Source organism: Syngnathus typhle, linkage group LG5, assembly GCF_033458585.1.
Source record: "Syngnathus typhle isolate RoL2023-S1 ecotype Sweden linkage group LG5, RoL_Styp_1.0, whole genome shotgun sequence".
In the NCBI taxonomy this organism is placed as follows: Eukaryota; Metazoa; Chordata; class Actinopteri; order Syngnathiformes; family Syngnathidae; genus Syngnathus; species Syngnathus typhle.
Window position 1 is genome coordinate 4,933,300 of NC_083742.1, and position 72,089 is coordinate 5,005,388.

General features: G+C 41.7%; 2 protein-coding genes across 2 annotated transcripts in view; one reads left to right on the plus strand and one right to left on the minus strand.

The window, feature by feature from the left end:
• LOC133154183 (nuclear receptor subfamily 5 group A member 2-like) overlaps positions 1 to 1,074 on the plus strand; it is a 19,139-nt gene extending 18,065 nt beyond the window's left edge. The window contains exon 7 of the mRNA XM_061278682.1: positions 821 to 1,074. Coding sequence (XP_061134666.1) covers positions 821 to 1,074 — 254 coding nt within the window. The remainder of the gene's footprint in view (positions 1 to 820) is intronic.
• Positions 1,075 to 11,470: 10,396 nt separating this feature from the next.
• On the minus strand, positions 11,471 to 56,811 carry adgrd2 (adhesion G protein-coupled receptor D2). Its single transcript, XM_061278374.1, has 25 exons — positions 56,767 to 56,811; positions 56,553 to 56,610; positions 56,228 to 56,467; positions 55,522 to 56,145; positions 52,162 to 52,284; positions 51,113 to 51,207; positions 49,746 to 50,033; positions 44,737 to 44,848; positions 43,574 to 43,708; positions 43,122 to 43,230; positions 42,746 to 42,851; positions 42,611 to 42,666; positions 42,308 to 42,434; positions 42,072 to 42,175; positions 41,708 to 41,810; positions 39,800 to 39,953; positions 35,656 to 35,789; positions 34,700 to 34,815; positions 31,895 to 32,015; positions 16,834 to 16,875; positions 16,657 to 16,710; positions 15,832 to 15,973; positions 15,333 to 15,391; positions 15,196 to 15,226; positions 11,471 to 11,616 (listed from the first exon to the last, which is right to left on the minus strand). Exons 1-25 carry the CDS (start codon positions 56,809 to 56,811, stop codon positions 11,471 to 11,473), a joined length of 3,324 nt encoding a protein of 1,107 aa, XP_061134358.1.
• Positions 56,812 to 72,089: the final 15,278 nt, after the last annotated feature.

Consider the following 72,089-nt stretch of genomic DNA (forward strand, 5'->3'; position numbering starts at 1 on the left):
AAATCACATTCATCAGTTTCCCTTGCATGGTCTATTCGGAGGCTCTAATAAGAAGGGTCTGTTTGGAATCCAAATCTCAGAGAAGCCATTGCTCCTCTACATTGAAAGGAGCCAGATGAGATGAGGTGGCTCAGGCATCAGGTTCGGATGCTTCCTGGATACCTCCCTGGTGATGTGTTGCAGGCATGTCCCACTGTTAGGATCCCAAGGGGCTCACTCAGCACACACCAAAGAGACCTTCAGGCTAGCCTGAAAACATCTCTGGATTCACCCAGAAAAGATGGATGAACGAAAATCCGGCCAAGCTTGCTTACCCTGCTGCCCTGTGATGCAACCCAGATGAGGATGTATAGATTGGTACAGACTGGATATGTATAGCACACAGTGGAAAATCTGTGTCACAGCTGCTAAAACAGCATCAGTAATTCCCAAGATCATTTGTAAATTTTTCTATGATTGTTAATTTTCCCAAATGTAAAAGGTGTTTAAAGTTTTTAATGTAAAAAAAAAGCACACTTTATTGAGATGTCCCATTAACTAGTAAAATAATTTCCAGGAATCTCTAAAAAGAAAAACACGTTGTAGTTGGTCAACATTGTTTGATTAAGTTCTCTTTTCAGAGAAACCAGGTGAGTTGGCTATTCCAAAAGGTGAAAAGATAACTGAAACTGAAAATGTGTGATTCGAACCATGCCTATATAGCTTTTGGTGATGTTATTTAAACATGCTGGGCACTCACCATTTATGTCATGTCATAAGGCACCACACGTATGTCACACAATTATGTTCATTTAGACTTACCTTACGCTCCTGTGTGCAGATGTGAAGCTGTTGGAGAACCAGGCATTTGTGGAGGGTGTCCAGGAGCAGGTGAACGAAGCTCTGCTGGAGTACACCCTGACCACTTACCCTCAATTTCAGGAGAAGTTCGGCCAGCTGGTGGTGCGACTGCCAGAGCTACGCTCCCTCAGCACACAGGCTGAGGATTATTTGTGCTACATGCATCTGAGTGGCGAGGTGCCCTGCAACAACCTGCTGATTGAGATGCTCCATGCTAAGCGAGCATGTGTGTGAGGAATGCAGACGACTTGTTTTCACCGTGTTGTGTGTTTTGGTGAGACTATGTATGGGATCAACAAATCAGCAATGAAAGTGGACTTACATGCCAGCTTACCTTTGTGAGCATTTTTATAGCCAGAGAGATACTTGCAGGTTTCATAGAGCCCCATCTGCGTTCCAGATTGTTTTGAGCATTTAACATAAATATTTGTATCTTTATGTGACAATTTTCGAATGACATCAAATCTCGTGGAAATGAACATTATCCATTTCCCCAACTCCAATGAATGAAAGGTTATCAACAGAATGTACCCACCCGCTTACAACTAAGCACAGTCAATATTGTAATGACAATGTTCAAGTTGTCAGATGCTGAAAGCACTATTCTATTGGTTAACTTGTACTATGTGCTGACTGTCACATAGGATGGCACCATTAGCCTGGAACCATATTATGAATGATGGGCTGGTGATTAACTCTGCACTTTTTATGACAGATTTCATAACCTCTTTTTAAGAAATGGAATGTTGGCGTATCCTTTTTTTAAATAATCAAGAAAATAAATGAGGACAGTCTCCATAGAATGTGCAAATACATTTGGTCACACTGTGTAATTAATATAGTTTGATTCCACTCTATTTAGATATAGATATATAGTAATAAAATATTACTATATTTAGACCACAAGAAAGAGCTGTTCATCAACTGAAAGAAAAGTAGGATACAGCCAGTAAAAAAAATAAAAACTGGGCTTTTTTTCTTACATTCCTATTTGTCAATAAGACAACATTGCGAGAATATAAACAGGTTACAAAATGTCAATGTTTTATTTGGATTTTCAAATGAATTTTGCATACTGTTCTACAGTGTGCCAAAAGCAAAATAAACATTAAGACTCATGTGCCAATTAGTTCCTATGAAAAGTGAATTGTGATTCATTTAATGTACAGTGCCATGGGATTTTGGTTGTGCCCACACTTGATAGTGCAGTGACATGAAAACACTGCAAGTCAGCAATGTGACGTCACATAACTATATTTTTCTGTGTCTATCAGCATCAAGCTCGTTAACGGAAGAAATTTGGAAATTCCAGCATAAATGCAGCTGATGGGTATGCTTTAATCTTTCATTCAGAAAGGTTTTAATAGAATGTCTTCGTCTCTGTTATGTACTAGTGCCGGTATTTACACAGAACCAGACTATCATCGAAATTGAACATTTTCACCTTTATAAAATAATGTCAAACTGTAACTCACATTATTTGGTTGTTGGTTTTAGACACTGCCGACGTCCTGTTGCCTAAATATTTATTGTCTTATATATTTGTCTGCTGCAATATTTTCCAATGTAACAGCTTACATACTGAGCAGTTTAAAGTCACTCTAACGACAATTGGGATCGTAGTGAAAATCTGAGTAATGGGTCTAAGAGAACAGTGTCTGTTCTTGGTATAGATAGTCACCAGTGTGGTACCTGTGAAACCTACTGTGTTGAAAGGTAAGCTAGACTCATACGTAAAAAAACAAAGGTGACCTATGCTCTGGGCACACATAAGAGCACATTCAAAGACAACAATATCTGACTTTTTCAGTAATTGGGAAAAAGACAAAGATGAAAAAGTGTAATATCACGTTAAATGTAGACATTTGAAAAATCTCCTTGAACTAATAGAAGTCTGAAATACAGTATCATTATAGACAATCGTGAAGTCTGCCTTAATGTGAATGTCACCCACAGACACAAAAAGACAAACACAAAGCGCACCTTGATTTTATTGAGGCAGTTGATTGTTATCATGGTGTACATGGTGTATATTTATGTTGTGAAGTGACAAAATTACAATTCATTTAACTAAAGTTCTCAGCCTTTTTTCAGGGCTATTTGCTACTGATGTGAAAACAAATTCTCTTGATATTGCTTTTGTTTTTGTCCTTCAACTCTTGTTTTCCTGTGTAGGTTGACAGTCTGTTCTATGTTAGTGTTTTCCTTCCAAAAGAAACAATGACCAACCAAAGCATTTTGTTTTGTTTCAATTTTATTGTAATAGTATCACACCAATAAAAGTCAATGACATAAAGCTGCACTTGTGAGTTGGTCATTTTTGCCATTTTGAACAGTGTTCATACAACTATTAGAGCATGGCTGTTTTTAGCCTTGTCTGATGATTTACAATACACAACTGATAAAATCATCTAAAACTAATGATCAGCAAAATAGAAAAAAACAAAAGGGTTTGACCACATCTTTACAAAGTGAAATTAATTTGACTCCTCAAATGTCTCACAACAAACACATTATCTCAAAATCAAAAGTAGAATAATGATGGTGCCTGAAAATACAATCAATGAAAACAATTTGGGCTGTGTGTGGACTTAAGAACATATCAGCTAACACAAAGACACGACTATTATAAACATATTGTACATCAGTGATTAAGACACAATAGCTGTTATAGTTCAGACTAGACATCTTGTGTTTACACGAATGTATTGTGTAGAAAAGTATATTGTTGCAACCTTTTGACCTTATTACAAGATTGATAGGACAATGTCAGTGGGTGAATTAATTATACTACATAACTTTATAAAATAGCAATGTCTACTGTAAGTTTGAAGCCAACAGACACTTTTAAACATGAATAAAATAGAGAGCTTAGGAGATGTAGGATAAAGCATACAATTCAAGTTTAAAACTTCTGGGCAATACGTTTTTATTGTTGCGCTTGTAAGCTCTAAGGTTTTACACTCTCTCATGCAGTACTGTGCAAAAGTCTTGTTTCACCAATAGATTTGTTGTTTTAGCAATGCTAAACTAATAATAATGCTAAAATAATAATATATGTGACGAGAATGTCATTAAGTAAATCACAGCTTTTACTCGGGCAATACAAAAGAAAACAATTCACAGTATTTGGGATTTGTTTGTCCATTTTTTTTTCTCTGTTAGCAGGCTAATTGTGTTTCCGTGTTGATGGAAAATGAAAACAAGACAGGTGTTGCGAATATGAATTTGGAGGTTGAATCCTTTCAACTGTACCATTATTGACTCAAAAATACAAAAATAATCATTATCATTTTCTAGATCACCAAAATGGATTGAAATGTAATTGGTTGCTGAAATCTAACACACGAATGTAATCAAGACAAAGCTTGTAACACGACAAAAGACTCATAGTAAATCATGTTCATGAACATATTTAAAAAAAAAAAAAAAAAACGATAAATCCTAGCATATGGAACTTTGATACACAAGATAATCTGGTGCCAATTTTTTTCGGAATCAACAACACACCCTGTAAAATACTAGGTTTTAGTCACATAAAAATGAATAAATAACACTCATGTATCATGCTTACACACACGCATACACACACCTGTGTACACACACATACACACACACATACGCACACACACACACACACACACACACGCACACACACACACACATACACTACATACATATACACTTACACACACAAATGCACAGCCCCCCCACATATATATATATATATATATATATGTGTGTATATATATACGCATATACGTATGTAGTAAATATGTGTGTGTGTGTGTATATATATACGTATACTATATACATATACACACTACGTATGTGTGTGTTTGTGTGTTTTCCTGTGACTAACAGTCACTCTCGGACTTTTGTAGTGTCAAAAAGCTACAAAAAAGTGTTACGCACACTGCAAGGACATCTCTAATCCACAGTCCACTTAAGATCACCTCATGGATATCCAATTGTATTTAGGTCTGAGTTGTGACTAGACAATTCCAACCATTTCCTTTGTGAAGGCAAGTTGTCGTCCTAAAAGGTGAAATTATTTTTCGTCTTTTTGATAGATAGTTCTGAAGCTGTTCAATAGTTGGAACTGTGACCCTCTTCTCTCACATCACTCGTCGCCACGCTGCACTGCTTCACCAATATTATCAGAGTGATATGCTGTTGTGTTTTAAATCTTCGTTTAAACTGTATGTATATTGTATAGTGCAGTATGAAATTATAACTGATGTTCTTTCGAATCTTTTGTGATTTTGTCCTGGTTGCTCAAATGCCAACACTGCAGAAGGTTCCAAGCTGATAAAAATGCTTTGAAAGGCCTTGGCAGCTAAATATCATTTAGAAATAGGAAACACAACCCGTACGAATTAGGCAGCCTGCATGAATATCAATATTGAGAGCCTTTTCTGCCGCATGATTACAGCATGGTACAACCATATTATTAGCAGACAGTGGCAGTATTGATATTGAATTTTGCTTCTTTTATTTTATTTTGAAGGTAAGTCCAGGACACAGTTGAATATTTAATGCAGAAGAAATTATGTCTAATTTTCTCCAGACTGATATCTTTCAACATTTTGTTGCCTTTTATACATGTAAAATGTAGCTGAAAAAGTAACCATTACATTAGTAAAAACTTAATCAAAACGAATCTATGAGAAGTATGTTCTTATGTAACAGGAGTTTATTCATTATGAAAACTGCTCCTGTTAAAAGAGACCCGACAAAAGCTTTTGCTCTCTTCCCAAATGAATGTTGTACATATTTTCAAATTATGTTAAAGAATTCAGTAATTACTTGGGAAATGCAAGATGTCATTTTTTTACATCACAAAAACTTCAATTTTACAGGTGTGTTTCTCCCTTTGACACTTTCTGCTAAGATTTGATCAACGCATACAGTACGCAGCGTCCGCTTTTTTTTATATGACACTTGGAACTACAGTAGTTATTATGCGACAGATTCATTGAGTCTGAAAATAAAAGGTGGCAATTTTAGATGTCATTTTCATATGTTTCTGAGTGGATGTCTCAGTCTTCAAGTAAAGGAAGACTTTCTAATCAAATAAGATGTGCATGACAACACTGTTGATTCCTAATCATACTCGGAAAGTTTGAGTAAGTATGTAATTGGTATTAAAATGACGACCAGAGACTGCCCGATCACCAAAATCCTGTCCCTTTGGCCAATGATGAAAGCATGCAAATACACCATATTCTAAATCAAAAAGGAACATGCGTCGTTATTTATGCAATTTCAGTGCGAGGCTCTGTAAAGAACCAAACATCCGCATTGTAAAACATGGAGCACTTTATCCACTATTTTGAGTTTCATCTACATCACCAAGACTTGTGTATTCGTGTGTAGTAGCCATGCACTTAAATTGCGTGTCCAGTTCTACACTCTTTCAGTGTGATCCAAGGTTACGATGAATTGAGTATCAGGGTGGGAGTCCATTTTCCGTTCAACAACCTGTCGTGAAATACAGACAAGGGCATTAGATATGACTACATCAGAATATGATGTTTTGGTATTGCATGCAAGTGTGTTTGCGTACAAAAGATGAGATAAGATAAGAAGGGATGCCAATTGAAAAGTGGAGTGAGAGAGAGAGCAGGTGTTAGAGTGGTTAATGGCTAATGCTCTGAATAGCCAGACATGGCCATTGATGATTAGTGGAATGAACTTCTTCTTTGTCTCATTAGCCAACAATGAACACCCAGGAGCACTCCAGCATCCAGCAGGCGTTCTTCACAGACGCTAAAACATTTAATGATTCAATTTTAAACTTGGTTCTTGCCACTGATGGGCAAATTGGTGCTATTGAAAGTGACTTAACCCTCTGCACCATCTGTTCTCTGTGCCTTCTAATTCAGAACACAAAAAACAGTTTTCACACAGGCCTAATGATGTGTACCGCACAGATGAATGGAGATGCAAAACTACATTGGCCCTTCTTGGCCTTGCTGCCGGGCTTTATAATTGTCATTGGCAATTCTTTTTTAGATTTTGAATTAAAATGTTCTGTCTCATGCTCGACTATACATGCACAAAGTCACCAAGTGATTATTCTAACCCCATTCACATAGTAAATCAGTGCAGTCAAATTAATGAAACAAATGACAGATCACAATTTTTATTAACCAATGAAAAAATATTTATTTTCTTCCGCTTAGGTCGCAGGGTCAGTAGCTTTAACAGGGAAGCCTAGACTTCCCTGTCCCCAGCCACTTCATCCAGCTCTTTTGGGCGCATCCTGAGGCACTACCAGACCAGCTGAGAATCATAATACCTCAATGTGTCTTGAGTCGTCGTCTGGGCCTCCACCCAGTAACACATGGCCGTATCCCGTCTCCAAGGAGTTTAATTCTAATTAGATGCCCGAGCCATCTCATCTGGATCCGCCCAATGTGGAGGAGAAGCAGCAGCTCTACTCTGAGCCCCTTCTAGATGACCTAAAGTGACTGATAAATTGTCAGCTTTACTTTTCAGCTCAGTTCCTTAACCACAACGGACTGACATAATCAGCTTCAGTGCAGACTCTTCACCGATTCGCCTGTCAATCTCACATTTTATCCTTCTAATCCTTCCCAACCTTCTCTCCACCCAGTAACACGTGTCTGTAAGACATCTCCAAGGAGATGTCTAGGAGGCATTCTAATCAGATCCCCAAGCCACCTCAACACCTCAACTAACACAATCAGAGCTTCTACCTTAGTAGAAAGACACGATTTTCTATGCTATTGTCTTCAATTAACCTATGCTGGCCAATTTTGTGGAGTTTGTGCTCTCTCTGATGCCCCCCACCCCCGCCTGGCTTGGGGCCTAGATGGCACCCAAATTTAAAGTTGCTGTCTGGATTATACATCAACGAGTCATTACTGTGCAATAACAGCCTGCTCCAAACACCTTTTTTGAATTGTCTACACTGTTTATACTATGTGTCCTTTCTGCATCCATTCCAGCCTGGTCATCCTAGAAGAGGGACCCTCCCATCCGTGGTCTCTTCTCAAGGTTTTTCATTTTCCCTAGCTGGAGTTTCGAGTTTTTCCTTGCCCTCTTGGGAGTTTAAGATCAGGGAATGTTTGAGAATATTTGCCATTTTTCACATGTCCTGAGTGTTGTTAGTCACCTAAATGTTGAACAGAGGCTGTGATTTACCAAAGTCAAATTCCTTGTTTGGCACGCTCAAACATGGCGAATAAAATTTCTTGAATCTTGAACTACCCCTCCGTGAGTCGTCACCTTATCGTGGTGGAGGGGTTTGCGTGCCCCTATGATCCTAGAAGCCATGTTGTCTGGGGCTTCATGCCCCTGGTAGGGTCACCCATGGCAAACGGGTCCTAGGTGAGGGGCCAGACAAAGCACGGCTCACATTACCCCTTATGATGAAAACAATTATTGAATCACGTTTTCCCTCGCCCGGACGCGGGTCACCGAGGCCCCCCTCTGGAGTCAGGCCTGGAGGCGGGGCTCGGAGGCGAGCGCCTGGTGGCCGGGCTCAGCCCAAAAAGGAAACGTGGGTTCCCCTTCCCATGGGCTCACCACCTGTGGGAGGGGCCAAAGGGGTCGGGTGCATTGCAAGCTGGGCGGCGGCCAAAGGCAGCGACCTTGGCGGTCTGATCCCCGGCTGCAGAAGCTGGCTCTTGGGACATGGAATGTCACCTCTCTGGCTGGAAAGGAACCCGAGCTGGTGTGCGAGGCAGAAAAGTTTCGACTAGATATAGTCGGACTTGCCTCCACGCACAGTTTGGGTTCCGGTACAAGCCCTCTCGAGAGGGGCTGGACTCTCTTCCACTCTGGAGTTGCCCACGGTGAGAGGCATCGAGCAGGTGTGGGTATACTTATTGCCCCCCGGCTGGGCACATCCGGGTTCACCCCGGTGAACGAGAGGGTAGCCTCCCTTCGCCTTCGGGTGGGGGGACGGGTCCTGACTGTTGTTTGTGTCTATGCACCAAACGGCAGTTCAGAGTACCCACCCTTTTTGGAGTCCCTGGAGGAGGTGCTGGAGAGCGCTCCTTCTGGGGACTCCATCGTTCTACTGGGTGACTTCAATGCTCACGTGGGCAATGACAGTGAGACCTGGAAGGGCGTGATTGGGAGGAACGGCCCCCCCGATCTGAACCCGAGCGGTGTTCTATTATTGGACTTCTGTGCTCGACACGGATTTTCTATAATGAACACCATGTTCAAACATAAGGGTGTCCATGTGTGCACTTGGCACCAGGACACCCTAGGCCGCAGTTCGATGATCGACTTTGTAGTCGTGTCATCGGATTTGCGGCCGCATGTTTTGGACACTCGGGCGAAGAGAGGGGCGGAGCTGTCAACTGATCACCACCTGGTAGTGGGTTGGCTCCGATGGTGGGGGAAGATGCCGGTCCGACCTGGCAGACCCAAACGTTCTGTGAGGGTCTGCTGGGAACGTCTGGCGGAATCCCCTGTCAGGAAGAGCTTCAACTCCCACCTCCGGCAGAACCTTTCCCACGTCCCGGGGAAGGTGGGGGACATTGAGTCCGAATGGACCTTGTTACGCGCCTCCATTGTTGAGGCGGCCGACCGGAGCTGTGGCCATAAGGTCATTGGTGCCTGTCGTGGCTGCAATCCCCGAACCCGCTGGTGGACACCGGCGGTAAGGGATGCCGTCAAGCTGAAGAAGGAGTCCTATCGGGCCGTTTTGGCCTGCGGGACTCCCGAGGCAGCTGACAGGTACCGGATGGCCAAGCGGAACGCGGCTTCGGCGGCTGCTGAGGCAAAAACCCGGGCGTGGGAGGGGTTTGGCGAGGCCATGGAGAATGACTTCCGGACGGCTTCGAGGAAATTCTGGTCCACCATCCGGCGTCTCAGGAGGGGGAAGCAGTGCAACGTCAACACTGTTTACAGTGGAGATGGCGTGCTGCTGACCTCGACTCGGGACGTCGTGTGTCGGTGGGGAGAATACTTCGAAGACCTCCTCAATTCCACCGCCTTCCATTGTGGAGGCAGGGCCTGGGGACTCTGAGGCGGACTCTCCAATCTCTGGGGTTGAAGTCACTGAGGTAGTTAAAAAGCTCCTTGGTGGCAAGGCCCCGGGGGTGGATGAGATCCGCCCGGATTTCTTAGGGGCTCTGGATGTTGTGGGGCTGTCATGGCTGACACGTCTCTACAACGGGCATCGGGGACAGTGCCTCTGGATTGGCAGACTGGGGTGGTGGTTCCCCTCTTTAAGAAAGGGGACCGGAGGTTGTGTTCCAATTACAGGGGAATTACACTCCTCAGCCTCCCTGGTAAGGTCTATTCAGGGGTGCTGGAGAGGAGGGTCCGTCGGGAAGTCGAACCTCGGATTCAGGAGGAACAGTGTGGCTTTCGTCCTGGCCGTGGAACAGTGGACCAGCTCTTCACCCTCAGCAGGATCCTCGAGGGTGCATGGGAGTTCGCCCAACCAGTCCACATGTGTTTTGTGGACTTGGAGAAGGCGTTCGACCGTGTCCCTCGGGAGGTCCTGTGGGGGGTGCTTCGGGAGTACGGGGTACCGAGCCAACTGATAAGGGCGGTTCGGTCCCTGTATCACAGATGCCAGAGTTTGGTCGGCATTTCCGGCAGTAAGTCGGATTCGTTCCCAGTGAGGGTTGGACTCCGCCAAGGCTGCCCTTTGTCACCGATTCTGTTTATAATTTTTATGGACAGAATTTCTAGGCGTAGCCGAGGCGTTGAGGGTGTCCGGTTTGGGGACCTCAGCCGAGTGTGAAGCGGTTGGGATGAGGGTCAGCACCTCCAAATTCGAGTCCATGGTCCTCGATCAGGAAAGGGTGGAATGCCCTCTCCGGATCGGGGATGAGATCCTGCCCCAAGTGGAGGAGTTTAAGTATCTTGGGGTCTTGTTCACGAGTGAGGGGAGGATGGAGCGCAAGATCGACAGGTGGATCGGTGCAGCGTCGGCAGTAATGCGGACTCTGAACCGGTCCATCGTGGTAAAGAGAGAGCTGAGCCAAAAGGCAAAGCTCTCAATTTACCGGTCGATTTACGCTCCTACCCTCACCTATGGTCACGAGCTATGGGTCGTGACCGAAAGAACGAGATCCCGGATACAAGCGGCCGAAATGAGTTTTCTCAGCAGGATGTCCGGGCTCTCCCTTAGAGATAGGGTGAGAAGTTCGGTCATCCGGGAGAGACTCGGAGTAGAGTCGTTACTCCTCCACGTTGAGAGGAGCCAGATGAGGCGGCTCGGGCATCTCATCAGGATGCCTCCTGGACGCCTCCCTGGGGAGGTGTTCCGGGCATGTCCCACCGGTAGGAGACCCCGGGGACGACCCAGGACGTGCTGGAGAGACTATGTCTCTCAGTTGGCCTGGGAACGCCTTGGGATCTCCCGGGATGAGCTAGATGAAGTGGCTGGGGAGAGGGAAGTCTGGGAGTCCCTCCTGAAGCTGCTGCCCCCGCGACCCGACCCCGGATAAGCGGAAGAAGATGGATGGATGAATCTTGAACTAACCAGGACGAGACCTGAGGTGGACCACCTTCCCGCATATAAGGAGGTTTGGTAAACTGTACTACCGGAGCACCCTTCACAGAATTCCTTTCTTGCCAGAGAGGTGACGTTCCATGTTCTGAGAGCTAGCTTCTGTTGCTGTGGATCAGATCACCAAATTCTCCTCTGGCTGCTGCCCAGCTCACTGGACATCTGACCACAGACCACACCGGTGGTGAGCCCATGGGAAAGGGGACCCACATTGCCTTTTTGGGCTGTTCCCGGTATGGGTGCAGCCTCAGTCTGATGTACAAGCACTGGTAAGCGAGCGCATCATCATAAAGGGTCTTTGAGATGTGCTTCATTTGTTCCCTCACCTAGGACTTGTTTCCCTGGGTGATCCAGCCAAAATCACAAAGCCCCTGACAACTTACTAGCTCCTATACGATCATTGGGAAACACTTTACCATGGCACGCCCTCTACCATGATAAGCTGACGGCTCACAGAGGGGAACACGTTAAACAAAATAATTCATAACTAAATAAGTAAATAATTGAAAAAATAAGATACATACTACAAGCATTTGCACATTTCAATCTACTGCAATTTTCCGACTATAAGTCGTGGTTTTTTTTATAGGCATCATTAGCGGCTTTGTTTCTAAGTGACACGGAGGACGAAGAGTTTGAAGGATTTAAGGATTTGGAGTGACACAGAAGGTTTGAAAAACTATTATGGCTTTTACGCCTGCCCGGTCCTACTCTACGGAGCTCTCATTCACCTCCGTGGATTGAAGTCGGGGGCCGGCGCTCGGCCGGGTGGCTGTCCAGGGACGGTGGATGGGGCTCGGACATGGCTTTTACGCACGCCCGGTCCTACTCTACGAAGCTCTCTTTCACCTCCGTGGATTGAAGTCGGAGGCCGGCGCTCGGGCGGGTGGCTGTCCAGGGACGGTGGATGGGGCTCGGTCATGGCTTTTACGCACGCCCGGTCCTATTCTATGGATCTCTCTTCCACCTCCGTGGCTGGAAGTCCGCGTCGCCACACGCCTGGAAGTTTGTTTCGTTAAATAAAGAGCCGTTTACCAAACCCACATCTTTCCTTGTACTTTGTTAAAGCTACAATACAGTTATATACTAGATCTGTGGAATAATGACAAGGCTGACGTCAGGGCGCACGCGCGGCGTTGTTGACAAAGGACGAGGAATTTGATTGATGGATTTAATGATTTAGTGCACAGATGGTTTGATAATATTATTGCTTATATAATAGTTATTTGATATCTAATTTATATATTGTTACCGTTTTTTTCCATGTATAGTGCGCCCCCATGTATAGTACGCACCCCTAACAATGGCATGCTGATGCTGGAAAAAAGCTTGTACCCATGTATAATACGCACCCAATTTTTATGAATTTTTTTATTTTCTTTTTTTTTTAAGTCCCAAAGATCGTCACACACGCAGGGAGGCAATGGGTCCCATTTTTAAAGTCTTTGGTATGGTCTTAACTAGGCTGGATGTCATTTTTTTTGTTGGCGTTGATTTCTCCGACTGCCCCTAAACGCACCACCGCGCTCCGTGAGCACACGGCGGCTCTGTATGGGAGAGACGTTGAAGAGGAATAAAAACACCCTTGGAAACCAAAACTTGCCCCTCGTCGTGACTCGGAGCCGCAACAAATGTTTCGGATTTGTGTAGGGTACATTGTGACAGACGGCAAACTAGCAGGTGATCGAGCGAGCGTCTGATACAAGAGCATTGCGGTCGTATGGAGCGCGTTTGAAATGAACAGCAGAGACGAAAGGAACAAGGCAAAGTGTTGTGAAATAAAATATTACCTGTAATACGCATTTTGTTATTTGCTGATTGAAACTGCTAATTAAACTGTGAATTGAAACTAATAGGTGGAGAACTGAACTCTCGCTCTTTATATAGCTGACGTGTCTTGCGCAACCGTTCTGCGCATCTGTAATGGCGGCCTCCGTATGACGTCCAGTCCGCGATGGAGATTAAAAAACAAACAATATTTGACAATAACACACCATCGAGGATTGCACGCACCATCGCATCAAACGATGTGTCGTCAATTATGAATTTTACTAAGTGTGTTGGGCAGGATGGCTGAATGCGATGCGCGATTGACAACAAACAAGAAGAAAGGTGAGTTTTATTTCGGGGGAGATTTGTCCTGTCTCGTCCCCAGTTTTGCTATGTGTCTAGGTTGCCATAGTTTCTGTACGTGTCACCCCGCTCTTCCTGTGTCACCTCAATCGATGTAACGTGTTTTGTATTTAAGTCCTGTCTGCCCCTTGCTCACCGTTGGATCATTGCATGTGTTACTGTCATTGTGTTCCTGTCTTTGGTAATGTCACCCTGTCTTTTTGTTCCACGACTTTGTCGGTCAGTCCTGTTGTTGGTTTTGTTGTACCATGACTTTATTTAAAAAAAAAAAAAAAGAAAAATTAAAAAAAAAAAAATTAAAAATTTTTTTCTTTGTACCCATGTATAATACGCACCCCAGATTTTAGGACAATAAATTAGTAAAATATTGCGCACTATACACGGAAAAAAACGGTATATGGGCCTGTGGAATATTTTAAAGTCCAAGCGCCGTCAGCGGCGCGCACGCATTGTTGACAAAGGACGACCAATGGATTTAATTAACTAAATCGACACAGATGGTTTTATAAACGTTTTTTTTAATAACTCTTAATAATATTACGTCAGGCCCGTTCTCAGCTTTTTGTTTGTGTTTATGTAACGTTACCATACCTATCGTTTAGCCCAGTGGTCCCCAACCACCGGGCCGCGGACCGGTACCGGTCCGTTGGTCACTTGGTACCGGGCCGCCAAGCCGCACAGAAAAAAATAAAAAAAATATTGACGATCAATTAATTCAGGTCAAGACACTCGTCCCGGTCACGTGACATGTTTCCCCAGTCGAGCCCGCAAAGCTAATATGTGGCGACAGGCTAACTAACCAGGCAATGAAGCATTCAAAACTGCTTCAACACATGGAGACCAAGCATCCTGCAATAAAAGACAAACCTTAATCACTTCGGGTGTCATTGTCTCCGATTACGTCTAGATGGGACCGGCTCGTTTCTGAGAAACAAACTCAGTGCTCCCACTAATTCAACGTAATGGTGAGTTTTATTTTTGTCATTTGTACTTGTTTTTGTCAGTCGTATCATTTTATTTCATCGTATTTATATATTTATTATAAATGTATTATTTATTTATTTATTTATTTATATAAATGTATTATTTATTTATATAAATGCCGGTCCGCGAAAATATTTCTGACATGTAACCGGTCCGTGGCGCAAAAAAGGTTGGGGACCACTGGTTTAGCCTGTTGTTGCTCGTTGATTTCTGTTCTTGGTGTTGGATTTTGTCGACTAAATTGCCCCCCAAAATGCGACTTATACTCCGAAGCGACTCATATATGTTTTTCTTCACTTTTTTGGGAATTTTATGGCTCATGCGACTTGTACTCCGGAGCGACTTGTAGTCTGAAAATTACGGTAGACTTGTCCATTGTCATCATTTTAGATGGGGAGTGGCAGTGCACACCCATTTTATGACATGATGTTTTATTAGATTCAAATCTGGGCTGTTGCTGGACCACGCAAGGACATTCATAGTATTGTCCTGAAGAAACTTTCTTTTAATATCTTGACTGTGCGGTTAGGATTGTGCTGCAGCCCCGGGACTGTGTGCTTCAGCTTGTTCAATAATGAATCGACACCCCGCGTAAGATCGAGAATGAGTGCTTTGAAGCAGATTTCCATTTGTGAACTCAAAACAAATGATAGATTGTTTTTTTACACATCTACATTTGACAATGCTGAATACATTTTCTCTTCAATTATGGTGAAAAAACATTGTACCTGATGGTTTGAATGCTGTGAGTTGCACCACCTGATTCATAAGAACAGCAGCAAATAAGTATTTGGTCATATGAAAACAGCAATTACAGAATGAGTCTCAACTAAGTATACAATTAAAATGTAAACATGTTGCTTACTTGGTTTCCTGGTGCTGGTTTCAATGAGAAATTCACGAAACTTTCTTTTCTGAAACTCTCTGAAAGACAAAATCAATTTTTTTTCATAAACTCTATTTTTCTGCTAAAATTGATTTTATTAAGAGATTTAATTTGAATGCCCTATTTAACTTTGCTGAATAGAGTACGTATTTGTGTTGCACACCACACAGAGAAGCATTCCACACACATAGAGGCACGCAATGGCAGATATCAGGCAATGAGGTGGACTGAGTGCTGCGGCCCTGAGCTGAGACGGTAAGTGGGGAAATGATGCATTGCTCAAAGGACTACTACCATGGACATTAACAGGCGCCCCATTTCCAAAGCCCAGGTCGTTATGGATGAGCAAGTAAGATGTCGTAAACAGGTAAATCATCATTCAATATTCACGTGAATGGCAGTTTCTGTTAAAAATAGAACATGGATTCGTTTAATATTTGGCATCTGTCTCAACAGCATGTAGAACAGAAAAACCTACCGTTTTTTATAACTAGTGAAGTAGAACTAGAGGGTCCAGACGTCTCACTGGTTTCAGGACTGGAAGGGGTGGGTGGGCTCCGGTCCCAAGATCTTATGGGAGCTCTCTGAGAAGGTAGGAATGTGGTTGGCTGGGAGCAATTCTGCAAGAACACGTGAAACAAAAAACAGATAACTTCAACTTGACAAAAAAAATGTTTTTAATGCAATTACCAAACACCCCCTTTTCTCCTTTTTTTTACTAATAGCCCAATTTCACAGCCTTAACAATGTGGATATCAATGCTTGGTCTTATTGGATTTGTGAGAATTTACTGGTATCCTGTTTCCCATGTAACCATAGAAAATATACTCAAAACCTGGAATAATCTTTTTAGACACATCGCCTCAGCATTATTCTGAACAGTACTGTATGTTACCACAGTTACAAGACTCAGGTTTATAAAAAGGTAATGTTTACATGTTCAATGAATCAACCAATCAATCAGAAACGAAAACAATATGCTTATCCAATTATGAGAGAATCCACTGGTATCTTGTTTCCCATGTAACCATAAAAGATATACTCAAAACCTGCAATAATCTTTTTACTCACATAGCACTAGCATTATTCTGAACACTAATGTATGTGTAAGGTTGTCACAGTTACAAGACTGATTTACAAAAAGGCAACATTTACATGGTGAATGAATGAATGAATGAATGAATGAATGAATGAATCAATGAATCAATCAATCAATCAATCAATCAATCAATCAGAAATGTAAACAATATGCTTACGTAATTATGATGTCACCACTGCTACATTCTACATTTGAGGCACTTACTGTGAAAGATAGAGCTTTCCTCTTTTCCTTGATCCTCTTTATGGCATTCCTCACCTAAATGAGAAAACTGGTATTTCAATCAAAAGTTGGAAAGCCTTCAAAAGTCAAATGAATGCAATTTAATAATCTGGTATAGTAATTGACAATGACGGTAAAATAGATTGAATGTAAACATACCTCACTGTTGTAAACAGCATAAACTAAGAATATATACAGGCCCTGCGGAAGATCAAATACACAATTAAGGAAGCAACAGTATGGGAAAAAAACCTCACATATAGAATGCATCTTTTGCAGACTACTACAGAGCTCACATACTATGTCCAAACTGTGTGCATATGATGTCATAAGAATAATATAATTTGAGAAAGATACAGATCGTGACCAATACATAAATTGTTGGCGTAAAAGGGAAGATGCTATGTTGAATTACTTTATTTCTCTTAAAGAAATTCAGACTTTTTCCAAGTGGTTTGTCTTGTCAGCCTAGTATTATGGCAGCACTGTGGCTGCCGGATCACAGCAAGAAGCTTTTGGCTCAGGCAACACTGAGTGGGGTTTAGATTTTGTCGCTCGACTTTTTTGTTATTTTGATACTATTAAAGTTGACTAGTCTTATAGAAGTGCTAGTTTAATAAAAATATAATATCCCCATGGGATTAGTAATTGCACATTTTTGGTCATTTTTCATGTACAGTAAGTTTCATTTAAAAAACAAAGCGTATATTGAAAACGTCGTTACAATTGTAATATTGTCAATTTGTTATGTGTTCTGTATTGTTGTAGTGTTCAATAAAGCACCATGAAGTACCGGTCTAATAGAAGTATAATATCCCCATGGGATTAGTTATCCCCATGGGATTAGTTATTGTACATTTTTGGTTGTTTTTCATAGACAGTAAGTTTTTATTAAAAATCTTTATGTCTTCTATATTTTGCTATTTATTGTTCAATACAACACTTTATATGGTTATTGTGAAAGCACTATATAAATGTATTGTATTGTATTGTATTGTATTGTATTGTATTGTATTGTATTGTATTGTATTGTATTGTATTGTATTGTATTGTATTGTATTGTATATACAGTAACGTTATAATCCAGATACACAAAGAAGCATTTAATTTATGAGTAAATGTAGCTTATTCCACACACCATGCCAATGTTTAGTGCAAATCGGCAAAGGGATGAGCGTTTGCGGTCATTCTCATTTGATCTTGTTTCAAGGACTTTAATGTTCTCACAATTTGTATTGATAGGGCTGGGTTTGCCTCCAGGGACAAAGGAGAAAAAATCTTAGATTGGTATATGACTGATGCTGGACTGGGTGTACTTGAATATAAAGCTCGGCAGTGGAGAGCGGAACCACGCGGTGGGCAAGCTGAAAGGAAGGCACGTGTCAGTCAGTGGAGCGGTGCCTTGAATCAAAAGCAGTGTCAAGTTGCCCGTAGAGTTTTTAAAGGTGTCGAAGCACACCAGGAGCAGAGCTGCCACTTTCATGGATCAGTTCAGTGTTTCCCCACGGAGCATAACAGTATAGCATAACCTAGGGTGACCAGATTTGGGTTTCTGAAAAAGAGGACACATTTATTTGGAGGTGGGCGTGGTCATATGTAGGGGGCGGGGTCATTTGGGGTGGAGTTAAAGTTAAAGTCCCAATGATCGTCACACACACATTTGGGTGTGGTGAAATTTGTCCTCTGCATTTAACCCATCCCCGTGTGATTTTGATCCATCCCCTGGGAAAGAGGGGAGCAGTGAGCACCAGCGGTGCCACGCTCGAGAATCATTTGGTGATCTAACCCCCCAATTCCAACCCTTAATGCTGAGTGCCAAGCAGGGAGGCAATGGGGCCCATTTTTATAGTCCTTGGTATGACCTGGCCGGGGTTTGAACCCGCAAGCTTCCTATCTCACGGTGGACACTCTACCACTAGGCCACTGAGCTGGTTAAGGTGTGGAGTCATTTGTGCCATAACATGGTGTCTGTATCGCAAATGACTATTGGCCCGACTAACACAAAACAACATATATAATATAACAAAAACATATTTACATTAACACTAACTAGTCTTATGGTGCTAAACGAAGTTAAAAAAGACTAAAGAAAACAGATTGCTGTTAAGGTAAGATGTTTTAAGACAAATTTACACAAGACAAACATAGTTATTTGCCGGTTCATTGTCCTTGTACTGTGGTCATGTGTCTAAGCACTCCTCTCTCCCTGAACGCAACTCTTCATGATCTGGCTTACAGTATCGCTCAACTGACTGATTCAACAGCACGTTTGAAGAAACGTTCGAAGTTTCTGAACAGAACATTGTTTAAAAGTTGCAAACGGTGACATGCTGTGTTAGAACAGTGTGGATATGAATGGGTGTGTGAATGGATGAATGTGAGCCTTTATAAAAAGGCTTTGATTACCATGGTGTTGATAAGAGAACTATATAGTAAGTGCACTCCATTTGCATTTATCTTTTCTGTGCTGTAAAAGATATAAATGAATAAAGACATGATAGAGTGACACCCACCACTAAAATTCATTGGCCACAAAATATGAACCGCAATATAAGGAGGTAACACTGTATTAAACAGCTTGCGGCCCATGGGCCACCAGTTGCCCATCCTGCTCCTGGAAATCCATCCATCCGTCGATTTTCAACACTGCTTATCCTGTTCAGGGTTGAGAGAGGGTGCTGGAGCTTATCTCAGCTGATATCGGGCGAAAGGCAGACTACACCCTGAACTGGTCGCCAGCCAGTCGCAGGGCACATGCAACCAATCACACCCACACCGACATGAGCACAGAACGATCCCACGCTGCCCACACACAAGTCAGGCGAGTGTAGCTCTAGAAAATCACCGACTCCTCCTGGAAATCAGTTCCATAAACGTTTTAACATGATTGGTAAAATAGGGGCGGCTCGGTGGCACACTTGGGTAGCACGTCCGGCTCACAGTTAGGAGGGTGCGGGTTCGATTCCACCTCCGGCCCTCCCTGTATGGAGTTTGCATGTTCTCCCCGGGCCCGTGTGGGTTTACTCCGGGCGCTCCGGTTTCCTCCCACATCCCAAAAACATGCTTGGTAGGCCGATTGAACACTCCCAATTGTCCCTAGGTGTGAATGCGAGTGCAAATGGTTGTTTGTCTCTGTGTGCCCTGCGATTGGCTGGCAACCAGTTCAGGGTGTCCCCCGCCTACTGCCCGATGACGGCTGGCATAGGCTCCAGCACGCCCGTGACCCCAGTGGGGACTAAGCGGTACAGAAAATGGATGGTAAAATAGGGCAGCCTTGGTGAAGTGACATGCAAGGGGTGACACTGTGTGACTTGCCAGCAATGCAGGGCGAACTTTGAAACCTGTCGCACGGGGACTGATCATCGTATATGGAGGGATCATACAACCATGGCACCCGGCAAGGTCAAATGACTTCTCTAAATCCAAAAAGCACATCTAGACTGCTTGGGTGAACTCCCATCCAACCTCCACGACTCTGCTGAGGCTCTCAAACTGGTCATTTATTCAATACCCAGGATCATGCTGCCTTTCCTGAATCTGATAGTTGACTCCTTATGGACCCTCCTTTCCAGAACTGTAAATCGACCTTACCAGGGAGCGTGAGAAGTGACGTATGAACACACCCTGCAATCCCACCATCACTTTCTGTCAATCCAGAGTCACTGGCACTGACGTTCAATGTTGCAGAAGCTTGTCAACCAACACAGTTGCACAACATCATGAACCTTAAAATCTCTATCCCAAAGTTAATTGAGGAGCCAACATTTGTGACTGTTGGCAAAGGTGGCAAAATACTGGACTTACACGAGAAGTTTAAAATCAATTTCAAACAGTTCAAAATCCTGTTTGTACAGTTCAATATTTTCTTCAAAAAGTAGAGAAGTACAGCAGAATGGCGAATATTAGGCGACCTTAAACAAACACTGACGAGGACGCAACATTCTCTACATTCAAAAACACTCACTATGGTTTGCAGCTCAGTTGAATAGGGGCTTTAGGTACTCCAAATTATTCGCATTCACTCTATTGCCACTTAGGTGCTTTTTACCCACCTTTGTGACTCCAACGCAAAATAAGAGAGCCCGAATTAGACTCCAGACTCTGCTTCCTCACAAGGGAGGCATGCCACCGGAGTTAATGGTTAGATTATAAAATGGGGGAAGGGTCTACCATGTATGTATCAAGATGTGCATGTAGGTTTACTTCAATACAAAGTAGACCATGAGCACTTCATCTTTGCATCAATTGAACTAAGAGTGATTTTAAATGGTAATGACAGAAAAGTATTGCACGCCACAATGCATCCTGGGAATGGAAGAGTAGCTGAAAAGTACACAACACAATCAGAATAGTTGTCAATTGGTTTAAAGTGCACAAGAGGTAAAACATTTCCTCTCCTTGGTCTATATTACTACTCTTACTATTTCTTTAAACTGCATTCCGTACATCAGTTGACTCTTTTGAAAGCTATTCACATTGGCCTGGCACTTTTCAGTACCATTACATGCAAACAAAAAGGTACAGAAATGATCATTTTGCATGTTTGGACAAGCAATGCACGATATGAAAAATTTCAACCAATACAATACCGAATAGTTTGGTTGATACCGATTATGTTTTTTTTTTGTTTTTGTTATACTTTAAATAAATTTGTTGTTGCATCTTAAAACATTACAACATTTAAATCCCACTTCTTTAAGTAATGGCGTCAGAGGACAATATGCAATTTTTTGTCAGTGACAACGTGTAGACCAGGGGTCACCAACTCCGGTCCTCAAGGGCGCCAATAAAGCCTGTTTTAGGTGCAGCCCTACAACAACACACCTGATTCAAATAATCAGGATCGCTATCAGCCTTAATAGAGCTTGCTGATGAGCTGATCATTTGAATCAGGTGTGTTGTTGTAGGGATGCACCTAAAACAGGCTGGATTGGCGCCCTTGAGGACCGGAGTTGGTGACCGCTGGTAAAGACTATAGACGCGGGATTTTGTTTTGCTACTTTATGAACTCTTGTCCAAAGTTGATTAAACTAAAATGTTAAATCAAACAACCCATTTGTATTATTTCACTCCCTTACCCAAAAAGAATTGATAACAAAATTGATAGGCGATCGGATCATTAGCAGTATTGACATTAAAATAATGGCAATAAAATAATTACAAAATTAGTCACAATATAAGGTTTGGTGATAAGGTCAATTGCAGGGGCTTTTCTGTACTTAATCCGCACATAGACTGCACTGCGTTAGAACCATGACATTTGGTAAATGTCACGACTCGTCCCCGGTTGTTTTATTATATATAAGTTGTCATGGTTTCTGTCCGTCTGTGTACTCACCCCTCCCTTCCCGTGTCAACTCACAATCAATGTACTGATCACAGTCACCTGCCTCTTGTTACCTGTCTCGTATTTAAGTCTTGACTCCCCTGTCGGATCGTTGTTAATGTCATGATGTCTTTTGTCTCACGTCTCTGTTCAGTTTCTGTTGTTGGGGTAGTTAGCAAGTTACGTCAGTCTGCCGAGTCTGTAGTTTGTTTTCGCCAATAAACCCTGGTCCAAGCTGCACTTGGTCGCCCTGCTCCATTCCTTTTGTGACAGTAAATAAAAAATGAAACAGGAGCAATTCATTTAACCATATACTCTACTGTACTCACATTATTGTTAATCAATATTCAAATGTAAGTCATCACCTTCTGTATCCGAATTAAAGAGTTAGGCAAGTTCACCATTAAAAATGACAGCCTCCCTCTCACCAGTGTCTCATCGTTGTCATGTTGCTCTTCGGCAATGGCAATTGTGCCTCGTAAGCATGTCTCTTTGTCGATGCCAATTTAGAGGGCCCTAATAGTGTTTGCTTTGCACAAACCGATAGTATTTATTTATTTATCTATCAATCGCGGCGTATTATGTAGAGTTCTCTGATTGGTTTACCGCCCTGGTTTACATGTTTAATTTACAACGTAATGTCCTGTGATTGGTTCATTGGGACTTTCCGGACTCTGCCGTACATCTGGAGCGGCTAGCGTGCTATCGGGCGGACCGGGCCATTGTACAAGGGGGAAAATTTCGTGGAGGTGGAATATGCGTCTACATCCGTGACGAATGGTGCCGGGACTCTGTAGTGGTATGCAAGCACTGCTCGCCACTGGCAGAGTTTGTGATCATTAAATGCCGTCCTTTTTACCTGCCAAGGGAATTTACCGCGATTCTGCTGGTCGCGGTTTACATCCCGCCTTCCAACATCGAAGGCGACAGGATCGCGGCTCTTAGTGAACTGTACCAGGCTGTCAGTGAACAACAGACAGCGCACCCTGACGGTTCCACCATCTTCGCTGGCGATTTTAATCATGCTAATCTGAAGTCTGTTTTTCCGAGGCTTCACCAGCATGTTAATTTTCCTACGCGTGGCGACAGCTTCCTGGACCTGGTCTACTCTTCGCATAAAGGAGCTTTCAAAGCCGCTCCCCTCCCCCATCTTGGCCTTTCTGACCATATCACTGTTATGCTTTTGCCCGCATACAGACAAATGGTGAGAGCATCCAGGACGGTTCGAAAGCGGGTACGGGTGTGGCCTGAGGGTGCCTCTGATGCGCTTCGTGACTGCTTTGGCTCTACTGACTGGGACATGTTTAGGAGGGCTGCCACTTGCGACGATCGGACAGACATTGAGGACTATACTGACTCTGTTTCCTTCTACATCAGGAAGTGCATTAATGATGTGACTCACTCAAAATCCATCGTCACTCGGGCTAACCGGAAGCCATGGCTGACGGGGGCTGTCTTCAGGCTGCTGAGGGCCAGGGACAAAGCTTTTAGAGCGGGGGATGAGGCTGGCTTGAGGACTGCGAGGGCCGACCTGTCCTGGGGCATCAAAGAAGCAAAGAGGGCGTTCTCTTGCAAAATTACCGCCCACTTCAAGGACAGCAGGGACGCACGGAGCCTTTGGCAGGGCATTCAGATCATCACGGACTACAAGCCCGCACCACAGAACTGTGAAGGGGACGTCCGTCTGCTCAATGACCTTAACCGCTTCTTTGCTCGCTTCGACGCTCAGAACAGCACTTGCCCGCTGAAGGCCACTCCCCCTTCACACAAGCTGCCCCTGTGCCTCTTCGCCGACAGCGTGAGGAGGGCGCTTGCCGCTATCAACATCCGTAAGGCGGCGGACCCTGACAACATCCCGGGTCGTGCGCTGGAGGACTGCGCTGGTGAGCTGACGGATGTCTTCACGGACATCTTTAACACTTCCTTGGAGCAGGCCATCGTCCCGTCGTGTTTCAAAGCTGCCACCATCGTACTTGTGCCAAAGAAACCCGCTCCGTCCTGCTTCAATGACTACCGCCCAGTGGCACTTACGCCCATCATCATGAAGTGCTTTGAGCGGCTTGTCTTGGAGCACATCCGATCCGTTCTCCCCCCCACCATTGACCCCTTCCAGTTTGCATACCGAGCCAAACGGTCCTCTGAGGATGCCATCTGCTCTGCCCTCCACTCAGCCCTCACCCACCTGGAGAAAAGGGACTCGTATGTGAGATTGCTGTTTGTGGACTTCAGTTCTGCCTTCAACACCATTGTGCCACAACGCCTCATCTGCAAACTTGACACGCTGGGCCTCAGTACCTACCTCTGCAACTGGATACTGGACTTCCTCTGTCAGAGGCCACAGGCGGTACGTGTTGGCGACAAAGTCTCCGCCAGCATCACGCTGAGCACGGGGGCCCCCCAAGGCTGCGTGCTCAGTCCACTGCTCTTCACCCTCTTGACGCACAACTGCACTGCAACCTACAGCGACAACCGGATAGTGAAGTTTGCTGACGACACGACTCTGGTGGGTCTCATCACCAAGGGAGACGAGACTCGATACAGGCTGGAGGTTGACCTTCTGACCACGTGGTGCAGGGACAACAACCTCCTGCTGAACGTCGACAAGACCAAGGAGATTGTTGTGGACTTCCGGAAGGGTCACACCCAACACCTGCCGCTGACCATCAACGGTGCTGTGGTGGAGAGAGTGAGCAGCGGCAAGTTCCTGGGGGTGCACATCAGTGAGGATCTCTCCTGGTCCACCAACACCGCATCACTGGCAAAGAAAGCCCAGCGCCGCCTGCACTTCCTGCGGAAACTCAGGCGAGCGAGCGCTCCTCCGGCCGTCATGACTACATTTTACCGCGGCACCATTGAGAGCGTCCTCTCCAGCTGTATTGCTGTTTGGGGTGGCGGCTGCACTGACTACAACTTGAAGGCCCTGCAGCGCATAGCGAACATGGCTGGTAAGATTATTGGTGCTTCGCTCCCCTCCTTGAAGGACATTTACACCTCCCATCTCACCCGCAAGGCGACCACGATTGTGAGTGATGTGAGTCACCCCGCTCACTCTTTGTTTGAGCTTCTGCCCTCTGGGAAGAGGTACGGGAGCCTGCGCTCCCGCACCTCCAGACTCTCCAACAGCTTCATACTCCAGGCTGTTAGGATCCTGAAATCGCCCCCCCTTTCTGCGTAGCGTCTTGTACTTTACGCTATGCTTACTGTCTGCTGTACGCACACTGGCTCAGTTTTGCTCCTCTTATTTATTGGGTTATTTGTTTATTATCTATTCATCACTCATTTTATTTATTTATTATTTATTAGTTATTGTTTGTGCCTTCTCGTTTTTATTTTGTGTCGTCTACTTGTATGTTTATCGTGTACTGTGTCTCGTCACCGTGGGATGGAGGAAACGGAATTTCGGTTTCTTTGTGTGTCTGACATATGAAGGGATTGACAATAAAGCTGACTTTGAACTTTGAACTTTGATTGGGTCTACATATTACGTCTATATATTATGTCCCTGTGGCGGCAGCCAGACATTTACAGATTTTGGAATTTGGTCCACACAAAAGGTGTACCTTATTAAAAGCCGGACCTTTGATTTTTGAGAAAATTTGGAGATAAAAAGGCTTTTAAGTGTGCCCTATGGTGTGGAAAATATGATCATTCCAAGGATAGTTTTTGCCTGTATTTCATTTGAGGATGTAAGAATTGCTTCTCAGGGTTACTGTTTGGAGGTACAATATACTGCTCCCACTTCAGGAAAGTTTCCCAAAAGTGTTGAGGTCAAGAAATGAAGGTAATCGTGAATAATTTCTTAGACTCACAGTAGCCTAAGCTTCAATGGTATGTTTCATTGTGTGGGATGGAGCATTTGCATGATAATTATTTTACTGCGAATAACATCTTGTTACACAATGGCAGAAAATGATCAGTTAGAAATTTAAGATATTTTCTATGAGCAATTTTCACCCTTTGAAAGTTCCTTAGACTCCAAAGAACCAAACAGCTTTGAATGACTGCTTGCTGCTCCATCTGCAGCTTTTTAACCCAAAAATATTTTTGTTCTTTGAATCACACATTTTTTCACAGCCCAAATGAGGGCGAGATTAATTAAGAATTCACTGTGGCTGCTGATAGTGGCTTTACTATTTGTGCTTCATTTACTCTGGCAGTTTGCTCATTCTTAATGTCTTATCCACAGAAAAAATATTCTATTCACATATACTAGCACACAAAATTTGACAGCTGAGTGCCATTTGCGCCTGTTTACCCACCAAATGTACACATTTGTCGTGTACCAGATGTCTTTCACTCAATTCAAATCACAACTCAAAACACACTTGTCATTTTGATGTTCCACTTTATTTTCTTTTTATTTTGTTTATTTGCAGTCATTCCAATTCCTACTGTTCTTTTAATAAATGTATTGGAACATTGTACGGTTAACTGCCGTCTTTCGTTGTACGAAATTATCAGGTCGACAGAGGTCGGGATGGAATACTTTTATGCAAATAACCGGTTTGAATGTTAGATGAATGGATGGATGTCTTGTGTATGTTGGACTGAGAATTTTCCCCCACATTGCTCTGGTAACAGGTGAAGAGGCTAACTACTAACACCACTTTTACGCCAGCTTTTTCTGTATGTTATTGCGCACCCAAAACTGTGTGGCTATTAGCACTGGTGTTAGGATGGTGCTCATAGATAGTAGCTAATCCATCCTACACCTCGCCTATCCTTGGGTCGCAAGGAGTTAAAGGCTCTTTTTGTTTGAACTGTAATTTAAACCTCTTTATGGATGACGCATTGACAACAGTACATATTAATAGAGACATAATTTATTGTTTTCTTGGTGTATGACTGAAACTGTTTTGGTCCAAGGAAAATACAGACCGGTTTGGCATTCTCCTCCTACCGACATGAGGAAGAACTCCTACTGTCTTGTTACATGCCCTCAGCTGGACACAGGCCGTAAATCGAAATTAACAAGCAGCTCTCTGGGGGTCATGTAGGGGCTAGCTTTTGATTAATTAAAGATCAGAGGAGGTTGGACGGCTAGTTGAGGTAAGAAAAAAATGACCCAAGACAGAGGATACTGTGTAAAATAAAAGCAAAACAGGAGGACTGCAAAGACAGAGATACTGTGTAAAATCAAATCAAAGCAGGAGTACTAACCCCCCAAAAGAGTGAGATGAGAAAGGAAATGGTTTCTATGTAATCAGGGGAGGAGAGCTATAAAGGCAGATATGGCATGCGCTGACTTGAGTCTCCTACACACTCTCACACATAGTATGCATCATGCACATGAAGTACTTGCAGAGTGATATGCTTGAGCATCAGTGGATGTTCTTACAGTCAAATTTCAAAATCGCCTTACCTTTTTTTATACCCAAATATGAGAGACTTGGGAGTGTGCTTTCTTAATAGAATATAAAATATCTAAATAGGTTAATATTGCTTCTTTTGATAGAATATGAGCTATCCCAATAAGGATGTATGATGCGGGAGGGTCAAATAAAATTTGTCTGATGGGCCCATGCCTTGCACCAAATCCAAAAGTGTCAGGAGTGTCACCAAGGTATGTTAGACACAATGATAGTCGGTGCATGACTAATACTGTATACTGTATGCTCGTAATCAGAGCTGTTCTCACTGTTCAACAAAAACAACGTCCAAATCCACCACATTGATTCAATTTAAGTCAATTTATCCACTAATCCTCTTCAGGGGAAAGATAGACTAAACCATGAACTGGTCGCCAATCAGTAACAGACCACCATTTAGACTCACATCCACACCATCACTGAGAAGGAACTGAACCCACGCTGCCTCCACCAAAGTTGACTACACCATGAGTGGAAAAATACGAGTCAATATAAGTGAATATAATGGTTCAAATTAACACAATGCATTTTCTGAATGGTGTGCTCGCACATTCCAGAAACATGCATGGTAGCTTAATTGAGCAGTTTAAATTGTCGTTAGGTGCATCATGCACATAAAGTACTTGGAGTGATAAGCTTGAGCCTCAATTGTGTGGTTGTTTGTCTATATGTGCCCTATAATTGTCCGGCAACTAATTCAGGGTGCACCCTGCCTACTGTCCAAAGACCACTGGAATAATAAAGTGTAAACAATCGCGTTTCTCAAACGATCTCCTATAAAATGATCAGAACTGACTAAAGTTCGATCTAACGCATTGGTACTACTTACCTATGTTTCCCTTCCATATCGATCCGTAGATTTACTCGAAACATTAACGGAGCAGCCTATTTTGACATGTAATAGCCTCGCGGGTACAACAGCTATTCGATGACGCCCCCTGACTACAGTTACCGTAATGTTGGGAAGCGATGCCACCTTGTAATTTACTAGTCGTACTAAAACGTACTAAAACATTTTGGGAGAGCACTGTGTACAACCAGTATGGATCAACAAATTCCTCACTTGATCCATATATAAGGCGCACCGGACTATAAGGCGCACTGTCGACTTTTGATAAAAATTTTGGTTTTTAGGTGCGCCTTATAGGGCGGAAAATACGGTAATAACAATATATCGTGCTTTTCTGGACACTCAAAGACGCGTCACAGCGGATAAATTATTCTTGCGCTCACACATTGACACTCTTGTGGGGGTAAACATAAGGAGCCACAACTGCCGTGGGGCAGACTGACGGGCAGGCTCCAGTACACCCAGGACCCTTGCTAAGGTCAAAAGATGAACGAATCAACAATGTGGTTTGAAACTTCATTCACTTGACCTGCTTCATTACAAAAATAATGTGATTGATTGATTTTAGCCTTTCAGCCACAGACTATGTTGATGACGAGATATTCCTTTGAGTCAATCAATGTTTTATTTGTTTTTGCCATTATTCACATGTCCTGAATGTTGTTAGTCACCTAAATGTTGAACAGAGGGTGTGTTTCTACCCAAGTCAAATTCCTTGTTTGGCACGCTCAAACATGGCGAATAAAAAACTCTTGAATCTTGAATCTTGAATCTTGAATGTCATCATCCTGATGCTCTGACTACATTATCTTGTACATTTAGAGAAAGCTTTCAGCCAAAATAAGTCTGGGTGAGTAGACCACTGAGGATCAAACTGAAGGTGGTAGAGTTCGATATTTAGATAGACTGGTAAATGGTTGGCCTTTCACAGTCACACAAAACATAGTTTGAACCAAAAATCAATTCATCATTTGCTACAGATACTTAGGAAACTGTTTTTCTCTTGAAAGTTAGCAGTTTAGATCATACCTACTGAAATAAATCTCCTTTTGCTGACATGATTAGTTTTATAATGATCCCAATCTCAAATTTCTCCGCAAGCAAGACACCATCCACCAGGTGTGTTAGGCTCACTTTTGTCGCGGGCTTCATCGTAGTCACAGTTTCCTTCGGAGGGCCATTATGACTGCCAAATAAATGTATGAACGCCTTAAACTACAAAACAAACTGACAAATAGTTTATTTTCAAATTAGACTAGTGGAAACTTTGCAAATATTTTAAAAAGACGATTTTTTAAAGTGAAGACAATTTGCAATTTCAGTAATGAATTAGATCCACAATTTGTCTTCATGGGCCACAGAAAATAATGCGGTGGGCCGTATCTGGCCCCCGGGGCTTGAGTTTTCACTGGTGCTACCTTCAACATCACCCCTCCCCCTTCAATCCAATTTATCTGTTCTCTTACCCTGATTCGAGAAGCATGTTTTACACCCAGAACAGGTAGGGTGCCAATATAAACTTGTAAACTAACAACCTCGGTGTTTATCTATAAAATGAACATATGCAAGACCCCACCCTATCTTCGTTCTCTTCTCATCATACATACCACAACATATTGCATGCCACACAGCATCCTGGGAATGAAAGAGTTCCATTCAAGTAGTTTAATCAACATCTTTGTTCAAAAGTCCGCACTACCTCTGTTCGATCTTTTCAAGTTTCTGACCTAAACAACTGTAACATTTTGCAACAAATAACAAACTTCACCTCATTATTACAAATTAAAGATGGTGAAATATACCGCACGATTGCTGCGCTTCAAGTATTTATAGACAGCTATATTTAGGACATACAAATAAATGTACAAAGACGGTCATGAAACAATACACAGTGGGAGTGCTCAACAGTGCTGCAATACTAATAAGTAACTAAATTGTGCAAATGATGCAATCACAGAGCTACAGCAACAAATACCGTAATAAAGGCCCCATAGTGATGTGCAAAATAGCAAAGTGTCAATATAAAATTATGAGACATGAATAGTGCTGGCCTGAGGTAGGGGAACTGGAAAAGGTTGTGTGATGGATTGCATGAGTCAAAGTGCATTCTTTTCCCCATATCAAATTTTTTTTAAAGTGCTACTTGTGAGTCCAAATAATCACCACAGAATATTACATAACTGCTGATGAATATGTTTCATGAAATTAATGGGTAGCAGAACAATTTTGGCAAGCTCCTTCAGGCCTGCACATAAAATGACGTGGGAGGCCTAATCTTGACACCTGTGGAAAAGACTTTCAGAAAGGAGGGAGCAATGAATTCTAGGCCAGAAACCTTCTTGATATTCAGGCTTTTGAGAAAGATGAGCAGTGAAACACAATCTGTTCTTCAATGATTAGAGCAGGTTAGGTAGCAGGAGGGGAAGTCAGAGGTGTGATAGCAGCTTTTGATAAGGATGGTTATGTGGCAAGTGAATACGTTCTTCTCAAACTTACAGTCCAAAATATCCAGATTGTGGCACGGTGGTCAACTGGTTAACACATCTGCCTCACACTTCGGTGATCGTGGGTTTTTATTCAGACTGCCGTGTGGGTTTTGCATGTTCTCACTAGTATATGGGTACTTCCGTTTCATTTCACATTGCAAAAACATGAAACGATCGTGATTATTTCATTCAGATGTGTTGGAATAGGGAGATATCCAAACAGCCGGGATATGGTTCTTAAGGATCCTTAGTTCCCTACCACTGCTCTTAAATTGTGCAGTCCAAAAGGTCCTGCAAATGTAGCTTTGCTTCATTGGTCGATTTTTCGATTCCCTCAGTGATTAGACCCGTCGGCTTTTCAGATTTAAATTTGTGCCTCTAAAGCTTATTGTCGTTATTAGGTCGATTACACAGTGATCAGACGAATCCAAGGTTGCGCAGGGAATAGAGCATCTTCAGGGTAATGTCGCAGTGATCTAGAATGTTATTGTCTTTCGTGGGACACACATTATGCTGCTTATGTTTTGGAAATACTCATTTTAGCTTCAATCCAGTTAAGCAGAATGTGTCTGTAGCAAGTCACTTCCATTAGCCTGAGGTGGAATAAAAACATCGGCAAAAACTCCTGCAGTGAGTGGATTAGCTTCCCCATTGGAAAACCTTCACGAGAATGTCTGTCCTCCCGCTCTCATGGACAATGCTTCTCTTGTCTATTTACCAGGAAACATACGTAAAGTGCAGCTGCTCCCTCAGTCATTATACTGCAAAAAATGTATAGGGCTGATTTGTAAAAGTTGGCAAAAAAAGGCCCAGAGCAGACATCCTGAAGGCTAATCCTCCCATGTGTGAGTGACTGGTGCAAGGTCACCAAAACCAATGAAAAATGATGAAAAAACCCCAAAAGAAAACAGTCCTTCTGGGTGTACTATCTGCATTGCTGTTTTGGAATCTACACCGGATGTTGTAGATGAAGTAAATCTCTAATTTGATCCTGGCATATTTAAAAATTATGTTTGAGTGAATTTTTAACTTCCATTTATTTAAAAGGTATGTGGTATTTTTTTTAGTGTCTTGTCAATCAAAACATCCATACTACAAACAATATCTGGAATTTAGTGGGAGATCACGAGTCATCAATTTGCAGACTAAAGAACAAAAAAATAAGAATTAAATAAGTAACATTGCTTACTTGGAATGCATTGAGAGCACTGAAGACATAGGCAATTACAACAGACAGGTGGACCAGTAAACCACATAGCCAGGTTAGGCCCAGGACGGGCAGGAGGATGAGAACAGGTCGCGTAACAGCCCTGCAAACAAGGTAGAACATGCACTAATAATGAACTAAAAGCAGGTCTAATATACTTAAATGATGATAATAAAAAAATATATAATATATTTAAATCCTTTCTAAATGTCTCTGTGCCAATGGTGATTTCTCTTTGGTTACCATTTATGCAAGTCTCAGGAACCAGGATTCCACATTTTTTAAAAGACTGGAAAGTTTTCTTGTAAAATACTTCTTTAAACCCTCTAAAATTTCTTTGAACATTTCTTTTGCAGTCAGTTTTTCATTACTCGTAGAGCTTATACATCCCCTAACCTTTTTAAGGGATGAGGCAAAAACTGTTTCTTTTGTTCAAACCACAATTGTTGTTACACTGCTGCACCTGGGGAAGATTGAGTTTTCAGAAAGTGCTGTATCTGCAAGGACAAAGCCAGAACTCACTTTACTCTCTTTTATGTTCAAAATTCATTTCCATCTCCAGAGTGTGCATAACACTTCAGCGCTGGCACAGACTTTTAGCCTGTTTGTGAAGGAATGAAGAGACACAATAATTGTGGGGATGATGTCTTGGTACGTTTCATCTTAGGTTGAAGGACATTTGGCTGAATGGGAGAACAGAATATAATGTCTCCACACTCATTAGACTTAGCAATATGTCCCACGTTGTATGGAAAAACAACCGGGGTTATTTTCTAGGCTCTGGGTGGGTTGATAAGGTTGATACCACACCAAACTCTTCTCAGCATACCTTTTTAGGTCTTGATACCCAACAATGTTCCCACAAATAATATGTGGTTTCTCGTAGTTTTCATAATATCAAAATATACTTATTTTTGTGAAAATGGACTAATTGTTATGTCCAGGACACACTGTTTATTTATGTCCACTGTATCTTTATATTGCATTCCACTATAAAGTAATCCCTCGTTTATCGCGGATAATTGTTCCAAAAAATACCCGCAATAAGTGAAATCCGCGAAGTAGGGTCACCCGCTCATCTGTGTATTTTGTGTGTGTCAATAAATGTATATGAAATCATTTAAGTGCATTTTTTATTATCAGAACATTAAATAATTGTTTCAAACATGTAAATAATACATTAATGGTATAAATAACATACAGAAAATGTTGTATAAATATTGAAAATATAAATATTATACGTGTGTGCGTGAAACATGTTAACAAGAAGTACTGGGCAGGCTAACGAGTTAGCGGAAAGATGCTGATTCGCGATCGTGCTAACACGCGAAAACGGACCTCTAAAGGAATGTAAACTAACATTTGGAGCAATACTATATTGTTCTAAAGGTTAGACAGATGTGTTCATTTCTCTTGTTACGAGACCCACTTGCATCGTCAATGACTGCTATACACTGTAACGTGAAACAGGAAGTGGTATCGCCTGGAAACAGCCTTCAAAATAAAGCACTCTAGCTCAAACCAAAGCACGGCTGAATAACATAACATGGAGAATTCTTAACACATAATGTAAATACGTTTTTAGAACAGCTTTTATAATTATATATATTTTTTATAACAAGGTACAAGTCTACATACTGTAAATATGTTTTTAGAACTCTTTTATTATTATAACATTTTTTCTATAACAAGGTACAACACTGTAAATATGTTTTTAGAACTCATATTATTATACCAATTTTTTTTTCTATGAAAAGGTACAAGCGTGCGCACTGCAATTGTGTGGGCACTCCCTGGCTTCTGCTGGCGTGTGGGCAACTTGCGTGGCATAATTCCCCAAATTAGAAGTTTTATTTTGAATTATAATGTATTTTTAATTTGGAAAACAGAAACCGCAATAAACAAACCGCGATGTAGAGAGGGATAACTGTATTACTAAAGTAACAACAGCAACATAACTGCATTGTGTAAAAAGCAACAAATCTAATCTTTGACAAATTTATATCAAATATTTCTATTAAAAATACATTTGTTTTGACTTCTTGCTTGCCAGCAATGCATCACATGTAGCTCCCTAAAAGTTACATTTGTGGCAAAGGTGTGACAATATTGTGACAATCCTCAAATAGTACAGTTGCCATGTAAATCGGAATCAAACTGCTGCCTGGCTTCCTTAGCCTGCAGTCTAAAACAACTGTAAAGAGCTAACAATCATCAAAAAAAGCAAACGTGTATGCTTCCATCTTGTAGTTTGATGTTAGTTTTCTCCGTATCACGTCTAGACAAACAATTACAACTAAAACATGTTTTGTATGTCTAAATCCATATGTGTTTGACTCAAATTGAACATAAAGGTTCTTTCCTCATAACCTACCTGAAATACGGTACATGAGTAACATGCAGTACATTCTGACAATTACTTGACCTTTCTATTCACTGTTTGCCTCATAACCTAGAGTTAAGACAGTGGTTGTGTTTATGTGGTTGGGCCTAATATAAATAATACGTTTAGTGTTAAGCATTATACACAAAGAGTATCTTGTACTTGGACCAGGTGTTAAACTGATAAAGCCAAACAACTCCCACAGAAGACTCCCGAACCAAAGCTCATAATCTCTCCACTGTCTCTATTGAACATAGTTTTCTGGAAAACAAGGAAACCTCATTTTTGTGTGTGTAAGAGTTTGTTCTTCACTGGAAGAAAGACATAAGACTACACATAGCTTAGACAAAAGTATGACAAGAAAAAGCATGTCAGGGATGACTAGCATTGCCATTGTCACTTACCAGGTAAGGTCAAAGGTCTGCATTTTTGATGCTGAGCTTGGACTGAGCATCTTTGCACGACGACGGGCGCTGGAAACTGTCACCATGACAACTCGACTCAATACAACTGAATTGACCTGAAAATAGAAGCCAGCATTGTTTAAAACAAAATAGTCGCATAGCTCAACTTGGTCTGAAGTTCACATTGTGAGACATGAGAAAGCTCTGCTTCACATGAATACTTTCAACACGATCACAGATTGTTTTGTCTTCTGCATTGAGCATTTCTTCATATTAATCTCTAATGGACTCTGAAGCTCACGCTAGAACATTTTGCATTAGGGCTCAAAGGCAAACAATTGTTGAAGTGCTGTTAAGCAATACACAGAACCCTGAAACACATCTCCATGACCACAATCTGGCACCCTGAAATCTATTGTTAATGCAGTACAACATAGAACTAGCCTGTTGCATACATAACCACACCATTTCATTTTTTTACATCTTTATGCACTGAATAAAAAAATATTTTGCATGAGATCCATCCATTCATTTTCTGTACCACTTGTCCCCACGGGGGTCGCGGGCGTGCTGGTGCCTAACACAGCAGTCATTGGGCAGTAGGCGGGGGACACCCTGAACTGGTTGCCAGCCAATTGCAGGGCACAAAAAAGACGAACAACCATCCGCACTAGCACTCACACTTAGGGGCAATTCTGGAATGCTCAATCAGTCTACCGTGCATGTTTTGGGGATTTGGGAGGAAACCGGAGTGCTCAGAGAAAACCCATGCAGGCACGGGGAGAACATGCAAACGCCACACAGGGAGGGCCGGAGGTGGAATCGAACCCGCACCCTCCTAACTGTATGGCAGATGTGCTAACCAGTGCAGCCTTGCATGAGATTTATTTTTGGAAATTTTATTCACACATGCAGACACAGATACTCCTACATCGGGATTAAACGGAGCCACATACCGCCAAAACAAATATCACAGGTCCCACAAAAGACCAGATTGTGCCAGTCTTCAGATTGAGCCAGCAGTGACCATCCGCCTTGTAGTCATTCACTGTAGCCGCCAGTGTTACAACAACTATTAGAACAGGAAGTCCTACAAAATAATTAAATAAAAGCATATTATGAATAGGTGTGAGGCTAGAATAAATTATGCAACATGTTTAAACATATTTACAGAACAGTGACTGCTTCGGCATCTCATGATTGGACTATTTAGTCTGGTCTTCCTCGCTAAGCCTATTTTGTCTAACACTCGGCACATCTGCATTCAGAGCTACACGAAACATCTCAATATTGTTGTGCTTATTCACATTCTGTTCTCAGCTTCTTATGTGATACAACACAGTGACAAAATTAAGTAGATGAACGTAGACAGCTGGAGGATGTTTTACAAATTCTACAGATTGGTTTAAGGTTAAAACACAACATTTGCATCTTCTTAATTTCAACCAAGCAAGAGGACTTTTTACAAATTCATGTTAAAATAACGTGTTTGTGTGTGTGTGTGTTTGTGTGTGTGTGTGTGTGTGTGCGTGCGTGTGTGCGCGTGTGTGTTGATGCATGTGTGTGTGCGTGTGTGTGAGAGTGTGTGTAGGTGTGTGTAACCAGTACCATTTTTTATTTTAAGGCTCTGACCAATAGTGATGTACGAGTCTGGTAAATCGGACTATACAGTCTTTAGCCACATTCTCTAAAAGTGAAAAGAGGAGCGCCACTTTTCTGACTCCATCCTGAATGATCAAGGTTCCTACATTCTCTTGTTTGTCGAGCTTCGACATACTGCAAAAGAAATTTTGTTCCTCAACTTCTACTTCCAGCTGAGTCTACAGTCAAGCATAGACAGGCTTGACCTTATGTATGACCTTTTTCCCCGTCCTTTTTTTGTCTTCCGGGTTAGGGCAACGCTGGCGTCTGGATTGTTGACTGGCGCTTCTACCCCAAACCGTGTCCGCTATTTGTTTGTCCCCTGTCTGTTTTGTGTTTCCCGTTTTAAGTGTGCCCATTTTTCCTTTTATTTTTCTCGCCTTTTCACCTGCCCACCGTGTATCTCTGGAGCTCTGCTCACACCTCTCTGTTCCCGCTCCCTTTGACTACGAGCTATGCTAGCCAGCTAGCCAACCCACCACCGGACCCACCTACCTCCCAGCTCTGAGCCTGTAGCTGCTCGCTCTTGGCTCGAAAAACAGCTTCAACCCAACTTTCTGGCCACTTGGCCGGCGTCCTCGGGGGGAGCACTCGGTCGCTGCGAGCTCGCCAGTCGTGGCTCGGCTGTGTGCCGCCATGACACACTGGGGCTTGCCGTTTGCACGGGTACAGTCGGGATTGACTAACACCACCACCCACTCCACCAACATCACGACTCTGCTGCTTCCATGCATTTCACTGCCTACCAACTTCTAGCTAACCGGCTACTAGCCACTTCTAACATTTTATCTGGATTATTTCCAGCTGCTGTCACGTCTCATCTCCTCCAAGAATTATCACTTCTGCTACTCCGGGCTTCTATTCCACCAACTTCTCGCCCAATTGTCTACACTGCTGCTGATCTTCATCATCTCAACAATAATCAACGTCTCCCTGCTGCTGCTGCCTCAGCTGCCAGCAAGGCTGGGATCCTCCGCCATCGCCGCTACATCCACCGTAGCTCTGGACTATCTTTTAACCGACATTTCCCTGATGGCTCACCCTTCCCTTCTTTCTGGACTACCTCTCGCCCCCCCGTCACCCCCACCTCCCGTACTGTCAACCTCAACAATCTCCGCTCCCCTACCTCGGCTCCTTCATCGCATCTCCCAACAAATCACTAGTTATTTTTGAACTACTATTGGACAATAACCTGGATCTGCTCCTTCTCTGTGAAACATGGCAACAGCCCCTGGACTTTTTTACTCTCAACCAAGCCACTCTGTCCAACTACAGCTACATCGCCAAACCCCGCCTCTCTGGGCGAGGAGGTGGTATTGCTGTCCTCCATAAGCGGCCCCTACCCATCACTGAATTGGACCTCAACCTCCCATCTATTTCATCCTTTGAATATCTTGCTTTTTCCCTCCCTAACTCTACTACTGCTGTTCTTCTCTACCGCCCCCCAAAGTCACATCCGTCTTTTCTTTCTGAACTCTCTGAACTCCTCACCATTGTATCCTCAGTCTCCTATCGCCTCCTACTCATCGGTGACTTCAACATCCACATTGACCAGCCAACTGCTCCACTGACGTCTGACATCATCTCCCTTCTGGACTGCTTTCATCTCACCCAGCACATCAACTTCCCCACCCACACCAAAGGCCACACCCTGGATATAGTATGCTCCTCCTTTCCACTCACATCCAACCCCCGTCCTCTGTTTCCACTGTCAGATCATCTCTGCATCCTCTTCTCCGCCCCTCTACCCTCGCCTCATAATTCCACAAAACGCACGATCTCCTACCGCAACATCAAGACTGTAAACCCAATCACGCTTTGCCAGCTCTTATCCTCTGCCCTTCCCTCCGACCCCACTTCTTCCTCCCCTGATGACCTTGCCACCATGCTCAACAACATCCTTTCTGACTCCCTTGATTCCCTAGCCCCCTGGAAAACTTCCTCTTTTACATTCACTAACTCTGCCCCTTGGTACACCCGGAACTCCGCTCCATGAAACAAACTGGCCGTCAACTCGAACGCCTCTACAAAAGAACCCGCCTCACCGTCCATGCTGAAACCTTCAAACAACACATCTCCTCCTATCGTGATGCTCTTTTTGCTGCCAAATCTGCTTACTTCTATTCTCTCATTAATAACACCAACCGGAACCCCCGCATACTGTTCTCCACCGTCAAAAAATTGCTCCAGCCACCGGCCAGCCTCCTCACCCGGGTCCCCCAAGGCTCAGTTCTTGGGCCCCTCCTATTCATCACCTCTTTACCTCGTTACCTCTTTCCCCTTGGTAATGTCATCCGCAAACTCAATCCGGACTTCCACTGCTACGCTGATGACACCCAGATCTATATACGTACCACACCAACCCGTAACCCTTCCCTCACCCACTTTGAAACCTGCATCTCTACAATACAAACATGGCTGACCCACAACTTTCTCAAACTCAACAGTGACAAAACAGAGCTCCTCCTCATAGGCACTAAATCCTCCCTTAATAAAACTGGATCCATCACAGTCACCATTGACTCCTCAAACATCACACCCTCCCCTCTGGCACGCGACCTTGGTGTTATTTTTGACCCCACACTGTCGTTCCACCCTCATGTTAGCTCAGTTGTTAAGACCTCCTACTTCCACCTCCGACGCATCGCCAAAATCCAGCAATGCCTCTCTCTCCCTGCCGCTGAATCCCTCATCCACGCCTTCATCTCATCCCGGCTTGACTACGGCAACTCCCTTCTCACTGGAATCACTGCTCATTCACTCCATAGACTTCAACTAGTCCAAAACTCTGCTGCCCGCCTCTTTACCCACACCCGGTCCTGTGAACACATCACTCCTGTTCTCCACTCTCTTCACTGGCTCCCCGTTAAGGAGCGTATCATCTTCAAGATACTCCTCCTCACCTTCAAAGCCTTTCACCACCTGGCTCCCACTTACCTATCCAACCTCCTTGTCCCCTACTGCCACAACCGTCCCCTCCGATCCTCCAATACTTCACGTCTGACAGTCCCAAAATCTAAACTCAAATCCTTCGGTGACAGAGCCTTCTCCTGCACATCACCCCGACTCTGGAACTCTCTCCCTCAGTCTGTCTGTGACTCACCCACGCTCCCCATATTTAAGTCCCGTCTAAAAACGTACCTCTTCTCTCAAGCCTATGACCTCCCCTACCCATAACAGGTTTCCTCTTCTTAATTTTATCCCATTGTCTCTTCCCCGTCCCCCTCCCCTCATGTATGTCTTTGCCTTGTTCCCTGTAAGCGTCTTTGGGTTTTTGAAAAGCGCTATACAAATTTAATGAATTATTATTATTATTATTATTATGTCAGCAACCAAACTTCTGTTGTTCGTCATTTTTATATGGACTGACTGTAAACATAGCAATTTAAAAAATATTTGTTAACTGCGTCGATGGAAAGTGTAGTAAGAACTTAATTAAGTATGACTGTATGCGCTTACCCCAGCCAATGATATAGTACAATTTCATTCTGCGGTCTTCACTGATGTTGACGGACACGACTTTGCTCCACAATAGCAAACCTTCAACCAGCATCCAGGAAAAAGAGGCCATGAAGAAGAGATGGAGCAATGCAGTTACCACAAAACAGGCACCCTGCAGCAATCAAAGTGGAGAATTGTCAACAGTTAAGTAGTCTTAAACTGCCTTTTTGGCTGTTACGTGTTTGTTTAAAAGCATTGCAATCACCATCGCTGTTGTGTGCCACATACTGCACCTAAAGCAACAGTTCTTCATACAAATTTGTAGGCCTTGTGTTTGGCATGTGAAGCCCTTTGATACGTTTGTGAGATTAAGGGCTATTTAAATAAACTTGACTTGAGTACAGTAGAAGCTTAATTGATCAGACTCTGGCTTTATCTGACAGAAAAAAGTTTTCAGTCCACTAAAAAGGCTTTACGTACATACGTAGGCACCTTGCAGTGGTCGCTGCTTGGGCCCTAAAAAGTAAATTGTTGTAATCTATACAGATTGATTCAATCAACAATCATAATATTTGGTGACAATAGTCTGTCTTATTACATTTCTTATGTTTTTGTCATTTTGTTCGATATTGATTCTGGACAGCTCCAGAATATTTACGTGGTCTTTTTGCATGTCGTTACAGTATATTGTGTTTCTATATCATATTGACAGCTTCAATGTTTGCAATCTGATGGTGGTGGCAATAGGAGGGGGACTGAATCCCCCACCAAAGGCCCAGTTACCGAATACACAGCCCGCCACTTGTGAATTAACAGTATAGTCACATTCTGAATGCATTTCATTGAAGCGATGCAAGTTAATTTGAGTTCCGATTAAAGACTTACATTGGTCATGTCTGCACCTCACTCTGCAAGCATGATCAATTGACCCACACTGTAACACTTAGGCTAGAAGGCGAGACCTTAGCTGAAGTGTGCACAAGCCCAACTTAACGCTCAGAAATCTTCATAGAGTGATCGGACCACACATCTTCAATCGCACAAAGGGCTGCAAATCTTTGTCAATCAATGCTCCCAGTTTTTTCATGTGATTTTACAAAACGACTGAACGTATTAGTAATGTAAAATCTTTTTCAAACAGATATGTGGGTCCAATATTTCATTTTTAATGTAGTATTGTAGTTGAGTAATAGTCAGAAATAAAGAATAAAAAACGACCATTGCTTTTATAGGTGCTCACTTTTTTTTTTTTTTAACACTTTTGCCTTGTCACAAACGCTTGCTCCAGTTTCCATGGTAACACAAGCCATACTTGACATTCGCCATGCAACAGAGGGGATGCTGAGCAATGGCTTACTGTCTGAAGACAGGACTGCCTCCTCAAAACAGGTACATTTCAGATGGGCTTAAAATGTGGACATCAAGCAGCTGATTCTTCAAAACTATATTTAATATTTTAATAACATTTTCACAGACATGGTAGTGTTGTAAATTGTGAACCAATTGCAAAATATCTCATTTAAATTACCTTTTAAAAACAGTAGTATTATTAGCATGTCTCCTCTGAGAATTGGAGTGTTTTGTCATTTTCTCAGACCCTCACATAATAAGACGTGTGTTGATCACGTGATTGTTTTCGCTACTTTTAGTTCTAGGTTCAAACTCTTGTGTTTGTAAATTTAATTCTCTATTCACTCCAGTCATTTGTTTTATCTTGTGTTCTACCCAATCATGTCATCTGTGTGACCAGACAGACTACTTAGTTCAACCATTTAAACTGATTTGTATGACATTCTGATTTCCATCTTTTTATACTTTGTGCATGGTGAATTGTTTTATTAAAAAAAAAAAAAAGTATTCTTCAATTGTTGTCAACCTCGTGCAACTTGCACTGCATTTTGTGACAAAATCATGATGCATTCTCACCTCATTGGCAGACGCCCAGTCACTGCACATTAACAGCAACTCAGCAATGCTGAGAGCAACAATCAGGTTCTTATGGACAGTGGTGCGATCTGATTTCGGAACCCTATATAAAGGCAAACACAAATATGATGAAGGAAAATGAATATCCTTTTGAGACTGTAAGTACGATATTACATTGTTGTCAAAGATCTAATTGAATGATCTAAGATTCATTGGGATTGTTGACTATTTAAAAAGGAAATTCTCAGAAGCTCTTCAACAAACCTGCCCCATTTTTTTTCAGATGTGAATCCGGTAAGGTTTTTTGAAATGCTTTTCAACCTCTGCTCTTTAAAAGGTCTGCTGTGTGATATTTGTGACTCACCCCACAGCAATGAAGAGGATGAAGGTGAAGAGGAGGCCACACAGAGACACTCCACAGCCAATGAACGTCAGTACTTGCAAAGCTTTTTTGTTTTCTGGGCTTGGCTAAAACGCACGGGCACACACACGCGCACACGCACACACGCATCCCCCACATATAGTACGTAAATCTATGAGCTGAAAATAGAAGCCAACACAAATAAAAAAAAAATCCTGAATAAACACAGTGAAGGTTACCTGGGCTTCATAGACCTGTAGTAGCAATGCAAAATTGGTGGTGTGATTGCAGTAGCATACAGTGTAGCCATACTGTTTGGAAACGACCTCACATCCTTTGGTATTCCACCACCCACCAGCCTCTGGACTAAATAGAGACAGATATGAATTTATCTAAACACATACAGGAATGGGAGGAATGGAAATTTTCCAATATCTTGAATAGTTAGAGGCATTGTCATTGTTCTGATCTTACAGTGAGATAGCTTTGGTATTGGAAAGCTATCCAAAATTCCAAATGACTTTGTTCCAAAGTGTACTTACGTGAGATTAAAATCCCAGAAAGCACACACTGGATCATATACAGCACCAGCAGAATTCTATTAGATACATAGACCGAATATGAGAAATGTTATCATTAAAAAAAGAATTGTGAACACTGTAGTCCAATGTCCTCACTTGCACTTTGTGACGGAGTTGAAAGTGGACTGCTGTGCTGACGTGCTGGTTGTCTCCCAGGACTGTGGTGGATATGACAGAGGAGCCCATGATCGTACCCAAATACCTAAAGCGCAAACATTTATTTCATGACTCGTAATACTGTGACAATGCTTACACCTACAAATACATTAAATTATTGCCAAGTAAAAAGCTAATGTAATATACAAATGAAAAATAAAATATGCAATTCCTATTTTCAAAGTATTGCTCATGTGGGGATAGAAATCTGTTTAAGTGTATCATGAAACTGAAAGTACAATGCAATGATTATGGACCACAAGAGAATGAAGGAAAAAAAAAGAAATTAACTACTATATGTATTCTTGTAGGATACCTTTGGCTGCCGTCCGTGACAGTCGGAACCATGCTGATGTTTCCCTCAGGGTTGAAAAGAGGCCGCAGAGAACCATACCAAGTGTTGACCAGGGTGAGTTTACGGAATCCTGTCCATTAAGCACAGTAACAGAATAAAAAGGTATCCCTGGATTTCACCACAACAATAAATGAAACAATCCAATAAAGTATTACTTCAGCATTATTTATTATTTAAACAAATATTTGTTGCAAAACCCATCTGCATTTTATTCCCCAATCTTAGATGGAGAAAACATGAATGCAGACTACACATTCTCACATATATGTTCATAGTGGATGCATTCACCTGTACAGCGGAATGTCTCAGTTGCAAACAAAATGATGTGACTGCATAGTAAATCCGAATATGCAGTTGACTTGAGTGAATGTAAAGCGAATGAAAACGATTGGCTCTTGGAGGGTTCAGTCTACCTTTGTTAAGGAGGTCCTGGACTTTTTGATGTGGAACTGTAATACAGTCGGAGTTGGAATGTTTCTCATTCTCAGGGCCGCAGAAACTCGTTCCTTTGGATGACTCATGAAGCTGCTGCTGCTGCACTGCTAATTCTGTAAATATCAGGAGAGGTTGAAAGCAGATCTCAGGTGGGACATGTGCTGAAGTAGATTTTTCGGATATCTGTACTGCAGTTTTATTTTTACAAGACTTTTTACTTGAATGTGTGAATAATGAACTGCGGCAGCTGTGGCTCAGGCAGTAGAGAGGGTTGTTCAGAAGCGATTCGAACCTAGCTCTGTCCGATTCACATGTTATGCTTGAGCAAAACACTTCACACACCTTGCCTCCAAGGAGTCATTGAAAATGAGAAAGTGTTCTCAATTGACTTAGTTAATACATTGAAAGACTAAAAAACAAATATCTTCTTTTTTGTTAAAACAGGTGTGTTGTGGTTTTCAATCTCTGCAAAGGCTGACGCAATGTAAAAATGATGTGAAGACGTAAAATCAACTATAGTTGACCTCTTGACAGATTGAACTCTTGAGATATTGAGGTGGACAGCACTGACATGTACCATTACTAATGGCAACTAATCCAGAGAGACAAGATATTTCCCATCCACGGTGTTGCATCTTGTGCCATCCTGAAAAACACCGGCTGAAGAAATATATTTTAAAAGTATTTGTGCTTTAATTACTCAATCATCATCAGCTAAATTGTCATTTAAACCACAAACATTGTGCTAGTCAACAATATAGTAAATATGTAAATTGATAAAAAAAAATTTGCAGGCAGAGAAGGTTGTGTCATGTAATCAAAAGGGGTCAGTAAAATATAGTTTACTTTAAAAGTTACTCTACTTTTCTACTCACAGGAGTTTGAATTATTTTTTGGGATCAGTACTTCTACTTTCACCTGTCTCTATACTTCCGCTTAAGAACAGAGTACCAGCGCTTTTGCGACGCCTGGGGGAAAAAAAAAGAAAAGAAAGAAAACGGGTTTCTGAAAATGTGTGAGAGGACATCGGTGGGCTTAAGTACACCGATTTCTGGCAGGGCTATGGTTAGCCCCACCCCACCACCAGACACTATTTAAGTTGCGTTGCTTGAGTCCCCTATCGCCATCGTGTGACACTCACTGATGTTGGGGCTATGAAATGTCAGGTGATCTCTCTCTGCCATCAACCCGGGGCTTAAGCTGGTCACCATCCGGTCAATACTCTTCACCACATCCATGGGACCATTCACCACCTGGAACACATGCAACACTGCCACATTACCAATCACCCTGTCTTCTACATTATACTAAGCTCAGCTGCAGAGCTGTATGAAAGCATGCAGTTACACAGAATATTGTGGCATCAGACCATTATATCAACTAATAATGGAACACAATACGGAGTTGATATCATCTTAAAACAGCTTCCAGCATCAAATTTGATCATTAAAGCATGTATTTTTCAATAAGGGAAATGAAAATTGTTTCCATTTTGTATTTAATCCTTTCATGTTGGAGAAACAACACAACTAGTAATGCCTTGAAAAACGGCCACTTTTAATTTGGAATATGGCCATGCCCTCGTCCCCTCCATTCATGTCTCGGTGGGAGTCACAGTAGGGACTGAATTATCACTTCAAAATCATTGCACAGAGCTTTTTGGGCTGATGATTAACACCACCAAAATGTATATGCACATTCCTTCTTATCTCCACCTCAACCTATAAAAAAATCAGCACAATAGTCTTTATTCTGTGGAGGTGATAGTCGGTTTTACTCATAGCAGCTGACGTTAGGGTAGTTCCGGAATATTGTATGGAAGCCGTTTATATTTCCACACGTTGAAGTGTTGGAAGGTGCATATGAATTTTGGTGGTAATTAATCACCTTTCCAGACACTAGGTGACAATAAAACGTGACATACCAAGCCAGGAAACAATACGCATTGCAATGCTCCCCTACCTGCCTCCAGTGACATAGGGTCAGAGGGAAAAAAAAAACAGAAAGCCAGCGCCAAATATGGGAGGTGTGTCATAAATCTCATCCCCAAAAAGCCCTTAAATTACCACAGATTCTTTTAGCGGCATGATTTTTAGTGGTGACATCATTTTTACAGACAGCTGTATCATATAAGTGCCCACGTTCAGCCTCGTGAAGTGTCTTTTTAATTAATATTCAAAGCCCATTATTTATTAATTAAGAAGTATTTAACAATATTTTTAACCTCGTACTCCATCGCAACCGAAAATGTTTTCAGCACTGTTTTCTCATCTCAGACTCTAAGTACAGTTTGGGTGAATAACACTCACAGAGTCCAATGGATAAGCCTCTAATGCAGGGGTAATCGTACATTTTTACATTGTCAGTTTTGAAACCACTCATTCTAAACACAATGATCAGGAGAGCTGAGCCTTGGATACAGCCAGGGGCAGTGTGGCAAGGAGGCGGTTACAGCATGGAAACAGTTTGTCAAAGAGATGCTCATCTATTGAATCTGGGCTGAGATGGCCTTGGAGCGTTGAGAGGCCTGGGGGAAGGGAGGCAAGTGCGAATATGAACACACTTGCCATGGGTTGCCTCCTTATGGATCCACGAGCACATAGGTGTCAAACTCAAGGCCCGGGGTCCAGATACGGCGCACCAAATGATTTTATGTGGCCCGCGAAGACAAATTGTGCATCGACTTCATGTCAATACTAAAATTACAAATTGTCTTCACTTTAAAAAAAATAGAAAAAATGCTAGAAATGTTTATTAGCATTCATCTTTTTAAAGTATTTAGACAGTTATTACTAGTCTCTGATTTCAAAACTCGTTATTCATCTTATACAGTATACAATATAAGGAAGGCATTGACATAATAACATCATGATATTATAATGGCCCTCCGAGGGAAAGTATGACTACAATGCGGCCCGTGACAAAAGTGAGTTTGACACCCCTCCGCACATCACGGAATTATTATTATTATTAGCAATTCATCCATTTTCATTACAGCTTATCCTGTTCAGGGGGGGTGCTGGGACCTATCCCACTTGACTTCGAGCAAAAGGCAGACTACACCCTGAAATGCATGCCAAGGGCAATTATTATTATTATTAATATTAATCACAGGCTGAACAGAATATTGGGAAGCATGTGGGCCTTACAGGTTATCGGCGTTTAAATCTTCGATTAAGCATCTTAGTATGGAGTTTGCATGTTCTCCCTGTGTTCTCCTAGCTTCCTCCTCCCACTTCATGCATGTTTTGGAGAACTGAAGATGTTAAACTTCCCGTAAGTGTGAATATGAGTGTGAATAGTTTGTATGTGCCCTGCGAATCTGTGGCTTAGTGCCAACCACTCTACCGTGCATCTCGCCCAAAGTTACTGAAACAGACTCCAGGTACTGGCAACAGGAAGGAGGACAAGTTGTGTTCAAACTGTGGATAGAAAATAGATAAGAATCGCATAATGCTTTTCACTACACTGAAAAATGCTGTGGAAAGAAAACACAGTTTCTTTATTTATTCTATCAATCTGTGTGAATGTGAGTTTCTGTGCCGTTTTTTTATGTAATCTTAGCTTGTAGGTTTCATGTAGAGAATTCCAAAAAGCGTGAAAATATTTGAGCCAGAATATGTTTTGATCCAGAAATAAGTAGCTTGATAATGCAAATGATGGCGGTGTTCACTTGTCCCTGATAACCACCAGTAAATCCATTTATGAATAAAAACACATTGCCCTCTAGTGATGAGAGGCGGGAATCCACTCAAGCTTTTGATCGCCTACTAAACCATACAATTACAGTTACTTGAGTAACTAAAGTGACTGTAATTGTGTGGTTGACATTTTGTTGTATTTCAAAGTCTGGTTATGCTTTGAGAAGATAAATTATAAATACAGTAGCTTATCTCAGCCGGCTTTGGGCAACAGGGTTTTTCATCCTGAACTGTGAATGTGATTGTGAATGATTGTTTGCGTTGTGTAGATCTGCTCTGTATCTGACTGATGACCTGGCTAGGATGAACTCGTCTTCTCAACCCAAAGACACAGAAGCATATCTACAAAAAAAATATTCACACTCACAATCACAGCTATGGTCATTTTAGAGTGTTCAATTGAGAAACATGTTTTGTGATTTTGGATTGTCCATATTATGTGTACTCTGTGTCCTCTCTGCATCCATTGCAGCCTGGTCATCCTGGAAGAGGGATCTTCCCATCTGTGGTCTCTTCTCAAGGTTTCTCATTTGCCCTAGTAGGAGTTTTGAGTTTTTCCTTGCCCTCCTGGGAGTTTAAGATCAGGGGATGTTTGAGAAGAATTGTCGATTTTTGCACATGTCCTGAATGTTGTTAGCTACCTAAATGTTGTACAGAGGACAAGATGTACCAGAGTCAAATTCCTTGTTTGGCATGCTCAAACTTGGAAAATGAAGATTGATTTGATTTGATTTGATTTGATTTGATTTGATTTGATTTGATTTGATTTGATGTGGAAGCTGTGTATCAGATATGTGCAGATATCAGATTGCAGTCTGGGTTTGGACCAAATCAAGTTCTAATATGGACGTATGGAATTGAATTACTATGTACATTGTCAAGCTGCTGTTTTTTTCCTCGTATACGCCACTGTCACAGTAGTACATTCAGTATTGTGACCATAATGAGCCAATAAAGCCATTTGTTTACAAGGAAGAATTTTGCAGAGTGGAAGACATAGCTTTGTCAAAACTTAGGAAAGTTTACTAAGACTATAAGGTTATTAATAAAAGACAGAACCGGTAACAGACTTTTCCATTTTCTAGAAGCAAGTGCCTCACATTTTGATTTAGCTAAAAAGCAAAACATTAAAGAAGCACTTCCAAAAGAAACGCAAGCTTTGACTAAACGTGTCCACTGAACTTGCGAGCAAACGGAAATGAGAGCCCAATACAGGAAAACTATTGAACTGACAGCCACAACATAGACACTGAATGTTTGCCATTGTGACTGTCATTTGGGGACAGCATAAGCAAACATAAGGAGACATTTTTGCCGCATTTCAGGCCGCAATGGTAAGTAAGAACTTGTTCTTAATTGTTTTCCTGGGTAAATAAATGTTAAAAAAAGATTTGGATCGTAAAAAGGAATCTGCCAATAGAGCTGGGAGATTCCTTAATAGTAAACCAATCATTCTTTTTACATTTGCTGTGCACGTACTTGTTCTGATTTCTTAATTTGCCTGCTCAGTGTTACTTGAAATTTATGTCTGTGATAACAGTGCTGTAATACAAATATAAATGTAATATAAATTGTTTACCAGCCTATATTTTTTTGAGTTGCAGCTAACGGTGCAGTTTGACCTTGAACTGTTTACCAGCCTTTGTTTTTTTGTGTGCGTTGCAGGCATCAAAATACAATCCGTATCCAATTACAAGCCAGATATGTTTGTGTCTTTTTAGTGGGTTACTTAAGTTACTTAAGTGTTGGTGTTCTTTGGATTCAGATGTGAATTGTTTTAAGGGTTTAGATATTGCGTTTCCCTGTTTGGGGAACATACTTATTCAGTTTCTTGTATTGTTGTCCTTTGGCAGGATCAAAATAAATTCATTTTTGCTGCAGACAGGTATTTTTTCTATTTTTGCGTGACCAATCTAACATCACATTTGCAAAACAACAAATATAGAAAACAATATGTGCCATTTTGATATTATCGGCTACAGAACATTTTGAGGTTCAGACGTTTGCCCTGAGAAATCACTTTCAACCACCGTGTTTTAAGAGAGGATCCCCGCCGTAGAACATGTTGATTGTGAGAAAGACACATGAACCTACCATGAGTCTACTGTGAAACTCACAAAAAAACCTGAATTAACTATATTATTTTCTAAATTAATATATCTCCATGCTTCAAGTAATGCATGCAAAAACCTTTCATAGATGAGTGAGCCTTCAAATGTACAGTAACGAGCAGTGCGGAAATAAAATGTCCAATATGTGGCTGTTGCAAGCCCACATATAACGATTTTTTTTTTTTCTTTTTACCGATTGTAAGGTTGTGTGGAGTTTGTTTTCTACACATGTATTTGACCAGATGACCGGTAAATCACCACTTAAAAAGGTTCAAAGCAGAGCCAAAAGTGCAGCAAGGCAAGGAGGCGATAAGAAGGCGCAAAGCAGTGCGTGCTACCTCTTTGATGGCCTGCCACTTGAAGGCATTGTCCTGGCTGATGATGCTGTCGGCGACACTGATGAAGTGCTGGCTTAGTTCCTGAACGCTCGCCTTGGTGTGGTTGGTGGAATCGGAAAGCTGTGGGGGGACATCAGCAGCCAGAGACAGCAACTGGATGAGGGAAACCATGTCTGTTGGCTGAAGTCCCTCCTGCCTTGTGTTCTGCAGAGCCTGGACGGACACATCCAGGAGGGCGGAAGCTTCGGCCAAGCTGTTCAGCCCTGATGACTGTTGTCCCAGTACTGCCTAAAAGACGAGACAGCCCTGTTGTTTTTTTTCAGATCACGTTCAATAACAACACTTCAAAGTAAGGTCTGGGAAATCTCATACTACATAATACATAATAACATACTGTACTTGTGGCAGAGCAAAGGAGACAAGCCGCTTGGTGTGACTGTGGCGTCGGTTCGGAAGTCGAAAATTGCTTTGTATGTAGAAGCAAAAGAATCGCGAGACTCCAGTTCGTATCTCAAAAGGTTCGTAAGTATCAGTGTTTGTAAGTAGAGGTACCACTGTATTAGATTATATGAAATGTTTTTCCCCCCCTCGAAGTTTCAAGTTCTATTGACACATGATGTTAATATATACAAAAAAATATTAGTTTGTGATTATTCATTTGTGTGTATCCTTTATAGACATCCTAGAAAAAACAAAAGTACTATTACTGTACATATAACAAGAACTAGAATAAATAAAATATTGCTACAGGCAAGAAACTATAGAAATGTACATTAATCTGACAAAATAAAAGTTGTTTGTCCTCAGTGTTTATTCAACCCAGGCACAACAAGCCATCCATGTTTCACACTACTTTAAATCTTGATGGGCTTTCAACTCAGCACAATGACTGACATAAAAAGCCCATTTCCAATGTCCAACTATGTATTGGACATTGAAAATGTAGCTGTTCCCAAAATGGAGAACCTCACCCCACACTTACTAGTGAACAACTAAGCATTTCAGGACTGCACTCTTTATACCAAATCATGATCATCATGGAATGATCTAAACAGTGTGGTTTTTTTTTTTAGCTTTCCTTCACTTTCCTTATCATTTGTTGCTTCTGTCCTACCTTTCTTGGAATGTATTGCAGGCATCAAATTCAAAATAAGAGAATGCTTAATACAAAGTGTTTTTATCTCTTTGAAGATTAAATATCATGTCTTTGATTTGCAAATCATTGCAATATTTTTTTGTTTAGCGCACACAATGTCCCAACTTCATTGGAATTGGGGTTTGTAATTGAGTGTGGAACTGAGGAACAGTAAATTCATATAAAGTCATGGAAGGAAAATGAGAAGGATAAAAAGGTTTGGGTTTTCTACCTGGCTGTTGTTGGAAAGCTTCATCAGATGGTTCATAAAGGTAGTGGGTTGAGAGATTTGGGCCTCACTCATCTGTTTCATCTTCAGGTAGCGTTCTGGGACAAAACAACAATAACATAAACAACAAAATTTTGTTGATGCATTGATATGATGTGTAAAAGATGGATTTCTGGCTAGATCAAATGGAAGTGTAGGGACAGGTAAACATGACAAGATGCTTGACGAGATGTTTAAACTTATCAAAATCATTTACCATGCCAATCATGGTGCAGATGAGAAACCTGTCTAACCTGTGTTGCATGCACCTGAAAGAACTATAATTGGGGTGTAACAGAACTTAGAGGCGGTTTGAAGAGTGACGGGAGGCAGTTTTGTACCCCGACATCTCACACATGCCGCCTACTACTATAAAGCTAAACCATGTACTAATTAGACATTTTATGCCCTTTATTGCATACCTGTTTGGCTACAATGCATTATTATGTTGGATGGATGCATATGAGCAAGTTTAATGTGTTTGTGAATAACATGCTCTTTTTTTGCATGTCAAGATCTGAATTGGTGAATTAGTTGTCCCATATATGTATGTATCATTATTTCTTTAGACATAGAGATACCTGAACTGGACCTATGTAATACTTACATCTTAATTTCAGTCCCTTCAACTGTAAAACTGTTATGTCACAATTTTAAAAATCTACACAAGCACATGCAAATTCCACACACGAAGGCCAGAGCCAGAATTGAACCCGGCATCTCTGCATTGTGAGGCAGAAGTGGTATTATTATACATAGTGGCACCACCGCGCCACTTTGTATAATAATTCTTAATTTACATTAAAGTTTAGATGTGACTTATTTAGAAGTGAAAAAGGAACCGTTCAATATTAAAATCTCTCAAGAATCACTGGACTTGGCTGGTAGACCAAGGTTCAATTGCAGACCAAAGCAAGGAATATTTCGACCTGCATGTTGATACATTGGTAGTTTACAGTCTACTATTTGCATTTACCTCAGAAGTTGCAAAAGCATCTCAAAATTATACATACCTCTGCTACTCACACAGATAAATGGCAGCGGGTCAGAGCAGTCCGACAGACTCATTAGTGGGTGTTGATCTGGCTGGATCTGCAGCGTTCTGCAGCCTTGCAGTGACATCTGCTGGTGTTTTGCTGTTCACACGTCACACAAGTACCAATTAGCACAATCAGATAGAAAAGACAGGTTTCCAACTGAATGCGTTAATAATTGAGAGGAAAATAAACATTGTCACTGTTCAATAGAAACAAGTTAATCTCAATGCAGAAAAATAAAACACAAAACAAAAACATGCTATTTTATCCAGCCGAAATATCATTCCTTTGTTGAGAGCCGTGTGCAACGAAATTGCGTTTTGTGTGCACCGAGTGTTTACAAAATGACAATAAAGTCTGTCTAAGTCTATTCATATTGCAATTATGCACCATCTTGTGTGTGCATTTCTACTTGTGCAGGATCAATAGTATATCAAAGGATGAAGTTGTGATGCTTGTGTGTGTTGTCTGATGTGTTTCCAGTCTGAGGTGCACATTGACTCATTGACATCTTTTCAATCTTGCGTTCACACTCTCAGAATATGACAAGAAAACAGCTATTTTATTGAACGGGTGTTACCAATTAAATTGGATCCTACGTTTTACACAGCTATCTTGCATGGATTCCATTGTTTTTCTGGTTCAATTTACTAAAGTTAATCCGGTGGAATTACACACAGTCGTAATTCATGGGAGCTAGTGTGTGGACACAGAAGGAAACAGACTAAAACAGTAATCCCTCTTTTATTGCGGATAATTGGTTAAAAAAAAAACAACGCGATAAGTGAAATCCGCAAAGTACGGTCACCAACAAGAAGTACTGGGCAGGCTAACGGAGTTAGCGGAAAGATGCTCATTCGCGATCGTGCTAACACGTGAAAACGGACTTCTAAAGGAATGTGAACGATCATTTGTAGCAATACGACATTGTCTTAAAGGTTAGACAAGTTTCCTCAATTTAGAAGTTTTATTTTGACTTTTAAATGTTTCTTCAATTAGGAAAAAAAATCCGCGATGTAGTGAAGCCGCGATAAACAAAATGCGAAGTAGCAAGGGATTACTGTATACCCCAAAGTACCTTTTTTCATATTATATAGCCCACTACTTGGTTAAACAGTATTGTGTTGCATTGGCATTCTGCCAGTTTATTGGTATCTCTTAATTTCATTGGTGCGTTGGCATGTCACGAAAAGGAAGTGAGATTTGCGACTACGACGTGCAGTGTTTATCATCACAAGTACAGCACACACTAAAGAAGTAGCTCACACCTGCACACTAACACACTAACAATCAAACATACCGTATACAATTAGAATGAATGATTTCTATTGGAAATCTATTAAAATAGACCCATTTGTTGATAGTCATTTCAATTAATTTCCAAACACTTCATTTGACCTTAAGAGGCAATTTAAAAGGCATGAGTAAAGTGCTATCTGCATTCAGTTAGTCAGTCGCAGTTGGCATGGGGAGGGGTCAAAGTGGCCCTCCTCTGCTGTGCTTTACAATATGGACGTTGCAGTCTACGCTCTGATGGGAGTCACATTGAATGTAGTGTGTGTGTGTGTGTGTGGGGGGGGGGGGCATACAGGATTCTATGAGCAGAGCACAAGGTTTGTAGCAAAAGCAGACAGTGCTCTAACAGGGTGTCCAATTACTTTTGAGCAGACTTTGGTGACACAAAGTAGCTGAATTATATTGCCTAATGCTTGTAAAATACAGTATACTGTGACAGACCAGGTCTCTCACCCGGCAGGAATGCAGTTGGGGGCGTGTTTATACGTGTATGGTCTTTATTACGTAATAATGTCTTTTTCTTTCTTTGTTCACTGGTGTCTTGACTCACTCATTGGTAGTCAGTCAGACCTTAAAAATTTGCCTTTTACTTATGCCACAATACATGACTTCTTTGTGTTTTACTCCTTTCTTTGGGGAAGTAGAATAGTCGTGAGTGCGGTGTTTTAAATTACATCCACATAATTTAAGAGTGACAAAAAGAATCGGCTCGGTACTGCAATGGCCGATCCTCGAGGCTGCATCATTGGTATCGGTATCGGATATAAAAAAGTGGTATTGAACCATCGCTAATATTTACCACTTTACATAATGAAACCTGAGGCAGAACTTTAAGTTTGATCAACATTATGTCTTGCTTTTAGAGGTGAACAATTAATCACATTTAAATAAATTTTGCAATGTAGTAAAAAAATAAAAAATTCAAAGCAGAAAGGCTGCAATTAAAAAAGAAGAAAACAACTGCTTAATTTTGGTCAGTCTAGAGGGTTCCATTTTTTGAATGTATATTTTATTTATTGATGTAGTGTCTTGATTACCGTAAATTTCGGACAAAATTTCGGTGCGGCTTATATAGGATTTTTTCCGTGATTTTTGTGATGACTTGATCACTTTTATAGACTCGTAAAAAGGCTGTGGACCGCTGTTGTGCGGCATCGCTTTGGTGGGCAGAGGGATATGTGACACGGTCACTGGGGAGAAAAATGGTGTGTTGATCGCATGTCCATCCGCCAAATAGTCTCGTATAATTGAGACAGAACAAAATCAAGACGGACATTACTGAAAGGAAGCTTTTAGACACAAACCGTCATTATGGGGGACAAAAGAAATGCATATTATACCGCTTGTAAGTTAAAGGCAGTCGATTTGGCCCATTGTTAATGACATCGTGTTACGTCACCCTTTTCTTTCTTTATTTCCCAGTCACGTCTACTCTGGAGCTCTACATGTAGCTCGCTAGTTTAATGGAATTTAGCGCTTAGTGCGGCTTATATAAGAAAAAAACTAAAATATCCCCGAATTTTAGCTAATGCGATTTATAGTCCGGCGCGACTTAAAGTCCAAAAATTACGGTAGTTTATGTGCTTGCACATCATTGCCTAATGACTGCTGGGATAGGCTCCAGCATGCCCGAAACCCCTGTGGAGACAAGTAGTATAGATCATGGATGGATGGATGGATGGATGGATGGATGGATGGATGGATGGATGGATGGATGGATGGATGTTTCATAAAACATGAAACAAAGTGAGAAGAAAACAGATTTCACAGATTATGGTTTACTGACATTTTTAAGATAAACTTTTTTGATAGAATTCTGTGAGGTTGTATTGAATGCTTTAGATTCCACGTCAGTGTTTAGCAGGTTAACTAACAACTGAACTATCAAATGTGAAACTATCTTTCACATTAATTTGTGCAGTTTTCTTTATTTTATGTGATGTGAACGCTCCGAATATCCAGAACAACATGACACTTTGAAAAAACAGGTCAGTTCATGAAAAAACGTGAAAATCCAAACTGTACTAAACGTGGTCATACCTGGACAAAACAAAAGCACTTGGATCTCCTTGACGGCTGAATGATTGATCAGATGGTCAAGGTTCCAGCTGAAAAGCATGTCTTGATTCATGGCTGAACATCCATTCAAAGCACGGACGTGGCGGCTTTCCAGAGAAATATTCCAAACATTTAGGTCAGTGATATTTCCAAAAAAGGGCTCAGTGAAATTCCCTCCAAATGAGTCTTGGTCTTGACCCAGAATTAGTATCCCATCAGCATAGATATCTCTAGATGTGTCTGAACCTGCTCCCGTGTCCTTCCTTTCACCATCCACATAGATAGCCCAGAGACTGCTGCTCCAAGTGACACAGATGTGATGCCATCCACCATCATTTGAGAAATATGCTTTATATGGAAGGTGTTTCCCATGGACAATGAGTGCCAAGAGGACCCGTCCCTGCATGTCACTCTGACCCCTTAGTAGGAATTCATTGGTGAAGACACGAGCAGCATAGGAGAAGATGGTGGACACTTCATTCCACTCTGGGTCCCACTGAATACGAACACACACACTGACTGATGACAGAGCAGGAAAGGGCCTATTGATGCGAGCAAAGCCTTCTCTGGATGTTTTTGGGAAGTTTAAAGCTGAGAACTGCAAATCTAAAAAAAAAAAAACAATTTTACAAGGTCTTTCAATTTGTTGCAGGTATACTGATTGTACGGTGCCATGGCGTTTACTCACACTGCTTGGAGAGGGGCAAGGGCTGGGATGGCAATTTGGAGGGATTGTTGATCCAGACATGTGACTGGTACCTGGCCTGTCGCAGTAATTCCAACACCCCTTCTCGGACCTCCAGAAGGTCCAAGGTGGCAAGAGAGCTGAACTGACTTCTGCAGGAGCTCTCAGCCCTGGAAAAGTCTAGTGAGTCATTGACCAGCACTAACGCCCAGTGTGAGGATAAGTGAACCAATCTGGACTGTCCTGGGGAGTCAAATTTGTGTCTTATACATACACACTTATCAAGTATCATGAGGTTGGATTGAAGGACTTATAAACGGTGACTTACCATGTGAATCGCCCACTCTGTCAGTCCCAACATGTGTTGGCTCACTCTCACACACAACCTACAGGAAAAAGTCAAATTGGTGTTAACACTTGTAATTTATAGTTTGCGATCATGTATCACTGTCAAAATTCTGAAGTTTTTCACAAGTTCAAAATATTTATTTATGATTACATTGACATGCAAAGCTATATGAGAAGCACGGGAAGCTTATTACCACAAAAGAAAACAGTATTAGTCCAGCATGCAAGGCTCCAGTCATCTCTATATCAGTCTAAGGTCCAGTTAAAACAAAATCCTTGTCCAACTTGGTCTTGGTTCCCAAATCTCGATGAAAAAAAACACTGGATTAATGCACTGTTTAAAAAACTGGATTGGACCAGCTATTCAAAATGCTTTGTCTCACGACGGGACCGAAGCAAACCGAACAACAGGTTGTTCAAAAATCTGGTCTTCGTAAAGATAAGATCAAACCCGTGTTTTTCAGTAAATACAGTTGAAAGTCATTCCCTAAGTAATCTGGAAACAAAATCCACACGTGTGGGACAGTTTAAGGTAAATCCATCCAGACTCATCATCAAGAACCTCTGCCTCTACGTCCAACATATCCAGCAGAGGTCTCAAAACTGGCAGACAGTCAGCTATCCCACCGGCTGTGTGACGGGAGGGGTGGGTGGTGTGGGTGGGTCATCTATTCTACCTCTCTTGTCTCTTTCGTCCTCCCTCTCTCCAGACACCATACCCCTCCTTCTCTAGCACCCTGAAGCCATCTCGCTTTGTCATGCAAATGCAGTCATTTTCTTCCCCTTTTTTTTCAAAGAACCCTACTTACGCAAGCAGTGTCAAGCATTTGGCAAAGAGAGTTCATCAAGAGCAGCAGGAGAGCGGACATTTTTACCACATAGCTCTTATTTATTACTTCTATAAGACTTTAAGTCAGGGGTCCCCAAACTTGTCCTGTGAGGGCCACATAACTTTTCCCTTCTCTGATGGGGGGCCGGTGTCAGTTTGTAACAGAAAAAGTGTGACGATTGTAGGGGAGCTTAAAAAATTTATTGTTTTCCAGAAAGTCACACATAACCAGATGACGGTTATTTAATAACCCTTTCCAGGTTCTTTACAGAAAAAAAGTCAGGAAACAAATAATAACACTATTAATGAAATAAATAACAAAATAACCCTCTCTGAGTTCTTCACAGAAAAAACAGGAAATAAATAATAACTAAACTCTCTCTGGGTTCTTCATAGAAAAAAAAGCCATGGAACATTAACTTTCTGTTGTGCCATGCACAATCTTAACAGATAAAAGTTCAGCTCAGTTGTCAGAGCGGAATCTCTCTGACACATATGAGCAGTCTCTAAAGTTCTTGTGTTCCTTCCTTATAATCCTTTTGTAGGTTCCAGTAGGCTTGTAGACACCGCTGTCTTTTTTGTTAAAGTTTGCTAGTGCGTCATAGTCTGGAGTAAAATTTGTTGTGGCAATTCTTAGGCGAGATCCGAGGTGTTGGTCCGTTTACCTTGATCTGTAACGGGTTGATGTTGACGTTCATGTGGCTGAACGTCACGTCGCGTACGTCGAGCCAAATTGGCCACTCTCTTTTAAACGCTCGCCACTGTGTCCACCTTGCTTTTCCTTGGGCGTCTCATTTTAATGGAAGGATTCCAGGGGAAGGTTTGTGGGTGGCTTTAGCGCAAAACTGCATCTGAAAGCTCAGCGTCCGAATTACAAGAATGCTGTCGTCACAGCCCACGCTCTAAATTCGGGACTGATACAAATAGAGCGCGAGTGCGCCATGTCCGTACACGCACTTGTGAGTGTGCACTGAGCTTTCTGACACGGCTTCCGGTAGTAAATGCGCAGGCGAGCGCTTCCCCATCTACTAGGGAAACGCAGTCATTGCAGGCAAAATGACCAAAAAAAAAGTTTAATAATACAATTTGTTCAGGGTTGGCGGGCCGGATTAAACGGTCCCGTGGGCCGTATCTGGTTGTAGTTTGGTGACCACTGCTTTAAGTTAATCAAAAAATCTACTGCTATCCTCCACGGTACATAGAAGATTAGTACTTAACAGCAACATTTGAGGGATGTTCTGGTTGCATTTTTGCAATGATGAGGTGGGGTCATCAACTTTTTTTTTTTACGATGAAAGCTACTTTTTGGGTTCTGATTAATGCAAAAGGGCTACTGATTTGAGACACTTAGGTAACAAATTTGCTCAAATTACATTTAATATTTTTACGTTATTATATTTGTACATTATATACAGGTATGTGAAGACACTGATCACGTTAATGATTTATTAGTTCGGAAACAATACAGAAAAATGAATGCAGTGACTGTTGTGACACTGCCAAAGTAAAATAAAAAAGTATCATTATGGGCTGAACTGAGGCACAAACCAATTGAAATAAACCATTAGTATTCCATCGAGTATCCACTTGAAGTTCAATGAACTAGAAAAGGCCTCAGCCTTGAAAGCCCCTTTTCTGGTTCATTCAAGGCTGGAATATCCCGATTATCCTTCACGCTCCTCACACTTTGAACTAAACACTTTCTCCTTCAATGCTAAGAATTTCACAAAATAAAGAATCAAGCTTTGCTCTCTCACTTATTTCTGAGTGATTTAAAGTACCGTATTTTGCGCCCTATTAGGCGCACCGGGTTATAAGGCGCACCTTCAATGAACGGCCCATTTTAAAACTTTGTCCATATATAAGGCGCACCGGACTATAAGGCGCATAAAATAGAAGCTTCACTGCAACAAACTGAGGTTGACTAGGGTTGCGGTATGCACCCACTAGCCAATAACCAACGAGCCCTCTGTAAACAATCGCGTTTCTCAAACGATCTCCTATAAAATGATCGGAACTGACTAAAGTTCGATCTAACGCATTGGTACTACTTACCTAAGTTTTCCTTCCATATCGATCTGTAGATATACTCGAAACATTAACAGGGCAGCCTATTTTGACATGAAATAGCCTCGCGCGTATAGCAGCTATCGTTATAGCATTAGCCATCCGCAAAAACCCATGACTCTCAGCTCGCAATCTCCCATGAGCCTCAGCAAAGTGTAAACAATCGCGTTTCTCAAACGATCTCCTATAAAATGATCAGAACTGACTAAAGTTCGATCTAACGCATTGGTACTACTTACCTATGTTTGCCTTCCATATCGATCCGCAGATTTACTCGAAACATTAACAGAGCAGCCTATTTTGACATGAAATAGCCTCGCGCGTATAGCAGCTATCGTTATAGCCTTAGCCATGCGCAATTTCCCATGAGCCTCAGCTCGCAATCTCCCATGAGCCTCAGCAAAGTGTAAACAATCGCGTTTCTCAAACGATCTCCTATAAAATGATCAGAACTGACTAAAGTTCGATCTAACGCATTGGTACTACACACCTATGTTTCCCTTCCATATCGATCCGTAGATTTACTCGAAACATTAACAGAGCAGCCTATTTTGACATGAAATAGCCTCGCGTGTATAGCAGCTATCGTTATAGCATTAGCCACACGCAATTCCCCATGAGCCTCAGCTCGCAATCTCCCATGAGCCTCAGCAAAGTGTAAACAATCGCGTTTCTCAAACGATCTCCTATAAAATGATCAGAACTGACTAAAGTTCGATCTAACGCATTGGTACTACTTACCTATGTTTCCCTTCCATATCGATCCGTAGATTTACTCGAAACATTAACGGAGCAGCCTATTTTGAAATGAAATAGCCTCGCGGGTACAACAGCTATTCGGTGACGCCCCCTGACTACAGTTACCGTAATGTTGGGAAGCGTTGCGACCTTGTAATTTACTAGTCGTACTAAAACGTACTAAAACATTTTGGCAGAGCACGGTGTACAACCAGTATGGATCTACAAATTCATCAATTGATCCATATATAAGGCGCACCGGACTATAAGGCGCACTTTTGATAAAAATTTAGGTTTTTAGGTGCGCCTTTTAGGGCGGAAAATACGGTAAATTAGAGCAGGTTTAGAGACACTTGTGCCAATATCAATATCGCTATCACTATAGAATTATTTTTAGAGTAGAGTATTTTACCGATTATTCTATTGATTGAAATGTTTTTCTGCTTAGGTTTATGAACAATTATTTTTGTTTATTTGGTTTCATTTAGTGATTAAAACAACAGTTAAGCACAAGAAGGTTTGATGGTCGTCAAGTCCTCTAATTCACACGCATAGGATGCGAGAGCAACTCAGATTTCAAACTCAATCAACTTTTATTGCCTTCCAACTTCTGGTTTCTCAATGGTTGGCTTCACTTGTTGATTGGTTGGTCTTTCAATAGGTTGTCAAACTAAAACAAAGAAAATTCTGTGAACATCTTAATTCGGAAATTCGATTGTATGACTTAATTGAACTTAAATTTTAGCAGAGTATAAATGCTCTAACATAATTTGCCAGATACCATCATCACATAATCCAACACAGGAGTCGAACATAAATTTATTACAGCATGTTTCATGGACCATTGCCGTCTTTGGACTGAATCGTAGAGTGCACTTGTTTCACAGAGTGCTTCTCTTCCTTTTCCTCCCGCTTCTCTATTAAGGTGTTTAAAATTATCATCCCTCCAGCTCCGTGGCAGAAGTGCAGTTGATTTGTTGCTGCTGGTGCACTTTGGGAGTTGTAGTTGTTCTCAGCATTTTGGTGGAACTCCATCTCCCTGCTTTACCTCAACAGTCATTGTTTTCCAAAGTAAAAGCAGAAGTTTCCAAATGTTTTGTTTTGATTACCGTATTTACCGGACTATAAGGCGCACCGGACTATAAGGCGCACCTTCAATAAATGGCCCATTTTAAAACTTTGTCCATATACAAGGTGCACCTGACTATAAGGCGCACCATTAATGCATTAATTTTCTGAGACAGTACTGTATAGGGGCCGACCATTCTCACCGACATTCCACGAACCATTACATTATGAATGAACTTGTAAATATGTAACTATATCCTTTACTATATCCTTTGCAGATATAGCATATGAGAATCTGTTGTCAATTGCACTACCAGAAAAGTTAAAGATGAAAGTAATAACAAGTTAACAATTTTATGAAAGTTGAATGATTTTTTTATTAGATGTATCAAGTTTGTTTTATTGTTGTTATTGTTGTATGAATAAGAAAGGTGATCATTCATTCTCCATTTTATCTTTTTTATTTCAACTTCAGACGCAACAAATTACTTTATAATCACAAACAATGATCCATAGTCTTTTTGATTCATGATTCATAGTCTTCAGCTTATGATTGATTTTATGACACAATGCTTCGGGCCAGTTTAAATTTAGACACGGGCCGTCGGCTTTTGAGAAAATTTGAGGTTTTTAGGAAAATACGGTAAATACAAATCAAATCAAAACCCACATATGCGCTCTGGGCAGGCAGGAGAGAGTGGATCTACAAAGCTGTTTAGAGTATTGCTTTTTTTTCATTCATTCATCTTCCAAACTGCCTAATTATGACCAAGAAATAATTAATGAGGAGGAATCCAAGAGGCAACCTATACTGTTCTTCATTCCCATCTCATTTGTGTATGAATGTGTGCATGAATAGATGATTGAGAGGCTTTGTAATGTGTTTTGAGCACTATATGGTTGAGATAAAGTACTATAGAAGTGTACTCCATTTAACATTTATCTGAAAACCAAGGTAAGTTTTCAACCAGGATGATTCTAGGACCCAGAAAATATCTTATATCCTGAACTGATGACATCAATCTTTGCTTTGATCTGCTCTTGATTGAGTCAATTGTCACAACTGTGGTAAAGTTGAAGGGAACACAAACCTTTAGTCAGTTGGAAGTTGCTGACCCGGAAAAATATTAACAATTGGCTATTTGATGTCCGGCTAGTGTATACAAATCCCGCTGACTTTTATCTACAAGCAATTTCCGGCTGTAAAATGTGGTTGGATGGGTTTTGGGTCCTGCATCCATCCATCCATCCATCCGTCCGTCCGTCCGTCCGTCCATCCATCCATCCATCCGTCCATCAATCTTTTATCTGCCAAGTTTGAGCATGCCAAACAAGGAATTTGACTCTGGTAGATCTCGGCCTCTGTACAACATTTAGGTAGCTAACAACATTCAGAACATGTGCAAAAATTGACAATTATTCTCAAACATCCCCTGATCTTAAACTCCCAGGAGGGCAAGGAAAAACTCCTACTAGGGGAAATAAGAAACCTTGAGAATAGACCACTGATGGGAGGATCCCTCTTTCAGGATGACCAGGCTGCAATGGATGCAAAGAGGAGACATAGTACACATAATATGGACAATCCAAAGGTAAAGCATCGAGAGCAGGATGTTATTGCACAGTAATGTCTCTGAGACTCTATGAGTTGTGTTAGTTCATCAGAGTGACAGCCTGGGGGAAGAAGCTGTGTCTGTGTCTGCTGGTTTTGGCGTACAGTGCTTTGTAATCCGTACGGAGGGGATGATTGAGGTGCAGAGGATAGACTGGATGATGGCAGTATAGAAGGTTTTCAGCAGCTCCTGTGGCAGGTTGAACTTCCTGAGCTGTCTCAGAAAGTATAGCCTCTGCTGGGCCTTCTTCCGGACAGAGTCTATGTGCCTGGTCCATTTCAGGTCCCGAGAGATTGTGGATCCCAGGAACATCAAGGTGTCTGTGGATAGAATAGCATTACTGTGGATAGTGAGGGGTGGAAGTGGTGAAGGGTCTCTCCTAAAGTCAAGTGTCATCTCCACGGTCTCGAGCGTGTCATTCCAAAATTTCCGCGTCATGGGTGAATGATGACTGGCATACCATCGTCACCAAGACAAGCTGTAAGTGACCACAGATATTTGAGATGTAAAAATCATCTGCCTCTCATTCATAACCCAAACCCAGGGTACATTGCCGCTTCAAGCAGTAGATGCCAAGCGAGCCATCTAAATTTGATGTCAGCCCCAGGAGAAGCTTTGAATGAGAGAAAAAATTTGCAGTCAATGTTCCCGAAAAGAACCAAGGGAAGCAAACAATGCTGGCTATCACTGCAGGTGGCAAGGAGCACAACATAACATTTTAAATCTTCACATCCTACATTTATGGTGAGAAGCTAAAAAAACAAACCGTTTGCAATACAAAATGTGATCTCACTTTTATCTTCATTTATTTGTATGATCATAAAGTGCTCATTATTAAGACCTTTGACTCTTGACTTGAAGTCAAAGACCAGAGTGCTCATTGGTCATTTATGTAATTCAAATTATAATTTTTTATTTATGCCAAACATATTTAAGATTCAAAGTCTGATTTATTTAGCAGATGTGAATGTGCACAACAGGTCAGGTGTGCACAACAGGTCAGGAGTGACAAAATGCCAAGCAAATAAAGCAGTTGCAGCCGTGAATACATCTCCATCTATCTAATTTACCTCCCATATATCTCAAGACACTTTTACAGACATTGAAACAATTCAATTCATTTTTAACATGTCAGTAGACCCATTTACCGTAATTTTCGGACTATAAGTCGCGGTTTTCTTCATACTTTGGGTGGGGGGGGGGGCGACTTATACTCAGGAGCGACTTATAGTATACATATAGTATATGTTTTTTTTTCACTTTTTTGGGCATTTTATGGCTGGTGCGACTTATACTCCGGTGCGACTTATAGTCCGAAAATTACGGTATGTTTTATCTGCTTTTTAGATTTTATCTGGTGTGCCCTAAGGCTCTTTTATTTAAATTTGCTTTTTGCACCCAAGGGAGCAGCGCTCAAATTTCAATGTACTGTGTACAGCGACAATAAAGGCGATTCTGATTCTGATTTCCGAGGTTTTCCTATGGGGCCCAAACGAGCTGTTTTTCACACAGAGCAAGTTTTTCAACTTTCAGTCAGCAATGAGGCTGGTTGTGGCAGCAGAGCTCATCTAATGGTCAACAAACAGGCCAGGTAAGTCGAGCCAAACTGTTGATATGAATAATTTGTGAGACATTTACTCATAGGGTTACGGGATAATGAGTGAAGTGAGTGGGTTGTTATTGTGAGAAGTCCAGTTCAATGGTACAGTCCTTTCACAAAAATGTGTCACGAAATTAATTCAGCATCTGAGGCTTCTGATTACCTTCCTACCTAACTTGTTGGCTACTACAATGAAAAACAAAACCAAAGCTTTCCTTAATTTCTGCTCACAATTCATCACGTCAGGATTTGTTCAATTGTGTGCTTCACTGAAAATAAAAGGATTATAGCAAGAATAGATCTACTAGCATCTGTGCGTAGGTTGAGACATTACATGGGATTATTTTCTTTTTTATTTGTGGCTACAATTTTGATGTAAAATGGACAAGAAATACTAATGCGTGGCCATGAAACAAATATAAAGGGCAGAGACATTTGGGGGGTAATTTGGATGAGTTGTTCTTATCGATAGCCTGCAATGATTTTTTTATTAATGCATTTGTAGTTTATTACCAGCCTAAAAGAAAATTCAATGCATTATCTTTCTATAAAATCGATTTGTTCAAATAACTGTCTAGTAGGTAGCTACAAATCGTCTTGAATGGCCACAAATTTGAATTTTCAGGACCCTTCTATTGCTGTTCTGTTGTTTCTACACATACATAAGATGGTCCTATGTGCCCCCTGGACAACTTGTACATGCAATAAGGCTTTAATTTTTGCACATGCAAATTGTAATGTGGGCGGAAGGAGTGTACCCAAGAGAAGGCCCACGCAATTATGGGAGAACATGCAAACTTCATAACATCCATCCATCCATCCATTTTCTGTACCGATTTGTCCCCACGGGGGTCGCGGGCGTGTTGGAGGCTATCCCAGCGGTCATCTGGCAGTAAGCGGGGGACACCCTGAACCAGTTGCCAGCCAATCGCAGGGCACACAGAGACGAACAACCATCCACACTCGCACTCACACCTAGGGTTAATTCGGAGTGCTCAATCGGCCTACCAAGCATGTTTTTGGGATGTGGGAGGAAACCGAGGAGTACATGCAAACTCCACACAGGGAGGGTCCGAGGTGGAATCTAATCCGCACTTTCCGAACTGTGAGGCGGACCTGCTAACCACTAAATTGCCCTATTCCATAACATGTCATACCCATATGTATTTAACAAAGCAAAATTAGAGTGAACAGATACTCTACTGTACTTGTGGATGATCCTTGCAAACCCTTGTCAAGTCAAGTCAAGTCAAGTTTATTTGTATAGCCCTAAATCACAAGCAGTCTCAAAGGGCTTCACATAGACAGAAATTGACAATTATTCTCAAAGCATCCCCTGATCTTAAGCTCCCAAAGGGCAAGGAAAAACTTAAAAACCCCTACCAGGGGAAAATGAGAAACCTTGAGAAGGGACCACAGATGGAAGGATCCCCCTTTCAGGATCACCAGGTTGAAATGGATGCAGAGAGGGCACACATGATACAACATGAAAATCAATTAAATAAAAAGTGGATGTCCATGTCATAGCAGAGGGCTGCCGAAGGAGCCCTCAAATGTCCTGGCAGTGTCTTCGAGGAGGTTGAGCTGCAGTTCCCCCATCCTGAATTGGCCCACGAGAATCCAGATAGCCGCTGTCAGCATGCGTGCCACCTAACCACCTCCCCGGCCGGGGAGGGGGGAAGGAGGGGGTGGAGAGGGAGAGAAAACAAACTCCAGCCGAATCGGCCACTACAGGTTAGTTAAAGGCCATGTCATAGAAATGTGTCTTTAAACGTGTCTTAAATGTTTCTACTGAGGTAGCAGTCCTAATATCCATTGGTAGGGCATTCCAAAGCTCTGGAGCCCGAATAGAAAATGCTCTAGAGCCTGCAGACATTTTCTTGGCCCTCGGTGTCGCTAAAAGGGTAGCGTTTTGCGAACGAAGGTTACGAGACGGAACATAAGGAACAACTAGGTCGACGAGATATGAAGGCGCTAAGCCATGCAGCGATTTATAGGTTAGTAGAAGAACCTTGAAGTCACATCTTAAATGGAATTTTGTGAATTTTATTACATTGTGATCATAAGATGCACCGATTACTATTACCGCATTTTCTGCATCATAAGGCGCTTGGGGTTATTAGGGCCAGACTCAATTGTGGGGGCTTTTTTACTTAATCCACATGTAGGGCGCACGGCATTTTAGGGCGCATGCATGCCATGACTTACGGTTAACAAAACAAAACAAAACAAAACAAAACAAAACAAAACAAAACAAAACAAAACAAAACAAAACAAAACAAAACAAAACAAAACAAAACAAAACAAAACAAAACAAAACAAAACAAAACAAAACAAAACAAAACAAAACAAAACAAAACAAAACAGAGCAAGACTGAGTTCAATTGTACTTTATTCTACTATTTAAACATCTAGTCAACTGTACTCACATTATTCTTAATCGATATTCATACGCAAACCCATCATTGTCCTCATCTTCTGTATCCGAATTAAACAGTTGGGCAAGTTCGCTACTAAACATGACAAATTCCCTCTCGTCGATGTCACGTTGCTCTTTGGCAATGATCCCGGCTTTCCAGAAAGCCTGAATTGTGCTTCGTAAACATGTCTCTTTGTTGATGCCATTTTAGAGGGTCCTAATGCTGATTGCTTTGCACAAACCGACAGTATTTATTCATCAATCGCTGTAGAGGTACGTACTCTACGTATGACGTACAGTCCTCTGATTGGTTTACCGACCCGATCTACGTAAAACGTAATGTCCTCTGATTGGTTCATATGGCGGGAGCCCCACATTTACAGATGTTGGAATTTGGTCCACACAAAATGCGCACCTTATAAAAAAAAGGCGCACCTTCAGATTTTGAGAAAATTAAAGACTTTTAAGTGCACATTGTGGTGCGGAAAATACAATACATCATGTTTATTTCTGTAGTTATTATATGATTATATGATATTGATATATGATGTTATATATCAGTGGTCACCAAACTACGGCCCGCGGGCCGGATACGGCCCGCGGGACCGTTAAATCCGGCCCGCCAACCCTGAACAAATTGTATTATTAAACTTTTTTTTTTTGGTCATTTTGCCTGCAATGACTGCGTTTCCCCAGTAGATGGGGAAGCGCTCGCCTGCGCATTTACTACCGGAAGCCGTGTCAGAAAGCTCGGTGCACACTCACAAGTGCGTGTACTATTTGTATCAGTCCCGAATTTAGCGCGTGGGCTGTGACGACAGCATTCTTGTAATTCGGACGCTGAGCTTTCAGATGCAGTTTTGCGCTAAAGCCACCCACAAACCATACCCTGGAATCCTTCCATTACAATGAGTCGCCCAAGGATAAGCAAGGTGGACACAGTGCAGAGCGTTTAAAAGAGAGTGGCCAATTTGGCTCGACGTACGCGACGTGACGTTCAGCCACATGAACGTCAACATCAACCCGTCACAGATCGAGATAAACGGACCAACACCTCGGATCTCGCCTAAGAATTGCCACAACAAATTTTACTCCAGACTATGACGCACTAGCAAACTTTAACAAAAAAGACAGCGTGTCTACAAGCCTACTGGAACCTACAAAAGGATTATAAGGAAGGAACACAAGAACTTTAAGAGACTGCTCATATGTGTCAGAGAGATTCTGCTCTGACAACTGAGCTGAACCTTTATCTGTTAAGATTGTGCATGGCACAACAGAAAGTTAATGTTCCATGGCTTTTTTTTTCTATGAAGAACCCAGAGAGTTATTTAGTTATTATTTATTTCCTGTTTTTTCTGTGAAGAACTCAGAGAGGGTTATTTAGTTATTATTTATTTCATTAATAGTGTTATTTGTTTCCTGCCTTTTTTTCTGTGAAGAACCTGGAAAGGGTTATTAAATAACCATTATTTGGTTATGTGTGGGTTTCTGGAAAACAATAAAAAAAAATTAAGCTCCCCTACGATCGTCACACTTTTTCTGTTACAAACTGACACCGGCCCCCCATCAGAGAAGGGAAAAGTTATGTGGCCCTCACAGGAAAAGGTTTGGGGACCCCTGTTATATATGATAAATGTTTTTTCAGTCCGTTGTTATTAACTTTATATCAAACATGTCTCTTAGATGTTGGACTGCAGATTTTCTTATATTTAACCACATTTTTTGCCCGTTCATGACAATCGACCAACCGACCGACCGACTGACTGACAGACTGACAGACAAAGTATTACAACTTTGGCATCTGATCATTTACCAGCTTGGTGGGCTCTTCTTGATATTGAGATCACTAATAGTTGCCTTTTTATGTTGTTTAATTGACATCCATTTCATGGCCATCACTAAAATGTGTAGGAACATAAAGAACATACTAATACCATTTTCCTTTCATCAAACAAGGTTGAGTCGTAGCCAGTAAGTTATTGTTAAACCCAAAACACAGCTGGTGAAAACAAGGAGGTGGGTGAGTCAGTCAGCCAGTTGTCAGGCTTCGGAGGGAATTGGAAATGGAGCAGGGCGACCAAGTGCAGCTTGGACCAGGGTTTATTGGAGGAACTCAAAATACAGACTTGGTAAACTAACATAACTCACTAAAAAAACTAACAACAAGACTGACCGAAAAAGAAGTGAAACAAAAAGACATCATGACATTAACACAACCATAACTAGACTGACTGACCAGGACGTGAGACAAGAAAACAACAGGACCTGACGACAACAACAATGATCCGACAGGGAGTAACACACAGACAGGACTTAAATACGCGACAGGTAACAAGAGGCAGGTGAGAATGATCACACTGATCATGGGCACACAGGAGGGGAGGGGCGATTACACAGACACACTGACAGAAACTTTGGACATGATCAGGGACACATAGCAAAACCGGGGACGAGACATGACACCAGTCTAATGAATCAGCTCATAAAAACAGTAAGGCAGAGCGAGTCATGCATTTCTCTGTGCAACCATGAGCAACATGGAACACAACTTGGTAAAACAATCTTGTCCCATTTTACTATTAATGGCATTTGGAAGATGTTTGAAGACATGTTGCAAATGTCTGGATGAAACAATGACGCTTCAGATTAGTACCGTTGTAAACTGATGCCTGTCCGTGACCCACCCAAAATGGCTTCACCACCCAGAATCCCTGCTCCATCATATGTCCAGATATGATATTGACACATGTTCTTGTACCATCTTCTTATGAGCTCTGGAGGTTGAGTGTTTTCACCAGTTCAGAGCACTTTCGCCTGTCTTCAGTTTTTACACTTGTTTCAACACACTTAAGTCTGGTAGATCTATTGCCTTCAACAGGCATTAGGAGACTGTTCACCACACTTAGTAAAGTCACATAAATCTAACAACTTTAAACCCATGTGTTTTACCACATGCAAGTGTTTTTAACAAGGCTCCTGTGTGTTTTTTCCTGGCCATTTGAGTAATCTGTCCTGTTTTAGCCTGAAGTCAACAAACTTTGGTCAGAGCTCATTTAATCAACAGATTTAGCTGCATCGAGCCAGAACTGACAAAGGAAAGCAGACTAATTGACCTCCCTCCCTTTGCTTCTCTTTTTCCCCCACTGTAACTCTGCTGCCACTACCACCCAGTGTATTTCCATGACAACCCGGCGATTGTAAGGATGGTATGGAAACGTCAAACACTTGGTGGGCTTGCATCGCTGCACACAAAAGAGCAGTGACCTACATGTGGAACAAGAATGGAGGCTTTTCCCAGAATGGCCAGGCAGAGTCCAGAACAGAAATACAATCAGACCCTCCAACTTATTTCAGCCTCTACTGCACCATTGGAAACCCACCAGTACATTTGCTCCCACCCACTACAAACAAGGGGATTTTGGTATGATACCACTTAATTATGTAGGAATTTTATTTCTACTGCCCATGATTTATCATGGCTATATGGTACACACTAATGTGTAACATGCAGTCAACATCAATTATTTGAAGCCTCCTATTCCACTCCAACAGCACGTCTAAAAACAGATTTTCTTCCATGCTGAGGGATATACAGTAGGGCTGCAAGTCTGAGGTTAGAAAATGGCGGAATTCTGCCTTGTAAAGTAACATTCTTGGCTGGTCAGCCATCAGAGCCCATGTTTGCCTGTCCTAATCTGGCAGCAGCAGATAGTCTTTATAGCTACCTCTGCACCATCAATCAGCTCAGCTACTCAGGGCCCTGTCGACAGCAACGGGGGTCACGTCGTCGCCACAGAAACCGCATTTAAAAGCAGCCATATAAATGATATAGGCTTTTGGCATGACACAAAGAAAAAGTGACAGAGGGAGATGGGATTGGGCTGATCCTGTGTGAGCTGTCTTTAGAACGAATTAGTCCTCAGTTTGAGTAAGACAATACTGACCTGAGTCAACCCTCCGCTCTGTAGAAAGATACAGCTTAGAATCACTGTTATTTCGGCTACCTGAATTTTAGATGCTTTAAACGGTTAATTTCGCTCGAAGGGATTTTAATTTTAGATTGTGATCTAATAAAGTTCGGTACCACTGTAAATCAAAGTTACATTTGTCTGTTTAGGCCAATGTGCCCTTTATATCATCAACACATACAAAAGCAAATGTTAGACACTGTTTCCAATCTGTGTAATGTTGCTAGCCTCAAGAAATTCTGTCATGAATACAATTTGCATTCTTAATATAATCATTTTATTTGTTTTAGTTTTTAATGACCAATTTTAATCCACAAAAGGAACTTTGTGCATGCATTACACCATGCAGTAAAACAGACCACGCACATGCAGGACTGCAGGCAAGAGAGAGGTTAGTGTCCCTGACCTGAATTTGGGGGTTGGTGGTTTGTGGGAATGAGAGGTATGTCAGATCTTAGTGGGAGTTGCTTAAGGGCTCTTTGACAAGCGGGATTCTAACGGTTACTTGTCCGCAGGACTTAGATTTGATCCCACACAGTGCTAACAAAAACCAATACCACCTATGATTACGTAAGTATGTAGAATGGTTCTTCCACAAGTTACAGGGGCTCCAGATCGTTGAATGAATAAATTGGGAAATTATCACCAAAGAAATTCCCTTCAAACTTCAGTCATCAAGCCCCAAAGAAGAATCAACACCACCAACAGTCAAAAACTGTTGTCATTGGCAAACATTTGGCAAGAAGCCTAACATTTGGCAGGTTTCATATGCACATTTTAAATACCGTAATTTTCGGACTAAAAGTCGCATCAGCCATAAAATGCCCCAAAAAGTGAAAAAAAAAACCATATATAGGTCGCTCCGGAGTATAAGTCGCATTTTGGGGGGCAATTTATTCGACAAAATCCAACACCAAAACAGACATCAATGAGCAACAACAGGCTAAACGATAGGTATGCTAACGTGACAAACACAAACGAAGAGCTGAGAACGGGCCTGACGTAACATTCAGAGTTAATGAAAAAAACTATTACTTAAATAACACATTTATAAAACCATCTGTGTCACTCCAATTCATTAAATCCATCGATCATCCTTTGTCAACAATGGGTGCGCGCTGCTGACGGCGCTTGCACTTCAAAATATTCCACAGGCCCATATAACAATATATAAAATAGATATCAAATAACTATTATATAAGCAATAATATT

Coding starts and splice junctions, on each gene's coding strand:
- adgrd2 (XM_061278374.1), bottom strand. CDS start 56,811: ATGACTGGAGCCTTGCATGCTGGACTAATACTGTTTTCTTTTGTG. Junction 34,816..35,655: donor CTGTGATATTTGTTTTGGCG/GTATGTGGCTCC, acceptor TTCTATTTTCAG/GTCAATTCAGTTGTATTGAG. Junction 15,392..15,831: donor TTCACTAGTTATAAAAAACG/GTAGGTTTTTCT, acceptor TTTGTCTTTCAG/AGAGTTTCAGAAAAGAAAGT.